Source organism: Ostrea edulis, chromosome 9 (assembly GCF_947568905.1).
Source record: "Ostrea edulis chromosome 9, xbOstEdul1.1, whole genome shotgun sequence".
Taxonomy (NCBI): Eukaryota; Metazoa; Mollusca; class Bivalvia; order Ostreida; family Ostreidae; genus Ostrea; species Ostrea edulis.
In genome coordinates this window covers 45,595,039-45,667,127 of record NC_079172.1, presented here as the reverse complement: position 1 = coordinate 45,667,127, position 72,089 = coordinate 45,595,039, and the positions used below count along the sequence as shown (strand labels likewise).

General features: G+C 36.0%; 5 protein-coding genes across 5 annotated transcripts; 4 read left to right on the top strand and 1 right to left on the bottom strand.

The window, feature by feature from the left end:
• Positions 1-127: 127 nt before the first annotated feature.
• On the bottom strand, positions 128-17,860 carry LOC125658199 (ubiquitin-like-conjugating enzyme ATG3). Its single transcript, XM_048889366.2, has 10 exons — positions 17,700-17,860; positions 12,493-12,534; positions 11,661-11,781; positions 11,068-11,178; positions 8,939-8,994; positions 8,022-8,147; positions 7,009-7,158; positions 6,749-6,876; positions 6,378-6,446; positions 128-582 (listed from the first exon to the last, which is right to left on the bottom strand). Exons 1-10 carry the CDS (start codon positions 17,769-17,771, stop codon positions 501-503), a joined length of 957 nt encoding a protein of 318 aa, XP_048745323.1. The 5' UTR covers positions 17,772-17,860; the 3' UTR covers positions 128-500.
• Positions 17,861-31,395: 13,535 nt separating this feature from the next.
• On the top strand, positions 31,396-32,226 carry LOC130050545 (uncharacterized protein K02A2.6-like). The gene has a single exon (XM_056150758.1). The coding sequence runs from the start codon at positions 31,396-31,398 to the stop codon at positions 32,224-32,226; it is 831 nt and encodes a 276-aa protein (XP_056006733.1).
• Positions 32,227-32,790: 564 nt separating this feature from the next.
• Positions 32,791-35,832, top strand: LOC125660117 (uncharacterized protein K02A2.6-like). The gene has a single exon (XM_048891957.2). The coding sequence runs from the start codon at positions 32,791-32,793 to the stop codon at positions 35,830-35,832; it is 3,042 nt and encodes a 1,013-aa protein (XP_048747914.2).
• A 435-nt stretch (positions 35,833-36,267) lies between these two features.
• LOC125658192 (tyrosinase-like protein 2) lies at positions 36,268-49,461 on the top strand. Its single transcript, XM_048889359.2, has 3 exons — positions 36,268-36,567; positions 45,601-45,713; positions 48,571-49,461. The coding sequence occupies exons 1-3, from the start codon at positions 36,268-36,270 to the stop codon at positions 49,412-49,414; spliced, it is 1,257 nt and encodes a 418-aa protein (XP_048745316.2). The 3' UTR covers positions 49,415-49,461.
• Positions 49,462-59,066: 9,605 nt separating this feature from the next.
• Positions 59,067-63,420, top strand: LOC125658196 (tyrosinase-like protein 2). Its single transcript, XM_048889364.2, has 3 exons — positions 59,067-59,379; positions 60,451-60,563; positions 62,526-63,420. Exons 1-3 carry the CDS (start codon positions 59,080-59,082, stop codon positions 63,304-63,306), a joined length of 1,194 nt encoding a protein of 397 aa, XP_048745321.2. The 5' UTR covers positions 59,067-59,079; the 3' UTR covers positions 63,307-63,420.
• The last annotated feature ends 8,669 nt before the right edge of the window (positions 63,421-72,089 follow it).

Genomic DNA, 72,089 nt, shown 5'->3' with positions numbered 1-72,089 from the left:
AAGTTGTGAATTTGTTTCATTGATTGGAGTTCTATGGGAAGTTTCCAGCCAATGGATGTAAAAAAACAACAACAAAAACCCATACCATATGGCCTTTTCTAAAAGGAATATTTAACACAACTCAAGATTCTTTATATTCAACAAGTTCATTATTTCTTAAATATATATAGCATTACATGTATGTCTTAAAGAAAACATGATAGCAGAACATGTGTATTTGCCGTACCCCTATAATGCAACTGTTATTTTAAAAGGAACACTTTACACAGATGTGATAATACATGTAGGACGTCCACTCTGTACAAGTAACCATGCAAGTACCCAAACATACCATGTAACAATAAATAATAAAGTCAATAACCATTTTATGACCAAAGTAAAAATAAAACTCCCTCTGGAAATTTCCAAGCTTCAGTCATAATCATATGATCACATGATAAAAGTATGACTGTCATGTGACCTGTGTTTGGTAAAATGATACACATAATGGTGATTAGTGGTCACATGCTGAAGTCACGTGTAAAGTCATACTCTATGGTAGGAATCACTGCTTGCACAAATTTTAAGAAAATCATTAGATATCTGTTTGAAGTCAAGGTTTAACAATCCCAGAAGGAAAATAATGGATGAATTTGTTCAAAGATTGCTATTCAATTAAAGAAGTATAAGCAAGACATAGTTACTAGTACCCACATCTGTCAGAGAACTGGTCTGTAGCTAAAGCTAGGTAGAGAAATGTGTTTCTACCTTACCTTGACAAAAAGTTAATAAACAAAGAACTTATCTATATATTTATGGGGAAAAAAAACCCAACTTAATATTAAACAGATCACTGATATATCCCTATAGATCTTGGGTAAGGCACTTGAAGTGCTGGGGTTTTTATTATCTATATTTATGTACTTGAAGTGCTCATGTTTTTATTATCTGTATTTATGTACTTGAAGTGCTGGGGTTTTTATTATCTGTATTTATGTACTTGAAGTGCTGGGGTTTTTATTATCTGTATTTATGTACTTGAAGTGCTCAGGTTTTTATTATCTGTATTTATGTACTTGAAGTGCTGGGGTTTTTATTATCTGTATTTATGTACTTGAAGTGCTCAGGTTTTTATTATCTGTATTTATGTACTTGAAGTGCTCAGGTTTTTATTATCTGTATTTATGTACTTGAAGTGCTCATGTTTTTATTATCTGTATTTATGTACTTGAAGTGCTCATGTTTTTATTATCTGTATTTATGTACTTGAAGTGCTGGGGTTTTTATTATCTGTATTTATGTACTTGAAGTGCTGGGGTTTTTATTATCTGTATTTATGTACTTGAAGTGCTGGGGTTTTCATTATCTGTATTTATGTACTTGAAGTGCTCATGTTTTTATTATCTGTATTTATGTACTTGAAGTGCTGGGGTTTTTATTATCTATATTTATGTACTTGAAGTGCTCAGGTTTTTATTATCTGTATTTATGTACTTGAAGTGCTCGGGTTTTTATTATCTATATTTATGTACTTGAAGTGCTGGGGTTTTTATTATCTGTATTTATGTACTTGAAGTGCTCATGTTTTTATTATCTGTATTTATGTACTTGAAGTGCTCAGGTTTTTATTATCTGTATTTATGCACTTGAAGTGCTGGGGTTTTTATTATCTGTATTTATGTACTTGAAGTGCTCATGTTTTTATTATCTGTAGTTATGTACTTGAAGTGCTGGGGTTTTTATTATCTGTATTTATGTACTTGAAGTGCTCATGTTTTTATTATCTGTATTTATGTACTTGAAGTGCTCATGTTTTTATTATCTGTATTTATGTACTTGAAGTGCTCAGGTTTTTATTATCTGTATTTATGCACTTGAAGTGCTGGGGTTTTTATTATCTGTATTTATGTACTTGAAGTGCTCATGTTTTTATTATCTGTAGTTATGTACTTGAAGTGCTGGGGTTTTCATTATCTGTATTTATGTACTTGAAGTGCTCATGTTTTTATTATCTGTATTTATGTACTTGAAGTGCTGGGGTTTTTATTATCTGTATTTATGTACTTGAAGTGCTGGGGTTTTTATTATCTGTATTTATGTACTTGAAGTGCTGGGGTTTTTATTATCTGTATTTATGCACTTGAAGTGCTGGGGTTTTTATTATCTGTATTTATGTACTTGAAGTGCTGGGGTTTTTATTATCTGTATTTATGTACTTGAAGTGCTGGGGTTTTTATTATCTGTATTTATGTACTTGAAGTGCTGGGGTTTTTATTATCTGTATTTATGTACTTGAAGTGCTGGGGTTTTTATTATCTGTATTTATGTACTTGAAGTGCTGGGGTTTTTATTATCTATATTTATGTACTTGAAGTGCTGGGGTTTTTATTATCTGTATTTATGTAGTTGAAGTGCTGGGGTTTTTATTATCTGTATTTATGCACTTGAAGTGCTGGGGTTTTTATTATCTGTATTTATGTACTTGAAGTGCTCAGGTTTTTATTATCTGTATTTATGTACTTGAAGTGCTGGGGTTTTTATTATCTGTATTTATGTACTTGAAGTGCTGGGGTTTTTATTATCTGTATTTATGCACTTGAAGTGCTGGGGTTTTTATTATCTGTATTTATGTACTTGAAGTGCTGGGGTTTTTATTATCTGTATTTATGTACTTGAAGTGCTGGGGTTTTTATTATCTGTATTTATGTACTTGAAGTGCTGGGGTTTTTATTATCTGTATTTATGTACTTGAAGTGCTGGGGTTTTTATTATCTATATTTATGTACTTGAAGTGCTGGGGTTTTTATTATCTGTATTTATGTACTTGAAGTGCTGGGGTTTTTATTATCTGTATTTATGCACTTGAAGTGCTGGGGTTTTTATTATCTGTATTTATGTACTTGAAGTGCTGGGGTTTTTATTATCTATATTTATGTACTTGAAGTGCTGGGGTTTTTATTATCTGTATTTATGTACTTGAAGTGCTGGGGTTTTTATTATCTATATTTATGTACTTGAAGTGCTGGGGTTTTTATTATCTGTATTTATGTACTTGAAGTGCTGGGGTTTTTATTATCTGTATTTATGTACTTGAAGTGCTGGGGTTTTTATTATCTGTATTTATGTACTTGAAGTGCTCAGGTTTTTATTATCTGTATTTATGTACTTGAAGTGCTGGGGTTTTTATTATCTGTATTTATGTACTTGAAGTGCTCAGGTTTTTATTATCTGTATTTATGTACTTGAAGTGCTCAGGTTTTTATTATCTGTATTTATGTACTTGAAGTGCTCAGGTTTTTATTATCTGTATTTATGTACTTGAAGTGCTGGGGTTTTTATTATCTGTATTTATGTACTTGAAGTGCTGGGGTTTTTATTATCTATATTTATGTACTTGAAGTGCTGGGGTTTTTATTATCTGTATTTATGTACTTGAAGTGCTGGGGTTTTTATTATCTATATTTATGTACTTGAAGTGCTGGGGTTTTTATTATCTGTATTTATGTACTTGAAGTGCTCGGGTTTTTATTATCTGTATTTATGTACTTGAAGTGCTCAGGTTTTTAATATCTGTATTTATGTACTTGAAGTGCTGGGGTTTTTATTATCTGTATTTATGTACTTGAAGTGCTGGGGTTTTTATTATCTATATTTATGTACTTGAAGTGCTCAGGTTTTTATTATCTGTATTTATGTACTTGAAGTGCTCAGGTTTTTATTATCTGTATTTATGTACTTGAAGTGCTCAGGTTTTTATTATCTGTATTTATGTAGTTGAAGTGCTGGGGTTTTTATTATCTGTATTTATGTACTTGAAGTGCTCATGTTTTTATTATCTGTATTTATGTACTTGAAGTGCTGGGGTTTTTATTATCTGTATTTATGTACTTGAAGTGCTCAGGTTTTTATTATCTGTATTTATGTACTTGAAGTGCTCAGGTTTTTATTATCTGTATTTATGTACTTGAAGTGCTGGGGTTTTTATTATCTGTATTTATGTACTTGAAGTGCTGGGGTTTTTATTATCTGTATTTATGTACTTGAAGTGCTGGGGTTTTTATTATCTGTATTTATGTACTTGAAGTGCTGGGGTTTTTATTATCTGTATTTATGTACTTGAAGTGCTGGGGTTTTTATTATCTATATTTATGTACTTGAAGTGCTGGGGTTTTTATTATCTGTATTTATGTACTTGAAGTGCTGGGGTTTTTATTATCTATATTTATGTACTTGAAGTGCTGGGGTTTTTATTATCTGTATTTATGTACTTGAAGTGCTCGGGTTTTTATTATCTGTATTTATGTACTTGAAGTGCTCAGGTTTTTAATATCTGTATTTATGTACTTGAAGTGCTGGGGTTTTTATTATCTGTATTTATGTACTTGAAGTGCTGGGGTTTTTATTATCTATATTTATGTACTTGAAGTGCTCAGGTTTTTATTATCTGTATTTATGTACTTGAAGTGCTCAGGTTTTTATTATCTGTATTTATGTACTTGAAGTGCTCAGGTTTTTATTATCTGTATTTATGTACTTGAAGTGCTGGGGTTTTTATTATCTGTATTTATGTACTTGAAGTGCTCATGTTTTTATTATCTGTATTTATGTACTTGAAGTGCTGGGGTTTTTATTATCTGTATTTATGTACTTGAAGTGCTCAGGTTTTTATTATCTGTATTTATGTACTTGAAGTGCTCAGGTTTTTATTATCTGTATTTATGTACTTGAAGTGCTGGGGTTTTTATTATCTCTATTTATGTACTTGAAGTGCTGGGGTTTTTATTATCTGTATTTATGTACTTGAAGTGCTGGGGTTTTTATTATCTGTATTTATGTACTTGAAGTGCTGGGGTTTTTATTATCTGTATTTATGTACTTGAAGTGCTGGGGTTTTTATTATCTGTATTTATGTACTTGAAGTGCTGGGGTTTTTATTATCTGTATTTATGTACTTGAAGTGCTGGGGTTTTTATTATCTGTATTTATGTACTTGAAGTGCTCAGGTTTTTATTATCTGTATTTATGTACTTGAAGTGCTGGGGTTTTTATTATCTGTATTTATGATTCCTCTACAGATAACAACAGGTTACACATTTATGGTTCTGATTAAAATGCATACATAGCGCATTAAATAGTCACATACATCTGACTCCAATTACACTGAAATATTTTATTTTGAAATGTCACATATCATGAAATGATGAAAGCAATTCCCCAACCATATTTTTTTCCTTCTCTTTACATTAGAAAGTTAGTTATTTTGAAATGAAGTATATTGAATTATCTCATAATTAAATTTGCAGCCCACTGAGTTGATAATGAGTTGCTTTCACAACAGTTACATTTCCTGCATATTGATTGTTATTGTGGTTGGTAAGTTTGTAATCATTCAGGTAGATAGGTGTCTCTAGTAGACTAGAATTTTCACTTTTCCCACACTCCTTCTCTAAAGACTCCACACAATCAAGACTCTGGTACAATTCCTATTTTATTTCTGTAACTATCTGAGTGTGCTAAACCAAAATAACAACTTCCATCAAGGAACATGCATGAATTTACTTCTTATAAAATTACGCCGTTTAGTATAGATTAATTTGAAAGTATTTCAGTTGAAAATTTAATTTTCATCTTTATAAACAGACTTGCGCAGCTTCTACGAATTTCTATTCTGCCATGTTTTGTAGGTGTGTCTCTCTCAGCGAATCAGAAATGATACATGTATCTGTTTCTCGCTAAGCTTCACCATAAAATCACAAATATGAAATAGGGATCCTACCAGACTCTGACTCGAGCAAAGTCTCAAGAGCGAGAGTCTGGGGAAAGCGAGACTAGACCACCAGTTCTTTATCCGAGATGTTTTCATTGCATTATAATAAGAATTTAATTCCAGAGGGGGGCTTGTTGTTCATTGACTGCAATTAAATTCAACATGGTAGTAGGAAAATATGTCACAGTTCTGAAAACACACACTGCAGCATTGAGAATTCTGATGCTGATTATCATTAACTAAGCTCAACATACATTTATAGTACAGACATGAAGTAGACAACTTGACTGATTTTCACTTTATTTCCTGTACAGCATGTTTACATATTGATAAATAATTTAGTTGAAGTTTGCATAGGTTTATTAGAATGGGATCAAAATCAAAACTTTACTTGATAGAGAGATATTGGCTGCCACCAGAATTACACATACCAGATTTTTTCAACAGTCACTTTAATCTTTAAAAACAAGAGAGAAAAAATAGAAGTCTAACATGGAATTTTTCAATGTATGGAGGTCAGATTAAATTAGAATTCACAATGCTGCAGTATTTTCAGAATTGTGACATATTTTGTGAAAATGTCTACCACCTTCCATAATATTTCACACACACACACACACGTAAAGGATACACATGGACCCCGAGGTCTCCACCTCCATCAGCTACCATCTGTATAATCTTCTTCATCACGTCAGCGTGTCTATCAAAATAATCACAGTACCAATAGTATTCACAGATGTCTAAATTCATTCACCTATCATAATATACATATACTATGTAGTAAATTAAGACATTCATACATGACAAAAGATTGATATTCTGAATGAATAAATACACAAACTTATCATGATATCAACCATTATGTATACTCTTTTGACAGTTCCTAGACATTTTAAAATAACTATTTTTCACTGGATGAATTTCCATTGCCCATAAAAGTAATTTTGATGATCTATGCAATATGTACAATATTTCATGACAATAAACAAAACTCTTTCTGACTTGCAAGGGTGAACTGATGCCATAGGAGGCCCTGGTAAATTAGGGTGGCTTTCCATGGTAACTGTTTTCTTTGCATGGTCTTGGCTGAAGTCTTCATACATTTGTTCCACAGTGAGGGGTTTGCGATTCTGAAAATAAATGCCACAGTAGCACCTTACAAAATTTCCATGATAATAAACAAACTTGTTTGTAAATGTTTCTGTAAATTTTCAATAATATGTCTCCTGATGAAGGAATGGGATTGCAGATTTGTGACCCACCTCATCATATCCAAACAGCCACAACCTTGGGGTCTGGTAGTACTTGTCGTATGTGATATTGAGATCATAAGTTCTGGTCTGTAGTATCCCACTTTCTACACCTGCATTCTCCGAGTCCTGTCCACTAATACTAGAGGGATCAAGGACAGCCTGTAAATAGCAGTGCATAGATAACAATACAGCCTGTAAATAGTGGTATGTGGATTACAGCATGTAAATAGTGGCATATGGATTACATACAGTTTGTAAATAGTGGCATGTGGATTACATATAGCCTGTAAACAGTGGCATGTGGATTACACACAGCCTATAAACAGTGGCATGTGGATTACACACAGCCTGTAAATAGTGGTGTGTGGATTACAGCCTGTAAACAGTGGCATGTGGATTACAGCCTGTAACAAGTGGCATGTGGATTACATACTGTAAATAGTGGTGTTTGGATTACAGCCTGTAAACAGTGGTGTGTGGATTACAGTATGTAAATGGTGGCATGTGGATTACAGCCTGTAAATAGTGGTGCGTGGATTACAGCCTGTAAACTGTGGTGTGTGTGGATTACAGCCTGTAAATAGTGGTATGTGTGTGGATTACAGTCTGTAAACAGTCATGTGTGGATTACAGTATGTAAACAGTTGTGTGTGGATTACAGCCTGTAAATAGTGGTGTATGGATTACAGCTTGTAAATAGTGGTGTATGGATTACAGTATGTAAACAGTGGTATGTGGATTACAGCCTGTAAAAAGTGGCATGTGGATTACAGCCTGTAAACAGTGGGATGTGGATTACAGCCTGTAAATAGTGGGATGTGGATTACAGCATGACATCTATATGTATTGTCATTATGATATCTAGATGTACATTACATTGAATAATGACAAAGCTTGTTGGTCAGTGTGCACATTTTTTTTTACATTTGATAACTTGAACTTTTAATCCCCAAAAAGATTTCCAAAGGTTTGATATGCCTGAGTTATCAAGAGCCATTTATAATTTTAAAAGTACAGATTACATTGTCTTCCTCTTCCAACATTCCACTCTGTTCAAATGCCTCCATATCCATTGCCTCTTCATCATCATCTTCATCGTCATCATCATCAGTCTTTTTTAATTCCTCTGATGATATTGACCCCTTCTCCTGGAAGTGTACAGTAAAATCACTGAAGTTCTATTCTGCGATGTACATATGTACTATGACTTTGAAGACTATTACACAACTGTAAACTGTGTAACTAGTACCAAAGAATACAGTAAAACACAGTTACAGCAATCACACTTATAATGAATTCATGCTAACAGTGAAAGTGATTTCATTCCCTGAAGTTTTAAAACATAATATGAACTTATTGAATACAATGAATTATGTTAAAAGTGAATCAAAATTTTTTGTCCCAAGCACTTCCTTACAAGCCTATTTTACTGTACATGTATACGGGGACCAATTTTCATAGAGTGACAGGATTTTACTGTTTTGTTGTCATGTAATGTTATGGATATCTGCATATTGAAATACCATATAAATGTGTATTTTGTTAAAATTTAAAAAATCTGGGATAAGGCTACCCACAAAAACAGCCACCTATAAAATATAAGGATTCCGCAGCACACACATCACAGACGCAAGGAATGAAACATTTACTGCTCCGTCACAAAATAATAACACACCAGTAACCTATTTATTGAAATATTACCAGTTTCCTACAAACAGGCCTAAGAATTAGGTGAAAACTGAATTTCTGAGCCTTGACCAACGTAGCTAAACATGTAATACCATACATAACAACACTAAAAATGCATTCAGTAAAACTGATTATGTTAGTGGACATTGATATTTTTTGTACTGAATCATTTACTTCTAACAGGTTTTGGGGCTAAAATAAACCTTTATGATACCAAGTCCTTAATGAATCAAATTTAACACAGACTGACCTTGCTGTCAAGGGTCATTTCCTGCACTGCATCCTGAATGGAGGTTGTGTTTGAATCTACAAAGCAATCAATGAGCTATGAAAATTGAACAAAAAAAACCTTTGATAATCTGCTCTTTCACTTCAAATGTATAAGGGCTGTTCGATATGTAATGTGTGTTGTACGATTTCTCAAAAGCGTTCGACTCAAATAGTGAAATGAACATTACATCCCTTCAAAGTATTCTCCGCAGTTTGAAATACATAATTTCAATATCTGAATCCATTTCTGATGTGTGTCATGGTACGCTGATTTAGGTAGACCTTTGAGGTACTGACTGATGGCTGAGTCAAGGGCTTGTCGGGACTTGTAATGACAACTTAAGAACTTTTTAAATAAGTTTTGGAAAAAGAAAAAAGTTGCATGGGGCTAGATCTGGAGAGTATGGTAGGTGTGGCAAGATGGTAACCTTCTCCGACTTCAAAAATTGCTTCACAAGCTCAGATGTATGTGATGGAGCATTATCATGAAGCAGACGAACATGCCTAAATCCTGACACAGGGCATCGTTTATGATAATATTTCTTGAGCTTTTTTAGTATAACATCTCGGTAATACTGACCTGTAACACTTTTGCCCTTCAGCAGCGGAATTTGTCCGGCTATACCATCACATGAGAAGAATATGCAATAAAGAACCTTCTTTGTGCTTATGGTTCTTTTGGCAACTACAGGCCTTCTACCGTGTTTAGTTAGCAATATTTTGGTTCCAATTTTTTCTTACTGGTTTGAAATAGTGAACCCATATTTCGTCACCAGTAACAATGTTTGCAAATTGTCTTTGATTGAATTTGGGAAACATTTTGAGCAATTGCTTAGCAGTTTGTACTTGTACCCGTTTTTGGTCATCTGTCAATATATGCGGTATCCATCTGGCATAAATCTTTCATACTTTCAAAATATGCATCAAAATAAAATGCACCCGCGATAGCGATATGCCAACAGTTTTGGCAATATCAGTATCTGACTTCACTTTCAATTATTTTCCTGACTTATGAGACATTTGCCTTGCCTGTTACAGTCACAGGTCAGCCAGAATTTGCTGCATCTTTGACAGACTCTGTGCCAGTCAGAAATTTCTTTCTCCATCTACGAACTGTCTCATAAGATACCTTATCAGACCCATAAACTTCTCCCAATTCAGTAAAAATCTGCATTACCGAATGACCGAGTTTTGTGCGAACTTTTATATAAGCTCTTATTTCTTAATATTCGCAACCTGTTTCCCAACCATTTTTACAACAGTGGTCAACGACTGGCTCTATTGAAATGACTATAAGTTTAAAACTATGTGGAGCTGAAGGCTCGTGTTTATACCATTGGAAAGGTATCGAATAGAGCTATTCAAGAGTATCATCATCCATGAAATCGTGCACAGCGTTATCGCGCTGTGGTACAATACACATTACATATCGAATAACCCTCGTACATTTGTATATGCAATTTGTTCTTATTAATAATCTGTTCTCAAATGCAGGAATTGCAAAGAATTTCAAATGTACCTAATGGCAGTTCATGTTAGTAAATATTATGATTCACTATCTGAGTAAACTTTGATTTTAAAAATGCCTTTATGTAAGAATATATTCCCTGTTTATTGTCAGTACTGGTTCGACATAATTCTTTTGCCAAAAAGTGAAGAATTGAACTTTTAAGTAGCTATGCCATGCACACCTCAAAATGACTATGCAGTCGATCTTATGATAAACCAACTCCCATTTCTTCATATTCTATTTACCTGGGAAATGATGCGTATCAATTTACCTGGAATGATGTGTATTCTATCACTAATTACCTGAGAAATGAATTCTATTGCTCTCTGTTTACCTGGGATATGATGTGTATTTACCTGGGATATGATGTGTATCCTATCTCTTTCTATCTACCTGGATATGATGTGTATTTACCTGGGAAATGATGCATATCCACTCACTCTCTATTTACCTGGGATATGATGCATATCCACTCACTCTCAATTTACCTGTGATATGATGCATATACACTCACTCTCTATTTACCTGGGAAATGATGAGTATCTACTCACTCTCTATTTACCTGGGAAATGATGCGTATCCACTCACTCTGTATTTACCTGGGAAATGATGTGTATCCACCCATCCTCCGTCTTCATCATCTGCCTCTATAATCTTCTCCTGTTCTTCTTTATGACTGTCCACTTGTTTCACCCTTTTATAACACGGCACTGTAACACAGCAATACGATATTACATGTATGATATAAACATATGATACAATAACATAAACATATCATGCTGTAACATACGAATATGATACGGTAACAATATATAAATATTGCATGTAAAATTACTGGATTCAATTAAAAAATTAATGCACTTTTTAAAAATTTTCATAAACATTTCAACCATGTAAATATTCTGTTATGTAGCAAATAAGTAAACAGACACTATATGCATATCATATGAATTGAAAAAATTGATAAAGACTTTTTTGTTTTCCACTATTTTCTGTTTAAGTAATGATGGATAACTTAATTGTGCATTTGTATGTTGATCTGTCCTGAACTTTTAGGTATATACTTAAATATATCTGGGTTAGAGTCTCCAACAGACTCCCTTACGTGTATATGTATTTCATCTGAGATAATCTACAGCAATTTATACTTTGTATCAGGGCTGTTGTTGAATTGATAGAGGAGATGTACTACCGTTTCTGGTTATAAGGAATTGTTTGTCCTTGGGGAGGTAGGGTTTCACTTTGGACTCGTCACCTGTTGACCATTGCCAGGTGGGGCAGTGGTGCACTAAGTGGTCTCCTGCTGCCACAAACTGAAAAATAAAGCCTCGCCTATTGTCATGGATACTAAATCTACATTTTTACATCAAATAAAATTGCATTTTTGTTCAAACTTAACCTATGAAGTTCATTTACTGAAATTTCCAATGTTTTTGTCTCTGATGTTTTTACAAATTGTAATGATATCTACTTCCCCAAGAATGTGCTCCAGTTGCCATATGAATTTTGATAAATATATAGAGCCAAATATATATAGGGACAACCATACCTGTTAACGAGTATCATTAGGACCATCAGGAGAGAGGCACTGAATAATGACCTAAATTGTCTCGCATATTTAAACATAAAGAGCTAGGGGCTCTAAAGGTGAAAATCTGCCCCATATTTACATATTTTTTCATATTCAATCAATACACTTGACACTATTTTATCATTACTCTTGACCATTTGGTTATTCCATATATAGACATATTTTCGGGAAATCTTGTATCAATGGTGTCACATACATCCGCTATTGTGACATTGTTTTCACAAATATCATTTTTAAAAATGTAATATATCGATCATATTAATTAACTCCCATGCATAAGCAAAGACAATCAATATTTCATCTTTGTCATCATAGCCATTTGTTCAGAGTGTGTGGTTCTAATGTTAGCTTTGGAAAAAGGTTTTTAAAGTTTTTGCATTAAGCTCAAATAGAACTTTTGTTCAAAAAGCTGGACTATTGAAATGGAATTTACCTCTTCAGGGGTGATCACTCCTGTCTCTTTAAACTTGGATTCCTGAAATACAGAAATGTGGAAATAAACAAGGAAATTAAGTTCTTTAGTTAAAGATAAAGCATTACATCCTGGTGGTGCCTTCACTGGTCTACAAGGAAACACATTAAAATAGGCTTAGAATGATGCCCAATGGTTTGAAATTCAAATATATATGCATTTTTTAAAGAATAAACAGTTTTTTAATTTCATTTTCATTAAAGGGTATACACAATTGTAACAGGTAGGGAGAAAATGCAGCAGACCAGACCAAGATTCAAACCTAACGCTTGGTCTGTTGTATTTTCACCCTTCCTGTTACATTTGGTGCCGTAGACCAGCCCCTGGAACTGACAGGTGAAAATACCTGCCAGGGGATAAAGATCCTGGGTTGATGTCTTCAAGGTGTGAAGACATTTAAAGAGGGAGGAATATGGCCATCAGATGGGGACCAGGGGTTGATCACTGGCGGCCAGAAGGCTCAGTTGGTAGAGCACCTGACTGGAGATTCAGGGGCCAGGATATGAAACTTGGTCTGGTCCATTGCATTTTCTCACTTCCTGTTACACAATGTTGTTTACATTTGACAAAAACTGAACTCTATTCAATGATTACTGTAAACCAACTTTTATTTGTGACTACTTTATTTTGCAATTTTTAAATGATCCCACCCTACTTTTGCATTTTTAAAAATTATTTCCCTTTTTGACTAAACTCAAATCCCCTTTACCTAAGGATGATTTGTATCAAGTTTGACTCAAATTGGTCCAGTGGTTCTGGAGAACAAGCTAATCCTATATAACGGTCAGCCGGGTTCGATCACCAGTGGCCAGATAGCTCAGTTGGTAGAGCACCTGACTAGAGAATTCAGGGAGCCCGGGTTCAAATCCTGGTCTGGTCCACTGCATTTTCTCCCTTCCTTTTACACCTATATATCAGCATGTAAAACTTTGATCCGCAAATGTGGCCCCACCCTACCCTCGGGGACCATGATCTGAATTTTTTTAAAAAAAATCTAGTCTATACCAGGTCCAGTCCAAAGACTATTTCTAGTCTACCTACGTAGCTATTATTAGCTACGTAGGTATTTAAACCTACTTAAAGTAGCTACTTCTAACTACTTTCACCTGTTTTTGAAAATTTAAATAAATAATAATTAAGGCGCATCTTTTAAACAGTTCAGTCGTTTTATGTATCATGTTGTGCATGTGCACAGCAAAACTTCGGAGTGTAAATTTGAATACTTTACGAGGGTGGGGAATGCAAAGGAAATGCATGAAAATTCGCCCCAAAAACCTTTCATGTAAAAATGCATGAAGGTAAACTTTAAAATTAATACAGATTTGTAAGACATTCTACACTTTTTATCAAGTAGTTTTGATCCTAAGCTCCTAGAAAATGAAACTGGGTGCTGTTATTTATGCAAATATGAAAGGTTAGAAAATAAACATTTTTGCATTTTTGTCCAATATTTTTGTGGTATTCATCGTCAGTGTAAGTGAATCAAGAAATTTGGTACACACCATCTTGCGCCGTTCCTGCATTTGGCCACGAAATGCAAGTAAAGGAAAAAGTAGGTAAAAATAGCTACCTGGAGTAGGTTTAAATACCTACGTAGCTATAAGTACCTACGTAGGTAGAAATAGTATTTAGACTGGACCTGTATACCAGGAAGCTTTCACTCAAATCTCCAGTCTCATAGCCAGGAGGTTCTTAAGTTGAGAAGATTTTTAAAGATTTTCCCTATATATTCACATGTAAAACTTTGATCCCCTATTGTGGCCCCAACATATCCCCTGGGGTCATGATTTTAACAACTTGAATCTCCACTACTGTATATCAGGTTTTTTCCGCGTCATGTTTTTTCCGCGAATCAGAACCTAAATTAGTGTATTAAATTTACGCGAATCAAATTTTCACTATTTCAAAGTCATCATGAAAATATAATTCACGATTATTTAAACTTATAAAAGAAGCCAGCTTGTGAAAGTATAACTCTTAATTTCTAATGAAAAAATTCACACAGTGAACCGATTTACACGATTTCTGAGTTACTGATCACACAACGATTTTGCACTTTTCTATACACTATAGTAAATAAGCAACTTACTGCTGTATGTGACTGTAATAATCTACCCCAAGGCGTTACCCTATTGTACTTGTATTAAACGACCACCTATCTAACGCGATCAACGACCGTGATTTTTACATTTCCGTGTGATTTCACGTTACCTTTATTCAACGACTGTACATTTTTCGATTATAACGCAATTCCTACTTTCGATTTCAGTCGAGTATGACTATTCTGGGAATCATCGCCCCTAACACTTTCGTTTTAAAACGCACGAGTAATAGTTAGTTTTTTTTTAGTTTAGTTTAAACAATATTTATTCGTAAATAATTCGATAATGTTTACAAACAATGTCTTATACATGAAATAGATTGTGAAACAAGCCAAAAGGCTTATAGTATTGCTAATACTACACTGTACGAGTAATAGTTCGGCTGTGATCTTGTTTAGTCGACACACTAACTCAGTTATTATACTCAAGCCATCAACTGGTTGACGTATAACCAACATATGGTCGGATGAGGTTGATTAACAAAACCCGAGTTGTTGTTTATTTAAATCAAGAATCGGGGAATCAAGGCCGTTGTTTTTATAGTTGTGAATTTCGACAGACTTTGAGATGTGCGTGGTAGATCGGTCGTATATCTTCATCATAAAAGCAAACTTTGTATCAAATTTACGCGGATTTATTTTCCGTGTTTCGGAAATCGTCGCGAACAAAGCGGAAATTGGATACACGCGGAAAAAACCTGATATACAGTATATCAGAAAGCTTTCATGTAAATTTCAACTTTTCTGGCCCAGTGGTTCTATATTTACAACTCCTATTCATTACATGCAAAGTGATGTCACAACCTCCTCTAAGGCTCTCAATGGATGTAAAAGCTCAGGTATGATAAAATAAATGGCAGAATACAACAAATAAAATAGATGGCATGGGATTTAGATGAAAGTATTGAAAGACATAAGTAGAATTACCCTGATGAGATATTCGCAGAAATTCCTTCAGTAAAGTTGGTTTATACCCCGTGAATCGGTAATGAAGCAGGCAGCCCCCTGTTTGTTTACATGATTTGTTGCGAAACTTTACATATTGTGCCGTTACCTATTTTCGATAGTATCCTAATTTCGATAGATTATTATTTTTAACGATCATTCGATATTGTAATGTCATTTTTCGGAACGTTTTTTCCCAAAATCAGCGTCAGTAACAAGAAGTGTCAGATAGCCAAAAAGATCGAGAATTACGCTTTTCAAAGAGGTAAGACTACAATTCTGTATGCATCTTTTCTGAAAACGCCATTTTTCCCAATGCCAAAAAAACCACAATAAAAATCTGATTATTTCCCGTCGAAAACAGCGTCCTATTCACCTATGCTGTCGTCTGATAATAAAACTCAATGCTGTGTTCTAAAAATAGATAAGCCTCTCTTTGGGTGAACTATCGGTTCAAGAGAACAGTATGGAAACGCATTATAGTTATAATACCATACGCTTTTAAAATAAATCTCTGTTTTAAAATTTGTTTTTATTGATTTCTTGTTTATTTCTTTGCAGATATTTTCCAGAGAGGAAATTATAAGAATGATGATCCAGAGGCCTTGGCCAATGCTTTCCAGTCGGTAAAATGTGGAATGAGTGTCCATGCTGAATTGTTACTGCCAAATGTTTCCAAGTCCCCTAGACAACTTTAAAATATGATAAATGGGCGTAATAACATTGGGGCGTGTGTCTTCAGGACCTTCACCACTTTTTAAAAATTGTTTGAAGTTGCTTTATTTGTTCATTATTAAATGTAATCAATTTGGTCGAAAAAATAAAAATAAAAGAATCATTCTATTTAATGTTGTTTTAACACTAACAGCGTGCCATACTTACTATCGAAAATAGGTGACGTCAGTCAAAACAAATTTGATTATGGCGGATCTAACGAAAGTTGAAATGCTACCTGGATTTTGATAGTTTTAAACAAAAAACAGCATATATTATTTAGATAGAGTTAATTGATTAGAAAAGATAAAATTCAGGTGAGAAATAATTCCTGAATATATTAAATATGTAAAAATAGTACTGCACTATCGAAAACCGGTGACACCAGGATATATTATTCTCACATTATCACCAGTGTGAGATAGACTTTACCCATGTGAGACAGCCATGTGAGATTTTTCTGTCTCACACTGCTGCGACGTCATTTGATTGTGACGTCATATATTTTCTATGATTTACGTTACACGGTGAAGATTTACAGTACACGATGAAGCAAAAATATGTTGCATTGTTATCTTTAAATTTTAATGTATATAGCTTTCTGTTGGACAACCTTGGGTTTTTTAGTTTACACTTACAGTGTAAACCATTTTCGGGTATGCTCTTTCTGCCTATCTAATTAGTTTTTGCATCGAATTTCAAATAAGGATTTTGATAATTTAGAATTTTCTCAAAGCTCCTAAATTTATGCACTAAACTGTAGGTAAAATGTGAGAAAAATAATCCTTCATTATTAACTCGTGTGGGATAGGGGAATTCCACCTCTGGAACAAGATTCGCTGTCTAGGACTCGGCAAAGCCTCGTCCTAGACTGCGAATCTTGTCCCCTCGGTGGAATTTCCCTATCCCACACTCGTACTAATGAAGGATTCTATTAGTATCTCACAAGTGGTCATCTCTAAAGCTTACAGAAGGTACAAACTGACTAATCAGAATGACTTATGAGGGTGATCAGTGGGAAATTACACATTTTGGATAAATTATTGGTTCTGTAAAAATATAATTTCATTCTAGAAGGGGGAGGGGGGGGTATGTACATAAGACCTCATATACCAGCTGTATCCACACTCAGGTCAGGTGCTTGTGATAACATAAATCCTTTATGCGACGAGCGCGCCTATGCATTCTTAATTTTTATATATAGGCGTATATGTTTCTGATAATAACATCAGGCCAAATGTACTACAATGTACTTATTTTTCAAATCTTCTTGGCCTCGCTATAGAGTCCGTTTTCGTCAATGACTGATTGTCACGCGCATGGTCGAGGTCTGCTGTCAAAGTACGTAGTCTCACGTGCTCATCGATTCTTACACACTTCTAAGCCATATGAAAACATCGAAACTTACCTTCAATACAGGTGTGAACTTCTCAGCAACACTAAGAGCTGATCCTTTCACTGCGTTAATCACATTCTGCATTTTTTTGACAATAAATATTATTGTATGAGGAACCTCCTTCTCAACCGGAAACACTGTACAATATACAACTTCTTCACAGAAGAGTTCGAAAGGCGCGTGGATCATTAGGAGTGGAAATATGGTCTGTCGAACAGTTGCTCTGCATAAATGCGACAGATTCACATTACAGATATATATATATATATATATATGAAATTTGGTCATTTCACCTTAATATCTTTTTAAAATATGTGTGCATTTTTTCTAATTGACGATTTTCTTGAAGATTAACAAATATAATGTTTTATTTTCATAAGCACATTTTTATTTTAGAAATTTGAGCGTTTACACGAATCTTCTCATTTATTAGATATTTATTTCATGCATGAAATCACAACAAAATTTGGATTCATAAGATTTCTTATTTGCAACAATTTAAAACACATTTGTTATTATTTCAGAAAAACGCCAACAATTCATATAAAATAAATGAGAACTTTTAAGACACAAACTATTTCACAGGAATGTTGATAGTCAGTTTGACAATAATCGTATCATAAATGCTATGTTCAAACAATAGTCAAGGTTGTGTAAAGTCTGGTAATTCTTGCACTCATTTATTTAGAATTGAATTTTATGTTTGTGCCAAGGGTATAATTTATGTCCCTCTTTATTTGATTTTTTAGATAAATAATTTATCATAGAATTCAAGTTAATTACAAAATAGTTTGTGCTTCATTCTACAAATACTTGATTTGATTTGAACGTACTTTTATTGTATATACATGTACATGTAATACATACAAAGGGACCAGAAGTAACATGTAATATATACAAAAGGATCAGAAGCAACATGTAATATATACAAAATGATTAGAAGCAACATGTCATATATACAAAAGGACCAGAAGTAACATTTAATATACACAAAAAGGATTAGAAGCAACATGTAATATATACAAAATGATTAGAAGCAACATGTAATATATACAAAAGGATTAGAAGCAACATGTGATATATACAAAATGATTAGAGGCAACATGTAATATATACAAAATGATTAGAAGCAAGTTCGTAGGAGCCACAGGAACATAATGGAGAATCAACAATATTGCGTCTATAAAGATCATAATTCAAAACACAGGTGTGTCTCAGTTTGGTATGAATTATGTTTAGCAAACGAGAACCATATGAAAAGTATGGGGGGTTTAGGAATGTTGATTATTATTAGAGCTAACACATTTACGAAATTGTTTAATTGCAGAAGCCTGTCTTGATTCAATACTAAGAGAATTCCACTTAGAAACAGCGTCTGGTACCATTGATTTTTTGTAAACTTCAAGTCTGCATTTGGTATTGCACAGTTTTCTCCATAGTGGAGATTATATGTGGACATATTGTTTATTTTAATGGTTTTGTTTCTTTTGGATACCACAGAACCTTGTTATTATGAATCTTGTACATGGTAATTAATTTAGCATTTGCTCATCTAGAAAATAGAGATTCTAAACCAGTTTCTGAATATAGAGAATCTTTAGAGGCTAGTATAGGAAGGTCAGTAATAATTCGTGCTGCACATAATTGGACTTTTTCTAACAGATCACTGTTTGATGAGCTGCATCCATCCCAAACAACAGAGGCATATTCTAAAACTGGTCTTATAAAACTAGTGTACATTTTTAAAAGTGTTTCTTTCTAAAGTAAATTTTAAGTTTTTAAGAAGTCCTAGTGTCTTGTAAACCGCATTTGTTATTTTATCTATATACTGGGACCAGCTCAAATCGGATGAAACAAACAATCCTGTCAAAGTAAATTCAATCTCATTTAAATTCTTTAGATGCATGTTGAATTGAGTTATCATCAGCAAACAATCTACAGAAAGACATCATATTTTCAGCAACATTATTAATATAGATTTAATCTAGTTAAAATTAAATATTATCTAACATCTAATTTTAATTAAATTGACATAGATTAATAATGATAGAGGTCAGAAAACAGAGCCTTGAGGTACCCCTGCATTTAAACTATTGGTCTTTTTACATAACTTTTTGGGTCCGACAACAAAAGATAACTAGTAAACCTTTGAAAAATGTTGCCTCTGATCCCATAAGTATGTAGTTCATATAAACTACCTCTGTGCCAAACTCTATCAAATGCTTTAGATATATCACAGAAGACCATACAACAAGATTTCCCATCATCACTATTTTTATATACCTTTTCAATACTTATTACAATACTATTAGTCTCTAATAATTGGAAAACTGTAGAATGACCAGGGGAAAATGCTGCTTGATATTTGTAAAATAAATTATTCTTGTGAAAATAATTGTATACATGTTTAAAAATTATTCTTTCCATAACGTTGCTAACACAACTTAAAAGGGACATGGACTTAAATTGCATGCCAAAGACGGGTCATCCTTTTTAAAAAGAGGTAAAACATGAGCCACTTTCTAGTGGTATAGAAATAGTGTATATTGTTGATTTCAGCATTCTATGGCTTATACCATCGGGCCCAATAGCATTGTTTACAGGAAGGGTGGAAATTATATCTATGACTTCTTGCTCATCAATAAGAATATCATTAAGGCTGTCATTGCATAAAGAGTATAAGTTTGGTAGATTTTGTTTGGCCTGTGTGTCATCGATATTTGATATTGAAGAAAATTATCTATTCAATACTTACGGGGTTTTTTCTTTATCTGAAAACACTTCCATATTAATACCATTTTCGGAAATAAATTGTATAAGCGGAATATCATTATTTGCTTTAATTTGGAAAACCTCTTTCATTAATTTCGAATATAATTTATTTTTGTATGAGTAGTCGATTAAATACTTTGTTATGTATATGTGTTTCAGCAAGTTTTCATATTGCAAAATCCAAATGTACAATAAAAGGATTGAAAACACACTTTCGATTAAAACATGGTTTTATCAATATTAATCTTGAAATCAAAACTAATTTACAAGTATCATATACTATTCATCGATTCTTCTACTTTTCTAAACTCATAGTTTTGCTGTGAACATGTAATAATGATTGATGATAACTCCATCCACCTATACCGTGGAAATCCGGGCGAGGCCCCGTGTCACAATTGGTGTGGCATCTAGGCGTAAATTTTGCAGTCCTCGATCGGCAATGGTGACGTTCCATAATTATGAGTGAAAAATTCTATTGTTCAACAATATACAACCAACATGTCTACCTAAAGAGAATGCAGAAATTGTGATAATGAAACAGTGATGCAGTTTTCCGTTTTTATTTACAATGTAGATGATAACTCGACCATTCGAAAAATAATTTCATTTCTTAACTACGTTAAAATAAACGCTTTAATGACAATTCGTAGTTTGTGCAACCAAGTAATATATACACGATTAATATAAATTGCAGTTACGAGGTATTTATCTAATTATGACATTAATTATACCAAAGTTATGTGTAGAGGTACATCTGTATGAAATCGTAATTCGAACACTCCCAATGAAAGGCGAAGATAACGAACAGTGATCAATCTCATAACTCCTATAAGCAATACAAAATATAGAATTGGGCAAACACGGAGCCCTGGATACACCTAAGGTGGGATCAAGTGCCTAGGAGGAGTAAGCATTCTCTGTCGACCAATCACACCGACCGTGAGCCTTATATCTTGATCAGGTAAACGGAGTTATCCGTAGTCAAAATCAATGTGCCAATATACACATGTAGTAATTGTACGACACTAGTAAAAATAAGGTCCACCAAGTGAGCACTCATGTGTAGTAGGGGGAAGACCTACTAAAGGTGAAGTCTGACTCTACAACAGGTGGTAGAGTAGGTCTTCCCCCGGAAGCCTGGCTCACTCTGGAGCAGGGCTTCCGATGGTAGGCTCACTAAAAAAGCGAGACTTCCGGAGGAGGAAGTCTCATTATGGGGAAGACACCGAAACGAAGCGTAGTAGTTTTTACCCTCATGTATTCTTAAAAATGAAATTTATTTTTTTAATGGCAATGAACAGCAAAACGACGCCTCATATCAAGCAATGACATGACAGTGCTGGATTTTAAAGATATGCACCGCTCCTTGTTCCCCGCTGATTAAAATGATATAGTTTCATGACATAACATACAGATAATTTTACATGTACATAGAGGCCAATATATTTCACACTCATACAACTTGTAGAGGGTTGGCGAGTTATTGAACATAATCGCATCCAGTAAACAGGTACATATTTAATTCAATTCTGAAGTTTGTACAGTCTAATTTGATATGATGGATTGTATCTTGTTTAACGAGAATTTCTCACTCATATGGAGACGTCACCAAGACCGATGAAGGGTTTCTAATTTAGGCCTTTGCATGCTGGGCGCTTATGGCCATTGGACAGTGAGGGTTTTTCCGCGTGCCACACCTACTGTGACACGGGACATCCGTTTTTAAGGTCATCTCCGAGGACCTGTGATATTCACACCTGATGCCGAGCGTTTGGCGATGGAACTGTCCCTACCTGTTTAAACGACTAAGGTCTGTCGCGACCGGGATTCGAACCCCGACCTTCCGCATGCGGGTCGAACGCTCTACCTCTAGACCACCGCGGCGGTTCTATAATTTTAATATGCTCAACTGTGAGATCTATTTCCCTCATTATTATTTAGAACTTACTTGGATTTATGTGAGGTTTTTGCTGAACACGTGGAAGAGCCATATTGTATATTCATTGAGTGTCATCTCTTGTTCTTTGTGAATGTGTGGATATTCGATATCATTTTTGCTCTATACATTGTACCACTGTTTAAATAGAGAAGACAAACCGAGTAGCAATCACCTACTCTATACACAAATAAGGGTTACAACAACAAAGCGAAGACCTAGGTCAATACTGTAAACACAGACACAATCCCTGGAGGAGACGTCTTCCCATACCTAGGTAGTGTCGTTGACAAACAAGAAAGCACTGTTATTAACGTCAAAGATATGATCGACAAAAGTCAGAGAATTCTTCCTGTTGTTAAAGATTGTCTGGCGTTAAAACAACTGACAGTGCAGACGAAGGTCGACATCTCTAACAGGATTGTTTAGTTGTATGGAGACAGAGAGGTCACCAGTCACCAATACCAAGAGATATTCAGTCCTTCATCAATCCATGTCCTAAAAGAATCCTACAGATATACGTTGAGCAAACGCCATGACCAAAGAGGTTTTGTAACAGACGAGAAACCAGATGTCTCTTATTACCGAAATTTTACGGAGAAGCTGGAGATAGATTGGTCGTAATCTTCGTAAACCTACAAACAACAACGCAATGCAAGCTTAAATAAGCTGGAACTCGTAAGGCAAAAGAAAAAGGAGACTGCCAAAAAAACCCCAAAAAAACCCAACCCCCACTTGTCGTCGAGATCTGGAAGTACATGAAGAGTTCAGAATTTACCTGGAGCCAGCATCTCAGGATAGAGATGCATAAAGGAGTTTTGTCTCGGTGGTATGTGCTCTAGGAGGAATATCAAGTCAAAAGACAGTAAGTATTGCTTCATCTGTAATTCCATGGAATGTGCGTGGTTCTACCTTTCCCTGTACCGATTGATTGATTGATTTTATGTTGTTTAACGTCCCTCTCGAGAATTTTTCACTCATATGGAGACGTCACTATTGCCGGTGAAGGGCTGCAAAAGTTTAAGGCCTATGCTCGGCGTTTACGGTCGTTGAACTGGGTGGGATCTTCATCGTGCCATGCCTGTTATAACACGGGTCTTCGGTTTTTGCGGTCTCATCCGAAGAACCGCCCCATTTGGTCGCCTCTTACGACAAGCGAGGGGTATTGAGGACCTATTCTAACCCGGGTCCCAACAGGATTAATCTCTTAATGGGCAGGAAAAATTATCTAATGAGAATATATAGATTTTTTGCCCCACAATTATAGAAATTAGGGAAAATTAAAGAGAAAATTACAAAACAACGTGATTGTGAAATAAAAATGATGGGAAGATGATAATTTGGAGTACATGTATAAAAAAGAAAAAAAAGAATGCGCTACACGGGCACAACCCATAATCTTGCACTGAAGTGGAGAAAATGAAAGAAACGTATCCGTAATAGTATTTATCCGGAATGCCTAGAGCGTAAAGGTGGCAAAAACGAATGAAGCACAGTAGTTGAATGAAAAAAAACTTTTTTTCTTTCATAATCTCATATTGAAAAGATATACAGAACCTCTCATTTGTATCAATACCCCATTATACTGAAATCATCGTTATGTTTGAGTTTGACCCATGACGTCATCGGGTTATTTTCAATGCCACAAAATCTGAGCTGCAATCTTATTTTTCAACGTCCTTATAAGTATCCCAATAAGCTTTCTATAATCTATAAACCAGAGAAGTATATGTGTTACCCTTTCTTGCCCAACGCCAAACTATTTAGCATCATATATTTATTCAGTTGACATGTACAATGTAGTAAGATATACGTTGGGGAAGGGGGCAAGGTAGTGTGATGTTGGAAGTGGGAGGGATGTGCTGTTTCACTGGATGTTTAACTTATACGGTACCAATTTTGATGCACCAGATGCGCATTTCGATAAATAATGTCTCTTCAGTGATGTTCAACCGAAATGTTTGAAATCCGAAATAACGATAAATTTGCTAGAGCTATTTTAGGGAAAAACTGAGTGCCAAAAAGTGGAGTTAAATTCGTCTAAGGTATGCATGAGGGAGATAATCTTTAATTTTGAAATGAATTTCTAAATTTTATCACGGCAATTAAATATACAGCTAGTAACGAAGTACTTAGATACTGGGCTGTAGAGACCTTCGGGGACTAACAGTCCACCAGCAGAGGCCTCGACCCAGGGGTCATAATGTAAAACTTATACGGTACCAATTTTGATGCACCAGATGCATGCGCATTTCGACAAATAATGTCTCTTCAGTGATGCTCAACCGAAATGTTTGAAATCCGAAATGGATATGTTGAAAAGGAAAATAAGCATTTACTGTGGAATGAAATCTAACCCAATTTGTGGGTAATAATCAATGTATTATCTTAAACTCTCATATACAATATATGTATATGCTCTCTCTCTCTATATATATATCCTATTTTACTCTATAGTATATATTCTGTTATATTCTATAGTGTATATATACATATATCTTATCATACTCTGTAGTATTCTATTAGACAGAGTACAAAGAAATATAAACATAATAACTTACATGTACCAATAAATAATTGTGTATATCAGTGCTAATAATAACGATTTTTGATAATATTAAATGCACTTGTATGGGTTTAAGCAATGAAAACTGTATGATTTTATTCATTTTTCAGGTGTACATACTGAGGTCGGCCATTCCAAGTTACAGTATGTATTCAGGGATAGATTATGAATACTATAATTTTTCAGTAAGTGAATTTATATACACTACTTGGAAGGGATTTCAGTCATTGTTAAGATTTTATCTATAATTGCTATTGACAGACACTATTCGAATTCAACTTAACCAGCATCTTTCTTAAATACTCATTTCAGTGCATAAATTGATCATGTATTCCTATTCACAGGAAAATCGGCTTCAAATTTCAGTTCCTGATATTGAAGAGGTGTTTTATTTAAATGACAACTTGGTGACGAAAACAGAATCTAATGTCACACAACAAATGAATGTAATCAGCGTTTACATTATGGGTTATCCAAACATATTAACATTTCTTAATGTACTATTATTGATGTTTTGATATATATATATATATATATATGATATTTCTGGATAAAATCAATAACCTATATTAAGAAATTAGGATACCCTAATAATAATTAATACCTATTAAATATAAACTTAAAGAATACATTTTTAGGATGTTTCTTTTGTTGACAAAGATTATGTGAAGCTCTAAATTAATATTTGTAAAATTACAGCTTGATGATATTGTGTTGGAAGAAGTTCCCTTAAATATGAAGGAGGTGTGTTATTTTAAACACATTATCATATATCAATCATATCATTAGCTCACATGAGCTGAAAGCTTAAGTGAGCTTTTCTGAGCACTCTTTGTCCAGGGTCCGTTTGTCAGTCCATTCGTAAACTTTTAACAATTTTGACTTCTTTTCCAGAACCACAGGGATAATTTCAGCTAAACGTCTGTAAAGAGAATTCAAGTTTGTTTAAATGAAGTGCCACACCTTTTGAAATAGAGAAATGTAGAATTAGAAACCATTTTGTGGCTTCTTTTGAAACTCGTTTTATCCAGAACCACAGGACCTATTTCAACTTAACTTGGCACAAATCATCCTCAAGTGAAGGGAATATGACATGGTGCACATTCAAGTTTGTACAAATCATGGCCCCCAGGGTTAGTATATGTAGCCACATTTGGGGGTCAAAGTTTTACATGGGGATATAAAAGAAAACAATCTTCTCCAGAACACAATAGAATCAGGAGACATTTGATTCTGATCTACTTTTAAGAATATATGTACACATGTATATAAATTCCTTATGGCAAGAAATTTCATTCCATGTCAAGATGTTTGACCTTGTGACCTTGGAGTTTGACTTAAATTTCAAAACTGTAATGGAAACTTGAAATCTTGCTCATAACTGTTGATTAATAAAGCTCTCATATTTCATATGTGCATTCCTTGTGATAACACCTTCCTTTTGGTATTTTTTTTTAACCTTGTAACTTTGACAGTAGATTTTGACTTACTTTTAGCAATATTTTCTGCACTGTTAAACGTACAATATAGGAATTTCATTTTTTTTTTTTTTTTTTTTTTTTTTTTTACAATTGTATGTAAATTACAGAGTCCATGTACATATCCACGTAGATAGATATAAACACTGTACATGTATGTGAAAGCCGCTTCCCATAGAATGGTAAATATATGATTTAAGTTTCAATGATAATGTATTTTTTTTTTTTTTTTTTTACTATTTATGGGAAAAAAATCTGTTCTTACCAGTATATATGTATTTAACTTTAAGAGTTGTCTCCCTTGATTGTGATTTTGCGATAAATAATACCTTTATCTTGATTGAAATTGAATTCATAAATCATATCAGTGGTTGATTTAGACCTTACTGTGGTGGTGGTGGTGGTGGTGGTGGAGGGGGGGGGGGGTGAGGCCCGAAGGGGGTGGGCATAGAGGGGGTGCATTCTCGACTGAAATTCTTGTTCCTTCCCTGGGAAAAGTTTTAAAAGATTGATTTGAAATGGTGCATTTTAATGTATTTTCGACTAAAATTCTTGTTCCTTCTTCCTTTCATTTATAGTCACCACATCCTTTATAGATTCGGGTGTGGTAAAAAAAAAAAAGAAGAGCGGGAGGGGGGGGGGGTCCGAACCCCCACAACCCCCCTAAATCCGCCACTGCATAGAAGTAATATTGTCAATTATTAATTTATGCACTCTGTGATATCATATTATTATTTTACATGTATTGCAGGACTATAAATATATGTATGTGAAATATCCGTCACTGTTATATTAAATTCACTGAATTGTTCATCATCACTTACTGTACAAACATGATATACACTATCATCAATTTCGTAGAAATTTATAGATGCGGTTAAACTACACTATTTCATAAAACGCCATCATACCACACGGTACGAAAATACACTTTAAGTGAAGTTCAGGAAATATTCGATACCCTCGGTGATACGGGAGACGACTTGGAGGGCGCTAAAACGAAATTGGATGAGTATTTTCAACCAAAACGGAACATAGCGTTCGAGCGCCATTTGTTCAGAAATGCGGCACAAGGTGAAACAGAGAAAATCGACAGTTTTGTGACTAGGCTGCGCAAGTTGGCCGTGACCTGCGAGTTTGAAAAGCCAGATGACAATATTCGCGACCAAATCGTTGAAAAGTGCAAATCGTCAAAATTAAGGAAAAGGCTCCTAAAGGAAAAGGAACTAACTTTGAAAAACGCGATGGATATAGCCCGAGCTGACGAAATTGTAGACGAGCAAGCAGACAGATTTAAGGGCAGTGAAACGTTTTCAAACTCTGATGTTAATACTGTCAGACCGTCGGTGAATCACCCAAAAAGGTACGGGAGTGAGAAAAGTTCACAGAGGGATGTCACGTGTTTCCGTTGCGGGCGCAAGGGCCACATTACAAGGAATTGTACAATCACTAAGGACAAAATTGTAATAAGTGCGGAAAAAAGGGACATTTCGCAAAAGTGTGTAAAACGAAATCGGATACCCCGCGCACAAAACCAGGTAGGGACTGTTTATAATATATTAATAGCATAATACATTTAAAGATTATTTCCCAGTTTGAATTTCCCGCGATATTTCATGTGTGTATTGAACTATTCCCAGAATGCACTGTATTTTGTTTGACTGCCATCTTTATTAAACTTGTTAGACTGTTCACACGTGTTTCTCGATCTCCCGCACTAAACATGGTGTCAGAAGACTTAACACAGTAAGGAAACGCCTAGAGACTGTAAGTGTTTTTCAGGTGACATTTCCGATATTCTGAACCATTATGCCTAAATTCAACCCGCCAGAATCGTTCGACTTTAGCCGACCAAGCGAGTGGCCGGAGTGGAAACAGCGATTTTGCAGGTACCGAACCGCCACGAAACTTGACAAGGAGGATGAAGCCATCCAAATTAGTTCATTGATATATGCCATGGGACTGCAGGCGGAACACATAGTTAAGTCTTTCGTATTTGGTGACGGGGAAGATGAGACAAAGTTCGAGGTAATTCTGAAGAAGTACGATGACTATTTTGTACCCAAACGTAACGTGATTCACGAAAGGGCCAAATTCCACCTGAGATCGCAAGCTCAAGGAGAATCAGTCGAAACTTTTATTCGTTCACTGCATGAACTCTCAGAACATTGTGATTTTGCTAACAGATCCGAGGCAATCCGAGATAGACTTGTTATTGGCATCAACGACAAAGGACTATCAGAGAAACTGCAGCTAACCAAGGATTTGACTCTTGAGAAAGCGTCAGAAATGGCCAGGAATTCTGAATTAGTGAAATCTCAAATTAGAGATCTACAATCCAAAAATTTGGATGCGGTACGGGTGAAACGTCATACTCAAGATCCGCCACACCAAGTAAATCGTGGAAGAGGTGCGCAACGGACTCGCGGTGGACAGTCTAGTCGCGGCAGAGGATCTAATAATCAGAACCGACAGAATGCGAATTTACCGTTGTGTGGAGCGTGCAATCGTAAACATTACGAGGGTCAGTGCCCAGCTCATGGACGGCGATGCAGAAAGTGCAACCGTAGGAATCATTTCGCAGTGTGCCTGTCGTTCCAACACTGTTGCCGGTGTTCGTGAAATTGTCGACGACGACAATGATCATCATGACTACTTTCTAGGTTCAGTGACCGCGTGCAACGAGGGAGAACCGTGGTTTGTTAAACTTAAAGTTTGTGGTTCAGAGATTCCGTTCAAGATTGATACTGGTGCTGACATTTCCATCATGTCAGAATACACGTACAAATCGCTACCATTTCAACCAAAATTACATGTGAACAACAGCAAACTACAAACGCCAAACGGTGATCTTCACTCACTTGGAAAATTCAAGGTTACTACTCGACATAAGAATCATCCTTATTCATTTCACGTAGTTGTGATTCCAAGCACCGACTCTCAGAATAATCTTCTATCAAGATCAGTTGCGTCTACCATGGGTCTCATTCAGAAGATAGGAAGTGTCATAGAACATCACGGTACTATGAAAGGTGACCCAGTGAAAATTGTTCTCCGATCTGATGCGCAACCGTATTGTGTTACGACTGCTCGACGAATACCGTTCGCTCTTATGCCGAAAGTGAAAGCAGAACTCGACAAACTAGAAAATGATGGTATCATTCGTAAAATTAATGAACCTACTGACTGGTGTGCACCAATTGTTCCAGCAACAAAGAAAAACGGTGATGTGCGTATTTGCATCGATCTGAAGCGTCTTAACGAAGCCGTTAAACGTGAGTATTACATGCTACCGAATCTGGACGATATCTCTCCGAAATTAAGCGAAGCGACCATATTCTCTAAATTGTATGCAGCATCAGGATTTCATCAACTTAAACTGCACGAGGACAGTCAAAAATTGACTACATTTATTACTCCTTTTGGAAGGTACTGTTACACGCGCATACCGTTCGGAATCTCGTCAGCACCCGAGATATTCCAAAGGCGCATGGGAGAAGTACTATCTGGGTTGGAAGGCGTAGAGTCGATAATAGATGACGTCATCATCTATGGATCTTCACGCAATGAACACGACCGCAGATTAAAAGCAGCATTGGATCGTATTAGAGATGCAGGGATCAAGCTAAATCCCAACAAGTGCGAATATCGAAAGGAGAAAATTGAATATTTTGGACACATCATCTCGAAAGATGGTGTTCAACCTAGTCCAGAACGTGTGCGCTCTATTCTGGATTTGCCACCACCGACTAACATCAGTGAGTTGCGTCGTATTATCGGGATGATCAATTATCTTGGTCGATTTGTTCCTGATCTATCCAGTATCATGAACCCTATCAATAATCTGTTAAAATCAGACACAGCGTGGACTTGGGATGAATCTCAGCAAAGTGCGTTTGACCGTGTGAAGAAACTCATTACAGAAGCGCCAGTACTTGCATTTTACGATATGACTCGACCCACTATCGTTAGTGCGGATGCAAGTAGTTTCGGTATCGGTGCAGCGCTATTTCAAGTTGTGGATGGAGAGACTAAACCAATCGCATTTGCGTCTCGCACACTTACCGAGGCAGAGCGTAAATATGCGCAAATTGAGAAGGAATGTTTGGCCGGAGTGTGGGCATGCGAGAAATTCGACCGATACCTCATGGGAATTGGATCATTCGAACTGATTACGGACCATAAGCCGTTAGTACCGCTGATTAATACTCAAGATCTCAATAAAGCGCCATTGAGATGCCAGAGATTACTGATGATATTACGTAGGTACAATGTCGTAGCGAAACATGTTCCAGGAAAACAGCTCGTGGTTCCGGATACGCTTTCGAGGAGTCCTCTCAATATCAGTGATCAAAGCAATACTGTTGAAGATGTTACCGCATACGTAGCGTCCGTGGTCAATACGAAACCATTATCAGATAAGAAATTGGAAGAAATTCGTAACGAAACATCTTCAGATCCGATTCTACCTGACGTTGAGATACACTATGCAAAGTTGGCCGCAAAAAGAAAATTCATTGTATGCGGAGTTGAAACCATATTTCGCGCCAAGATTCGAATTCTCAGTGTCTGATGGTATACTGTTCTATAGAGACAGACTAGTGATTCCAGAATCCCTGAGAGCTGATGTACTCGCAGCGATACATACAGGCCATTTGAGACTGAACAAGTCAAGAGAGCGTGCAAAGTCATCAGTATGGTGGCCTGGATTATCAAGTGATTTGGAACATTTGATCAGGTGTTGCGAGTTTTGTAATACCAACCGTCCGTCACAGCGTAGTGAGTCACTTAAAACTACTCAGCTTCCTAGTCGTCCCTGGGTAAGGGTTGGAGCTGATCTTTGCGAATTACAGGGCAAAAATTACCTTGTAGTGATGGATTACTTTTCTCGGTATTTGGAGATTGCCTACCTGGACAATATCACAAGTAATCACGTAGTTGGCAAATTAAAGAATGTTTGCCAGATGGGGCATACCCGAGGAACTTGTTAGTGATAACGGTGGACAGTTCAGTTCGAAATCATTCAGACAGTTTTCGATTGATTATGGATTTCATCATACATTCTCCAGTCCTCATTATCCTCAAGCAAATGGAGAGGCAGAGAGTGCGGTTAAAGTAGCCAAACGAATACTCAAACAGCCGGATGTATTTCTAGCCCTAATGGCTTACCGCATTACCCCCGTACATGCGACAGGTACTAGTCCATCTGAACTCATCATGGGACGTAAAATCAGAACTACCGTTCCGATTTGTTCTGACCAACTAGAGCCTGGATGGCCGGACCTAGGAAAAGTTAGGGAAAAGGACAGACAATCCAAACACAGGATGCGTGTAAACTTCAATCGTATGCATGGAGCTCGCACTTTAAAACCACTTTACGTAGGTGACCGTGTTAGGGTGAAGACTGATAAAGAAAAGTCTTGGGATGAGGCAGGAATCGTCACATCTGCTGATTACGCGAACCGCTCATACTTTGTGAAAACTCTCAGTGGAGACCTCAGGAGAAATCGTAAGCACTTGCTTCATGTCAATGATGAAATGCAAGATTCATCTGTGCCAAGTGATTTTCAGTGTTCTTCCGCTATGGAACCGGAACCGGAAATTCCGATGGGGAACCAGAATTCAGAGGAATCGCTGTGTACCGAAACAACCACACCACTTACCAATGAAACTCCGAGTGTACCTGTTACGAACATTCCACAGAGTAGCACTCCACCAGCTACCGTAAGGCGTAGTGGTCGCGAAATAAAACGCCCCAAATACCTAAGTGACTATTTGCTGTGAATTTATTCATAAGTCATGTCAGACATTTTGAACAGTTTTGCTATTTTGCTATTCATTTACTTTAATGTACATGTACATGGTATTCATTTTTGCACATTTCACTGGAAGTGAATAGAGACATTACACAGTTGTATGTAATTATGTTATAAAGACAGTCAACTCTAATCATTATATAAAGATATTTTGATACATTGAAAAATTCAATTCCTATGCACTGTACATCTATTTTTGCTTCAACTATTCCTAATTTTGGTAAAGATAAATTTTTGAGATTTATAATCTTAAGGAAGGAGATGTTTATAATATATTAATAGCATAATACATTTAAAGATTATTTCCCAGTTTGAATTTCCCGCGATATTTCATGTGTGTATTGAACTATTCCCAGAATGCACTGTATTTTGTTTGACTGCCATCTTTATTAAACTTGTTAGACTGTTCACACGTGTTTCTCGATCTCCCGCACTAAACAGGGACCGCAGTACAAAACATGTTCATTTAGTACAGAGCGAATCTTCGGAGGACGAGTTCGCGTTTGCCGTGCACGACAAGTATACAAATGGCATGATAGACATTAATGTGGGCGGAGCTACAGTGCAAATGCTAATCGACTCTGGCGCTACCTGCAACATCGTAAACTCCGATATATGGAGCGTCATCCGCGCTAACAACGAGAATATGTCCCTATCGAGAAATACCAAAAGATTGTTTTCTTACGGATCAAAGGAACCACTACAAATACTAGGAACTTTTCAGACAGTTGCAAAGTATGGGTTACGTGAAACATCTGCAGAATTTGTTGTCGTTAAAGGTGATTATATTTCCTTACTAGGGAAGGATACAGCAGTCGAGCTAGGAGTTCTACGTATTGGAGTCGAGGGGTCAGACTTTTGTTCTGTTATAAGCGAAATAGATAAGATCGTTGCCTCAAGGAATACTGTTTTCGATGGAGTAGGGAAGCTTAAAAATTTTCAGCTTAGAATTCATGTTGACAAAACCGTGACTCCAGTAGCACAACCGCTACGACGCTTACCATTTAATGTAAGAAAAAGCGTGAACAAGAAGCTTGAGGAGCTGGAGAAGATGGACATAATTGAGAAGGTAAACAACCCCACGGCTTGGGTATCACCACTTGTCGTTGTGCCAAAGAAAAACGGGGAAATTCGAATTTGTGTCGATATGAGACGGGCCAATACTGCAGTTCAACGTGAACGATACCCGATCCCGACGGTGGACGAAATGCTGGAAGACATGAATGGCAGCAAGGTGTTCTCCAAGCTTGATTTACGTTGGGGATACCACCAGATAGAGCTGGACGAGGAATCAAGGGAGATAACTACGTTTGTGACACACGAGGGCCTCTATCGCTATAAGCGCCTCATGTTTGGAATTTCCTCAGCATCCGAAATCTACCAAAGGGTGATAGGGCAAGTCATTCAAGGAGTCCGAAATTTGTCTGATGACATAATTGTTTACGGAACAGACGAGGTGGACCATAACAGGAAGCTTACAAAAGTGCTTGACAGATTGGCAGAGAAGGGACTGACTCTAAATAGAGAAAAGTGCAAATTCGGTCTGTCGAAAATTGTATTCCTCGGACACGTGATTTCGTCAGAAGGAATCCGGCCTGACCAAGAAAAGGTCCAAGCAGTATCAGAGACCAGGACGCCGACGAATAGTTCTGAAATAAGGAGTTTTCTTGGACTAGCTAATTACTGCGGCCGTTTCATACCGAATTTTTCGACGATTGCAGCCCCACTACGCGAGCTAACAAGGAAGAGCACGCACTGGAGGTGGACGCAAAAACACCAGGATGCGTTTGACATGCTTAAAAAAGCCCTTGTAAGTGCTGAAGCACTAGCATACTACAACCCAAAAGCCGAGACGAGGATAATAGTGGATGCAAGTCCCGTAGGACTGGGAGCCATACTAGCACAGAAACAACCAGACGGATTCTTTAAACCAATTGCATATTCAAGTCGATCTCTAACCGATGTAGAGCAGAGATACTCACAGACTGAGCGCGAAGCGCTGGGTGTAGTGTTCGGTTGTGAAAAGTTCCACATGTACATATACGGACTAGAGTTCGAAATCTGGACTGATCATAAGCCACTGACCTACATTTACTCTCCAAAGTCAAAACCACCAGCCAGGATCGAGCGATGGATTTTGCGACTACAGCCTTATAAGTATAAGATCGTCTACATACCTGGACCAAAGAATGCTGCTGATGCTCTATCGAGATTGAGCCGAAATCGGGTTGGCCGAATACGCCACATTGCAGAGGAGTACGCGTATTTCATCGCAGAAAATGCTGTACCAAAAGCACTGACCATCCAAGAAGTTCGTCAGAAAACATCGGAGGACCCAGAACTCGCGGAGATTATGAGGAAGATCAAGACGGGGGACGGTCGTCTGAGTCCAAAATTTCGTACCGTGGAGGCGGAGCTTTCAGTCGTTGACGGAATAGTATTACGTGGATCGCGCATCATATTACCCAAGTGCCTCAGGAGGCAAACAATTTCCCTGGCCCACGAAGGACACCAGGGTATTGTCCGGACGAAACAGAGACTAAGAGAGAAGGTATGGTGGCCAGGTATCGATATAGAAGCCGAGCGATTTGTCAGAGCGTGTCATCAATGCCAACTTTTAACAAACAGCAATAGACCCGAACCAGTTCGAACAACTGTTTTACCTGACGGGCCATGGCAGGATCTGGCTATAGACCTTATGGGACCGTTTCCCTCTGGGGAATACCTATTAGTCGTTATAGACTATTTCTCCCGATTCCAGGAAGTAGCCATAATGAAGAAGATAACTAGTGAGAGGATCATTTTCCAACTTGAAAGTATGTTCGCAAGGCACGGCTTACCTTACAGCATGCGGAGTGATAATGGACCACAGTTTGTGTCGGAGGAGTTTAAGGGATACCTGGATTTAAATGGTATCAAACACATTCGGACCACTCCATACTGGCCGCAAGGGAATGGGGAAGTAGAAAGGCAAAACCGAACATTACTAAAAGCTATAAAGGCGGCAAACGCGGAACGTAAAGATTGGAGACGAGAATTACCAAAGTTCTTACTTGCGTATCGCACGACCCCGCATTCTACAACTGGAAAAAGCCCTGCAGAGTTGTTGTATAACCGGAAAATCCATACCAAGTTACCAGAGATGAGTAAAAGGATCGATCACCAAGAGTTACGAGAAACAGATGCGAGACAGAAATTAAAATTCAAAAGAAGGACGGACGAGAGGCGTGGCGCCGTAGAGTCCAAAGTTGAAATTGGCGACACAGTTGTACAACGTCAGCCTAAGCGCGATAAGCTGTCAACCGAGTTCGCGCCTGAAAAGTTTGTCGTGAGGGAGAAATGCAGGAATGCAGTGACACTCGAAGATGAAAATGGATCATCAGTAAAGCGAAACTGCACAGCTGTAAAGAAATTCATATCGAACCGCGAAAATGAAACAGAATCGCGTGACCCGGAAATTAGCGCAGAAGAATCCGGAGATGAATCTGATAAAGACCGTTCTGTCACAGATACCGGAAGACCATCCCGGGAACACAAGCCACCTGCGTATCTAAGAGACTATGTGACCACTTGAGGAAAAAAGGGACCTGACTTATTATAATTTTCTGACTTCTTAGATTAGTTATTAGATTATAATTTTGTTTTGATGTTATAAAAATGAGTTTGTTAGCATTTTAAAATTTAAATCAACAGGCTGTCATTTCTAAAATTTTAAAAATTTGCTTTTGTCTAAGGTGAAGAGGGATGTAATGTCTATATCTTAAATAGTTCATTCAGATTAAATGTTTTCCCACACTTAGGAGTGTGCTCTATCAGCGAAAGCTATATATTTAGTATTAAGTCAGTAATTGATGTTGACAGCCTCAGCCACGCGGTTTGTGAAATTGCTTAGTTATGTAGTTTAGAATTAAAGAATGGAATTGGACAGACGCGTTCCTCTTATGAGTGTCTAGAGCACGACAATTACGGACAGTACAAGTACCATACAGGAAGAAGAAGAAGAAGAAGAATGAGGGGTCTATTTAATATTGTGATTTTTCTATTACTGTTTATACGGTCTGTACAGGTGATGGACACGGATTTGGTTGATCCCTTCGGCTGCAATGAAACGCTGTTTAATACAAGCGCCTGTCATCAAGTATCCTACGATTATTACTGCACGCTTTCCAGATCTACCCAGGACTGGTTCCGTGAACTTTATAACGAGGCTCTAGCCGACGGTCCGCGTACCCGTAAGGAGATAAGAACACTGGATGATGCTGAGAGACAGGCGTATATTGATGCCGTAGTTGCTTTAAAGAACGACAAAGTAGGATATGATTTTACTTTGTATACAGAATTTATGATAAGAACACATGGAGTTTATTTTGTAAAATGGTTAAGCTGCAGTAAAGAGTTCTTGTATAAACTTTCTATCTTTGATATACATGTAGCGATAGATCCGAGCCGACTTTAAGGTGGCTCACTACACCCAGAAATAGTTTCTCAAATCAGTACGAATTAATTTAATTATAAAAGATATGATGATATACAAAAAGTATATATGCCAAAAAGACAAAAAATATATAAATTTGGATAAAAACATGATTTTCAAGAAAATTATTTCAATACATGCAAGGTGAAGATAACGAACAGTGATCAATCTCATAACTCCTAAAAGCAATACAAAATAGATAGTTGGGCAAACACGGACCCCTGGACACACCAGAGGTGGGACCAGGTGCCTAGGAGGAGTAAGCATCCCCTGTTGACCGGTCACACCCGCCGTGAGCCCAATATCCCTATCAGGCAAACGGATTTATCCGCAGTCAAATCAGTGTGCCAAGAACGGCTCAACAATCAGCATGAAACACGTCAGACAGCATATTACCCAATGCGAGGTTGTACTGACAAACTAGATCGTTATAACGACCATTGAATTTGCGAAATGCTGACTTCAATCGAGACTGTTGAAATCCCTGTACCATCAACTTGTTTGTCAGTAGCTTTCCTCGATTTAAAAACTGACTAAACCCAGAACAAGCTCTTGCATATCGAATCAGTTGAGATATATAAACACCATATGCAGGTGATAATGGAATATTGCTACATAAATGTGGGAAGTTGACGATGGAGAAGCTGAAATCATCCCGTTTGTCATACAGTTGAGTTGTCAGTTTGCCGTTAATGTCTACTTTCAATAAAATATCTAAGTATGAAGCAGAAGTGGACGACTTTGTGGTGTCCTTTATTTCGAGCTCACAGGGATATATCAAATCGACATATGAATGAAAGCTATTATATAAATAAAAGACTCTGGGGGATTTGAACTCGAGATCTGCGGTTCACCATCCCAATGCTTTTCTCTCTCTTTCCATCCCCATGCTTTAACCACTGAGCTACGATGATAGACAAACGAATCGATCGATGCAAATAATTTCACAAAACATATAAATCGCCATCTTGTGACGTGGTGTCATACAGAGTGTAAGCTTTAATATAGTGTACCGAGCTACCTTAAAAGGCATGGGAACGATTTAATCTGAAAATTATCAATTTTTTTTTCATTTTTACTGATTAGAATGCTTAAGAAAGGCATTTCAAATGGGCAACAAAATATTCAATGTCAGTTGTCAAGGTACATATGTAAATGGGAGATACAGAGCTCACAATTCTTTGTTTTTCATAGGTTAAATATACATATACTAGTAAAAGCTCCATTGGTTATTGCCACCTTGTACGATCCGGATGTTGACCACACAGCCGCCAAATTGAATATACGTGTCAAAATATAGTACATACTCCCAATCGCTGTTGAAACAACACAGAAAATAACATATTGATCAATCTAACAAAATTTAAAAGCTTAACAAATTAAAGAAAATGATAAGATACATTTTCTTTCAAAACATTTAACAAATATGAACTACTCCGCCAAATTATAATTGGGTTGTGAGAGGAACAATGACTCTTGGCGGTGTACAAAGGTGAACTGTCGTTTGGTCGCTCTAAAAATAGATTCAATAGCGATGGCCTTGTGTTTCGTCATTATATTCAGGGAAAGTGGTAACTGATTGATATAGTTGTGTTTGATTATCAAATAAAAACAACAACACTGATTTCTAAACTGTATTGGACATAATACAAATATTATATTACCGAATATTTCTGTATTCGGCCATCGATCGGCACATATCAATGGGGTCGTCGGTAACATAAGAAGCAGCATATCATATTGGAGGGAAGCGGGGCAGTTTCAATAAGATACAAAAAGAACTAAATATCTCTTACTGGAAAAATAAATAACCAAAAACAAAAAAATCTAGGAACTACATTTCAGATGCAAGAGACATCGAGATCGATTTTCATTTACAGTCTCGTGATTAGACCGTGTTTCATATGCCGAATTGTTGATAAGTTAATTGATAAGATAATAATCATAACCATACATATAGAAAAATCCAGTCTGACTCGAAACAATATTTTTGTTTCTTGGTAACCAAGGCTACAATTTGGGGTGAGAGGCCCAATTTTTTGAAGAACGGTTGCCTTAAAAGTAGACATGGTCTATTCAGCATAGGTGTAGTTTTGTACCCGGAATGCTTAGGATCTGGAGTGACGTTAATCTTTATTATGCACAATTAATGAATGTGTATATAAGGTCAATTACTGAAATACACGGAAAGTTATCGGTGTACAAGTTTGTCGTTGTCAAATGAAGCTTTGATTGACAGGCGGCTGAACCTTGTTCTGATTGTTTCTGATTCGTTATTTCCGTGAACCACAGGTTTATTGGATATACATAAATACAATTATTGATAAATACCCATAAAAGATTTAGTGGAGAGTGAGTAGACAACACTGTTAACGATACACAAATCAAATTAAATAATATCACACTAAATTAAAATTTCTTAGTTTTGTTGCATGTTGAAGAAATTTTCCAAAATTAATCAGTTCTCCAGTATTTTTTAAACTAAGTAACTTATCCTGGGGTTTGTATAATAAAATTTCTGAACATATTTTGTCTCAATTCATCATATAGATGACATTTTAGAATACATTGAAACTCCTCCTCTACATCATGAAAGGTTATCTAGATCTGCATGTTAGACTTTGAAATGACACGATTTATTCATAGTTCTGTGCTTGAAAACAAACTTATGATTATTAGAAAATCAAACCCAATTTGTGATACATCTATATATTTAAATTCAAAATTCATATTTTGAGGAGGTGATGGTGGCACACGTCAACATTAGAGAAGTATCACCCATCCACTTCCCTCACTGGTACAGTAACAGACGTGACTAAACCAAAGGACGGACTAAATTTCTTAGCCAACTTAAACAAATGAAACTGAATGTATTCTTGATTAGAAGTAGTAAATTTAGGTAAAGTTTAAAGGTTGAAGAGATAAAAAAGGGGGTGTAAGTTATCTTATAGCATCAGAGATAAAAATTTCTGTTGCGCTTCAAAATGGCGTGTTTAGTTTTCTATGCGCCTTGCTAGTATACTGTAAGTAGAAAACTAAAACAGGTGAAATTGAATGTATTATTGTTTAGAAATAATTCATCTAGGCTGAGTTTAAATGATGATGAGAAGTATTTAAAAACAATTATTTTGAGTAAATGATGCGCAGTTCAGTTCAATGTTACGGTAGAAAAATAGTAGCAATATAGTTTATGCACATGGATAAATAGTACCAAAATGTAAACATCAGATTTGTTGTATTGACAATGTCAATAGAATTCATAAATTTTGATTATGGTTGTCAAATTGATAGAAAATTAGTAACCGGTTACTCGGTTGTTTTTCCGATCGAGTACTCGGTCGTCATTCAAAATCTTAAACATAGTTGATACTACTTACATGTAATAGCGAGCGAAGCTCGCGTCGCGTAGCGACGCGACGAGCTCGCTCCAATGATTACGCAATTGAGTCACGTGGTTTGCTCTTCATCAACTGAAAAATGATGGGGACTACCCATAATGCCTCCGGAAAAATGTCGCTGTCACTGCGGTATACTTCATTGACAATCCCGTAATTAAAATAATTAGATTGTTTAGAAAGTACGATTAACGTTTTTAAATTCCAGACAAGCTTTCTCATAGCTTCAAACGTTTTGTTTTTGCTTGGTTTGAGAGAAGAAACAAGAGGCCCAAGGGCCTAGAATCGCTCTTCTGATAAATTGTACAACCCCACCATTTCTATTCTTAGCCTCTTAGTATTCTAAATCTTTAGTTAAATCCTAAGAATTAAAAAAAGTAGGTCAATGTGACCTACTTTTTGGTTTACACATTTTGAGAACCCAAGAAATATCAACTGACAAAGTTTGATGATTTTAAGCCAATTAGTATCTGAATATTGAAATATAGCTGACAAATTCCAATCGTAGGTCATGGTGACCTACTTTTTGGTCAGCGAACTCCGAACATGCAAGACCCATCAACTGACAAAGTTTGATGACTGTAGGTCAAATAGTATCTGAAATATATAAATATAGCCGTCAAATTCCAAAAGTACGTCAAGGTGACCTACTTTTTCGTCAACACCCTTCAAACATGCAAGACCCAACAACTGACAAAGTTTGATGACTGTAGGTCAAATAGTATCTGAATTATATAAATATAGCCGTCCAATTCCAAAAGTAGGTCAAGGTGACCTACTTTTTGGTCGACACCCTTTGAACATGCAAGACGCATCAATTGACAAAGTTTGATGACTGTAGGTCAAATAGTATCTGAAATATATAAATATAGCCGTCCAATTTCAAAAGTAGGTCAATGTGACCTACTTTTTGGTCGAAAACCTTCGAACATGCAAGACCCAACAACTGACAAAGTTTGATGACTGTAGGTCAAATAGTATCTGAAATATATAAATATAGCCGTCCAATTCCAAAAGTAGGTCAATGTGACCTACTTTTTGGTCGACACACTCCGTAGACTCAAGATGCATCAACTGTCAAAGTTTGATGATTGTAGGTCAATTAGTGACTGAAATATATAAATATAACTGTCAAATGCCAAAAGTAGGTCACAGTGACCTACTTTTTGGTCGATACACTCCGAAGACTTAAGATGCATCAACTGACAAAGTTTGATGATTGTAGGTCAAATAGTGTCTGAAATATAGTAATTTAGCTGTCAAATACCAAAAGTAGGTCACGGTGACCTACTTTTTGGTCGACACAAACCGAAAACTAAAGACGCATCAACTGACAAAGTTTGATGATCCTAGGTTTTACGGTGCCCAAAATATGCATCTAAAATTGAAAATGTGAAATTTGAATATCTGCAAAATTCAAAAAGTAGGTCACTGTGACCTACTTTTTTTATAAATATGTTTCAAGGCCTCAAGATGCATCAACTTACAAGATTTGATGATTCTAAACCTCTCGGTATTTGAAATAACAACTTCAAATATATCCATAAATGATAAGCCATAAAATTCAGAAAGTAGGTCACGGTGACCTATTTTTCAGTTGACGCATTTCAAGGTCCCATGATCCACCAACTGACAAGTTTTGATGATCATAGGCTTCAAAGTGTCCAAGATATGCATCAAAATTAATTTTAAAATAAATACCTACAAAATTCAAAAAGTAGGTCACCGTGACCTACTTTTGAAACAACTTGACACAAGGTCCTAAGATGCAGCAACTGTCAAAATTTGATGATCCTAGTCCTTATAATGACTAAAATATCAAAGATTTAAGGAAATATAAATTTGACCTTGAGACCACGCCCTTTGCCCCAGGGTAATGCCTTGAACAATTTTTAATCTACAACATATCCTCATCCTTATGTGTAAGTTTGGTGATAATCTGCCCAGTGGTTCTTGAGAAGAAGATTTTTTAGCAACCACTACTTTTGTTTGTATTTTCCTGATTATCTCCCCTTGTTAAAGGATCACATCCCTCTATTTAGTATGTATGAAAGCCCTTGGGCCAATGATACCCTGTAACAAATTTGAAAAAAATTGGCCAAGGGGTTCTTGAGTTATACCGAGCGAAGCTCGGACGGGCCGAAGGCCCGTCCGCGAAGCAAGGCTCTAAAGGTAACACGTATGTAAAAGAAAAAAGTCAAAATCAGCAAAAGAAAAAGAGACAATCTCTATATACGTTCACTGAAATTTTCGTGATCCATATGGGCGCCGCCATTTATTTTTTCATTACCTGCTTCAACAGTTATTCGTGTTTTATTTTTAATGCCAACAATAGAAGACTCTGACGTGCAATTCGTAATTTAAACACTCAGTTTGTTCAAAGTGAATAGTATAATTATCATTGTAACAGGTTTTAGCAAATAATTACATATAAAACCATAATACGACTAAATAGATGAACGAGTTCATGAGTTTCGTTAAATAAGAATATTTAAATTACAATTACATTTTTACCATTTTGAATTTATTGGTTAATTTTGTTTAGTTTTATAACGGCCTTTTTCATTGCATACGGAATGTATTATTGTTGTTTATAATTGTTTGCTTTGAAAAAGAGAAAAAGGTTTAGGCTAAATGTGACGTCACAATACACAGTTTACGTCACCTTGTGTTTTATTTCCCGCGTTCAATGAATAGGCGGATCCTGTAAAACTGTGTCCCCATATAAACCCCTTTAATATTGAGATGTTACTGGGTTTTTAGCGCAAGGAAAATTTCATTAAAAATATATTTTTTTAAATGAATCATAACCTACCATACTCAACTTTATGATTACCACTTGGGACACTCCAAATGACCATTACATGCTTCGCTCGGTCCAACGGTCACACCGTATACATATTAGCCCTTTTTCTAAAAAGTTTACGCACACCGCACAAATGGCCATAGTATTAGCTCTTTGAGCCTTCGGCTCAGAAGAGCTAAAAACATTGCAGCTAATATGACGTCACAATTTGTAACTGTTTACACCAAGCGCGTTATATTTCCCGCGTTAAATGAAGAGGCGGATAAAAGTCGTGTTGCAAGATGTTAATGGGCTTCGCTCGTCTCAACGATCACACCTTACAACATATTAGCGAGCGAAGCTCGCGTCGCGACGCGACGAGCTCGCTCCAATGATTACGCAATTGAGTCACGTGATTTGCTCTTCATCAGCTGAAAAATGATGGGGACTACCCATAATGCTTCCGGAAAAATGTCGCCGTCACTGCGGTATACCTCATTGACATCCCTGTAGATAAATCAAATAAATAGTTTAGAAATTACCACTAATGATTTAAAATTCCAAACAAGCTTTCCCATACCTTCGTACGTTTTGTTGTGGATAATTGCTTGATTTGAAAGAAAATCAATCGCAGTTAATGATGACGTCACAATGCATTGTTTATATCAACGTTATATTTCCCGCGTTAAAGGAATCGCCTAAAGTCGTATTGTAAGATAAATCAGATTGATTGTAAGAAGTAATGAATCTTCGCTCGTTTCAACGGTAACACCGTACACATATTAACACAGACTATATCCATCATCCTGCTGTTTATGTATTCGTAATTTCGGGATCTCGATCCCGACGTTAGATAAGAGTACAAAGGAAAAAAAATCATTTTTTTTAATGAATAGAAATGTACATGATTATAAAAATAAACATTCAGTTTTTATTTAGTCCAGCTTTGGTAACATAAGTATTACACGTATATACATTTCTGAATTTGTATGTTCGTCATCTTAGAGCTCTTTTTAACTAGAGTTTTTATTCAAGAAAATTATTTGATCTATACATGAGGAAGATAGCCAGCTTCGAAGTTTTGTAACAATTAGACCGGCAGATGAAAAAATGCGCTCGGATGGTACAGATGTTGCTGGGATCGCTAAGTGTCGGCGAGCTAATACAACAAGTCGCGGATACTTTGCCGAGTTGTCCTGCCACCAGTTTAATGGATCTTCCATTTCTTCGTTGTCAAAACAGGACAGGCCTTTAATTCAGGCTACATGTATACATTGTAGGTAATTGAGAGAACGGTACTTGAGATAACGTACGATGATCTGCGAAAATAGAATGAGTGAAACAAAACAAAAAATACAAGAAATAAACAATTTTCTTTTCAAGTACTCGGTTACTGATTTTAGTAATCGATACTCGGACCTTCCGACGAGTACTCGAGTAACCGATTACTCGTTGACAACCCTAAATTATATAGCCTTTGATATACTTTCCTGGTTTCTTTTTATGTATACCAAAATGTACAATGATAATTAAAAGAGCGAATGTGTCGTACATGTAAGTTTAGCTTAACTGGCCTATGGTGAATAACGAGAATCGGTAAATGTAAAGAAAGTAAACAAGGAAATGATAAATATGGTAAGCATTAGGATTTTTCAATTTATTAATCAGGTTGAAACAATCAACAAGAATGGTTCGGGGTTAAAATAGTACGCTCGAATGCGGGCAAACTTTAACTGAAGTAATTGTCATAAAGGATCCCCCCCCCCCCACACACACACTTTAGCTATAGGTTGTGGTTCCTAATCATCATCCCTCTCTTGAGAGAAAAATGATTTATCTATTATCCTTTTTGGTAAATATTGACACCGATATATCTCTAGTAAGTGTACAGTCGTTTTCCCTCGGATATTGGAAGATAAGTGAAGAAATCTAAGTTTAAATGGTCACCCTTAGCCTGAAAACTACAAAATTACTACCCAAGATGCGGTAGAAATTTGCATGGTTTTTTTTTTAATGAATTTCATCTACAGAACAAGAGTGTCCAGTCTTGCCTTTTGGATAGAATTTTCTTTACTACAAATACGACTTATAATAGAAAAGAGAAATATGCACAACCTTGTGCTCATTATAAACAACGACTTAAAACCGGTCATTTCATGAATATCGATTCAGATTTAACAAAAAACAGACAAATCCAATGTCAAAAGACGGCACAGCTCTTCATGTTCACGGACAACATGGCACGAGTGTTGTTTACTTAACAATAAAACTGTGAGTGCTATATCTCACTTGTAATTTAACAACTGATATTCAAATTTTGGTTAATTATTAGAAATATTTTAGTTTAGCACTGTAAACAATAAAAATGTAAAAATAAAATTAGAAAATTTTCTGCTCAAATCGTGTCCCTGTCCCTTTCATATTTGTAAATGCTAAGTAGTTTCGTTTTCTCCATAGACATTAAATTAGTGTAAATTTCAATCACAGAGCTAGATGGGATTGTTTCAAATTTAATATTACGAAAAATATTTACGAAAATGGTTTAGTATGTAAAATTTGGGTTAAACGAGATTGATGAAAATTTAAATATCTACAGGCAGGTCTGAGGGATTTAATTTTGTTCAGAAAAAATGGTTTAAAAGGTTATAAATTCATTATTATATGTTTCTTTTTTTTCTTCTTCTTCAGAGCGTGTGGCCAAACAAATATGACGCAATCGCAATGATCCACACCAACCGAACACTTTGTTCTGCTCATAAGGGAACCAACTTCTTGGGGTGGCACAGGGTCTACCTCTTAATGTAAGTTTCTGTTGGTTCATTATATCAATTTAAATTCTATTAAATACCTAATTTTGTGAGGATTTCGTTCAATGTCATCTACCATGTTTTACTGTTGAATTTTATACATGTATAGCAAATATATCAGTTTATATGTTCTGACATTTAACTTTCATAGATGTATAATTCTACAGATGAAGCATAGGCTTGATACTGTAATTGTTCATAAATTAAAATATATCCATAATTTTAACATCTCGCTACGTTATTTTTCTACTTAAATTCACTTGTGAACAATGAACCCCACTCGGATTACCTCGGTCGATTCCATCTAACTCTAGACGTAGGGTGCCGGAATCTGCCGAAGTTTGCCGAATGCAATGAACCCAAGAGAACACCAGAGATCAACACAATAACATGTATGTTATATACATACAGTGAACACTGCCTAATCGGACACCTGTGCAATTGTTTCACTACGCATTCCCATCCTTATTTTCATTGTAGTTACACTGTTTCTTTCGATACCCTATGTACTCTGACAAAAAATTGTCTCCCAGTGCATGTCAGATTACGCAGGTTTTACTGTATGTACACACACACACGTATGGTGAATACTATGAAGGGATATCAGTGCCACAATTCTATTTTAATATATTTCTATTTCTTATTTTCAATTCTAACTTTTTGTTGTTTTTCATTCTTATTTTAATATATTTATTCTAATTTCGTTTTTATATTCTTATTTTCGCAATTTTGTTTCAATGTTTTTATTTCTATTTCTTGACTTTAATTCTAACTTCCTGTTTTCTCAATTTTATTTTATTTTTACAAGATATAAAATTAGAAAGTTATAATTAGAATTTTAGAATATCCAACTTAGAATTCGAAAGTTGGAATACGAAAGTGCATGGGGACAAAAGTGTAAGAATTTTTAAAAACACTATAGAGATGAGAAGTTAAAATAAGAAGTTAGAATAAGTAACCCGGATGGAATCGTGTTGATATATTAAGACGCCAGAGGGCTCTACTAGCGCAATTACAGATGAACACTTGTTGTAAGCGGTATTCTCTCGAGATTTTAAAGGCATAGGGTCTGAGATATTTGTAAAATTTTGCATGTTCCAAAAAGGTGATAAAATTAAAGATCATAACTAGAAAATCACAAAAAGTTCTATAGAATGTTTACAAACACATTGGATATGATAGTAATAACAAAATAATTCTCAGTTCTCATTTGCCTACACTGGTACCCTGTTGACTTCACATCTCTTATGTTTGTGTGTAACCACCAATTAGCGGGGTACCAGTTTAATATATTGTCCTCCAGACAATATTTTATAAAGGGCTAAAACGTCAAAATGACTTCAATTTCAAAGTGCTGTAGCTATATATAACTCATAATTAATTCTACAAATTTGTTTTTTGGAGTTCTTGCAAAATATTGTGATGTCGAGGTACCAGTTTAATATATTGTCCTCCAGACAACATTTTATAAAGGGCTAAAACGTCAAAATGACTTCAATTTCAAAGTGCTGCAGCTATATATAACTCATAATTAATTCTACAAATTTTGTTTTTTGGAGTTCTTCTTGCAAAATATTGTGATGTCATTTTTGAGATAAAAGATATACCCTAATATGCCTTTAAGTACTTGGGTGACACGTCATCAATAAACAATATATTTCCGGAATCATTATTAACGTCTTAAAATAGGGGGGAAATAATATCATAATAGTCATTTCCATTAGCTCTAAAATACCTCTCATATCCAATTACATTACGAACTTTATGAAGTACAACTGGAGTGAAATTACACGTTATTTGGTTTTATCTTTTTACATTACAATGTTGTATAAGAAAGACTGAACTTCATTTGTATTTCACGTAATAATCAGAAAGAGTATCAGAAACATAGCGCGGTATTTGTAAAGAGGGAGAAGTTGTCTAAAATTCTTGATAATGAAGGGAGTGTTGGGCTTTGTCCTTCAATTCATCCGTTCATACGATTGCGGAATTGCGAGGTCAAAGGCAGTATTAATTTCACTCCTTCGTCATCGCGTTTTCGCTCATTCGGCCTCGCTACTTTGCTGGGTCGTAATTGTACCTTCATCCTATAGCTCTCACAGCTTCAACTAATCCTTCGCATCTTATCTCGATAGGCGAAGGAACGAGTGGGGTTATCATAGCACCACAGGATATGATTAACTTTTATAGAAGCATAGAGTTATTTAATGAGGTAATGAAGTAAACAGAAAGTGTTCCCTATCGTTTTTAAGACCTTTCAAAGTGTAATAATTGACCAGTAGTATACAACAACATGTACTGACTTGGCCCGAGTACAACGTTATTTTGTTCGGCCACACAGCTAAAGCAATATTTATTGCGTTTGATCTTAGCACCGAGAGGAACAGTACTAGAACTTAAACAACATTTTGTTTCAGTCACCCAGAAAACTGAAGCACAAGTTGCATCTTTCTATCCTTAAGCTGAATGAGCAATTCCTTTGGATTCTACTGCAGAGGAACCATACTATTGTTTGTTTTGTTCGATCCTAGAGCTGAATAAGTTGTTTCGTGTGATCATAAGTCATTCCGTTCAATCTCAGAGCTGAACAAGATGTTGTTTCTTTCGATCTAAGAGCTGAATTAAAAAGTGTTTGTTCGAATCAAGAGCTTTGGCAACAGTTGAGTTCTTTACTAAAACCCAACTATTTTTCTCAGAGTTAACTGTGTAACCGCCTGGATATCAAATGTTGATGTGGAGTTCAGTTCTAAATACAAGCGATTACATACAAACTTTAATATCACAAGATGTAACAAGAAAAAATAAATCATTCATTAATAATGATGCATAACATTATGATTTATTCCGGCAGATTTGAAGCAGCTCTTCGTCAGAAAAACAGAAATGTGACCTTACCTTACTGGGTCTCTGTCATAGACAATTACATGGACAATCACCCGATACCAAATAATTCTGTCATTTTCACAGACGCATTTCTTGGAAATAGCGACGGAATTGTACGAACAGGACCCTTTAAACACTGGAAAGATCTTGAGAACTGTACCCTTCAAAGAGAACTGAATTCCAATAATTCCATGCCATTAATATCGCCAAAAATAATTGATATGATCCAAAATAACTTATCAGTACATCACATGAAACAGATAGTTTACGACGAAAATGACGATTGGACTACTCTTGAAGGACAGCACAACCACGCCCACGACTGGGTGGGTGGTATGATGCATATTTTGGACTTTGCGCCCCAGGACCCTGTCTTCGTTCTACATCACGCGTTCGTTGATTATATATGGACAAAATTTATCAGAAAACAACACAATTTGAATGTGCATGAAGAATATGAAAGTGTCGGCCAAGATGTAAAACGACATTATCCTAACCGAACAATGGACTGTTTCTATTGGCTGAAAAACGTCGACGGTCTTGATCCGAAACTGGCGGCGAACGTCATTTACGAAGATTCTCCAGCATGTCCGGACTGCGGTCATTCCAAATACCTGAAATGTGATGCCACTTTCAATATATGCATCCCTGATGACAAAACAGAATCAGCGGTCTCAAATCAAGTCTCCTGGTCGTTGAGGATACTATTTATATTGTTCAGAGTTATGATGGTTTGTTTTGAACTTAGAGAGTGTCATTTGTTTTGCGGGGATTGCACTGGATGTCGTGATATGTCATATGATGCAATATAAAATATCTTTCTTAGAATAAAATATTACTTATACTTACACTCATATTCCTTGCTATGTCAATTAAATTTTATTGATTAATTGACTGATTGATTTAAAAAAAAATCTATTCTGTAATATGAAAAGGTGACGGAAACAAATAGTGATCAATCTCATAACCTACAGAAGATACAAAATTATGAATAACACAAACGGATCTCTGAATATACCAGAGCTTGGGTAAGGTGCCTTGGAGGAGTAAGCATACTCTGTCGACCGGTCACCCCCACCGTGGGCCATATGTCTTGAGGTATACAGAGTAATCGGTAGTCAAAATCAATGTGTAAAGAACAACCTTACAATTCGTATGAAACATATCAGACCCACCCAATTGCATTGGTAAATTAGATCGTTATAACCATAGAATTTGCAAAATGCTGACTTTGAAAGAGACTTTTGAAACCCTTGTAACGTTAACTCATTTGACAATTGCCTGCTTTGATTCAAGAACTGATCATACGCAAAACAAGCTTTTGCGTATCGAATCAATTGAGAGGCAAACATAATATGCAGGTAAGAAGGAATATTACTACATAAATATCAGGAGTTGACGATAGAGAAGCTGCGCAGTACAGTTAAGGTGGCCAATGGAAAGAAATACGCACGCCAACTCGGGATGCCCGCTTACATTTTCAACTCGTATATTTCATAAAGCTTTCCAATTTTGCTAATGATATTTTTCTAAATGCAAAGTAGAATCCATTAGTAATTGATTATCAACTTTAATACCAGTGTTAATTGATTAATTGTTCTTAATTCCGACTCCTTTTTATTAGGGGGTAAAAGATATGTTCCTTGAAACCAGGCTTTAAAACGTCATACATTTCAAAATGCTTATTGATATAAAAAAAATAACAATTTAATTTGTCAAATTACTTTATATTGTTGAGTAAAATTGTTAATCTTCATTTCTCACACTTTAACCTCATTTGTAATTAATCACAGAATGAACATTTTCTCTGTAAACATATGCCCTCCCCCGTGAAACAACAAAAGTTTTGGTTTAAATCATCTTCGCTAGCCAAGGGTTTACGATCCGCTCCACTACTCTGGGTTTAAATTTGCTAAATGACAATTTATAACACCTGCAAAAAAGGAATATGTTTCACGCGGGGGGGGGGGGGGGGGGGGGGGGGTAGATTCCTATAGCGAAATGCGTTTTTTATATTTCTAACTTTGAAATTTCATATGAATATCTATATCGACATAAAAAGCATTTGAAAATGATAACTTTGAAACGGCGAAACAATGCTATCGTTCGCAGTTCTTTTTCCGATTGATTGATACGATTAATATACAAAAATAGCGAAACAGACGCGACCATTTCATATTCAGTTTCAATGAATTTAAAAGAGCAATGAGTCGGTTTTCATTAATCAATATTCCGTGACGATACGATTTTTGCATATTTTTCTTTTACTTGCAAATATAGAGGGAGAACCACTGGGCCAAGAAAGTACAAATTTACACGAAAGCTTCCTGACACAGTGCAGATTCAAGTTTGTTAAATTCATGACCCCAGGGGAGTAGGATGGCGCCACAATAGGGGATCAAAGTTTTACATATAAATATATAGGGAAAATCTTGTATATAATATAATTGTTGCATATCGAGAATTTTCCACTCATATGGAGACGTCACCATTGCCGATGAATGGCTGAAAATTTTGGCCTATCCTCGGCGCTTACGTCCTTTGAACAGGGAGGGATCTTTATCGTACCACACCTGCTGTGACACGGGTCCTCATCCGAAGGACCGCCCCAATCAGTCGCCTCTAACGACAAGCATTAAGGGATAATGAGGACCTATTATAACCCGGATCCCCATGGGATTCTTTTTTCGAAAATATGCAATTGTTAAACATCATTTAGTAACACGGATGGAGCATGGAGCTTACGGCCTTTGAGCAGGGAGGGATCTTTATCGTGCCACACCTGCTGTAACTCGGGACCTCGGTTTTTGCGGTCTCATTCGAAGAACCGCCCCATTAAGTCGCCTCTTACGACAAGCATGGGGTACTTAGGGCATATTCTTACCCGGATCCCCACGGGAGACTAAAATACATATTCAGGATGATTAGATTTAGACTGATCACATGATTCGGTGGCACGTGGTTTAGCAAAGATACATGTACCTGCGATATTGACCAAAAAGACATACGTACGTCTTAAATGCTTCCATAATCCGACTTATCTCGCTATGAGTTAAGTCTTGGTATTGAAATGAACAGATCAAGTATTTGTTGTTCAGACAAAGAAACATAACTCTTGCAATCAATTGAATTGCACGGTTTTAATACCTATTATAACACTCTCCCTTTCTAATCCCTGTGTATATATATAGTGCGCAAGCGCTAATTGCTAGTCCTTCAAATTGAACCGATCTGGAATTCGAATTCAACACCATCACCCCGTCCTCGACTGACTTCCCATATATTTTGGTATAGTAAAAACATATCTAAACTGCGAAAATGTTGCTACGTACCAAGCGCCCATCTAAACCGCCTAACGCCAGACCGGCACAACATCTACAAGTAGCTCTTCGGTCACTGCCCACACAGAATCTGACCCCTGCGATTCCAATCCAGATTCAGCCCCGTCCGACATCAAGTCAATCCCAAGAGGAAAACCAGATAGAGGACACGCCTATCATTCAATCACAATGCAGCCTAATCGCGGAAACCACTGCATCCACACAGCCACGACCAGCAGCTGCGACACCCTTCATAACAGGTGTACATTCCCTTATAAGCATTACTGATGAGCTTGGGGTTCACGTCCCTCAAGCCATCAAAGAAAAAATTTCGATTCAATATGTCGATTTGTCAAAACTCATGTATTCTCAATCACACAACAACCATGATATGCACAAGTTTTCAATCATAGAGGGTCAATTTGTTGTCGAACCCAAGATCAAACATAACAAAATGACATCCAGGGCATCTTAAAATATATGCATACCATACGCATCGCACATGGTCGTAACACTAATTGTAACTGGCTCGAGTACGATAGGTAGTTCAGGCTAAAAATCTCAAAAAATCCCTCTGTCTCAATCGGTTCCATTGATGCTGAGTTATGGCTCATGTATATGCAGTCCTAGGTTTCCTACCCTTTAAATCAGTCAAAAACCGCCGACATATTGGTGCATTGAAATATTGATTGATTGATTCAAAATATTGAGTGAATTATTGATTCATTCACCTCAAGTGTTGCGATTATGATTTTAAAGGCTCATGCCTTAAACCACTCAGCAAAAACTTATCAAAAAGGCATAAACTCTTTTCAGAACTTTCGTACCAAATATAAAAATTGAAGTTATCTTGGCCCCCACCAGTTGACCAGTTTATTAACTATATTGCTTTCTTGAGTGCCAACAAAGTATCGTTTTCAACCGCTAGGTGTTACCTAAGTGGCATTAGTTACAAAATTCAGTTAGAGGGTGGTATTGACAATACTAGGGCATTCATAGTAAGGAAAATGCTTGAGGGATTTCATAAGCTGAACCCAGTAAAGGATACCCGTTCCCCTATCACTCTTCGTATACTGAACCAGAATAGCTATCCTGCCATTAGTTTGTTCAGCTCATACGAACCTGTCATATTTTCCACCGCTTTTTGCATTGTTGCGGGTTGGCGAAATTACCTTCACTAGTCATGCCACTCCTACACTATTGTATCAATAGGCGATGTACATATTTCGTTGTTTATAACAGCCTCAAAAACAGATCAACACAATAAGGGTTCTAGGTTGCACATTCCACTGAACTCCCAAACAGATTCATTGTTCAAGCACTTGCACAACTATTTGTACATCAGACCGCAATCACATGGCCCATTTTTCTGCCACCTTCATGCCAAACCGCTCACTAGATATCAATTTACATCATTATTGCACAGGTCTATTGAATTCATCGGTCTAGATACTTCTACATTTAAATCTCATTCATTCAGATTAGGCGGGGCTACCCATTTGTGTTTACAAGGAATCCGCGAAGACGAAATTAAGGCTAGAGGCAGATAGAAATGTGACGCATTTAATTCCTATATCAGAGCCTAAAGTTTACATTTTTAAGTATACCGGCAACATTTCCTGTTCTAATTGAGAACCCAAGTTCGTAGGTTCCCGTACTATTGTCTGGATCTTTGGCTCTGGAACCATTATCCATTATCCTGCCCGCCACGCAGAAAAGCATTTCGGAAACCCGGATATGAATCTACTACAGCACAATATTTAAGTTTATTTTGGTCCGGTAAGAGTGGCATGATGTGGGAGGAGGTGGAGCCAACGGTTAAAAGTATTGTCGACAAAAGGGGCAAGCCTGATGTTATATTAATTCATTGTGGGGGTAACAGTATTCGTACAACGCCATTGGCTAGATTGCAAAAATTTCTGAAATTAACTATTGCCTATTCACAAACTTTTCTTCCATAAAAACCGGTTCATATCGTCCGAGATTCTCCTCAGGCGTTACTATACATATACGTTCTCAAATATTGCAGCAGACAACGCACGTAAGCGAATCAACAAATCTTTAGCTCCATTTGTAACAGCACGCAATGGCGAATACATAAAATACCCAGGTCTTCAACAATGCTCTTCCAAGTTTTACAGAGACGTTACGCATTTTTCGTGATATTGCTCAGGCTAGGTTTTTAAACACCATCCGGTATGGATTGCTCAGCATCGTCCAAAGAAACGCTAGAATATTTCCTTAACCACACTGTTATTTGATAAGCAGTCTCCCTGTCATGGCTCGAGCAAAATTTTGCCCGCTTGTGGCGGATGTCTTCATCTACGTTAACATTTCTTATACATTCATGAAGACATATGGACGAATTTTGCCAAGCCTGCCACATATTTTGTTTGATTCCAGACCCGTGGCCAATAATTTGGCTTATTGACATTGAATGATTGATTGATTGACATATTGAAAATACATACTGATATATCTTCACCTGTCATTGATTGATTGACACATTGGTGATTATTGAGTGAATTATTGATTGACTGACTGACTTGAAACATGGATGGACTATTAATGCTACAACATAATTATCCAAAAGTCGTTGTAGATCATGTATTTCATTATTTGATATACATACTGATGTTTTGTATTGATGTGAACATTGTCGTTGAATTGGAAATATGTTTTTATTAAATAAAGCCATGACAAAGACTGCCAATACGTGTTATCGTTCTGTTCTATTGAAATAACAGGTGTACAAGGTCTGAAGGATGTCAGATAAATGCTGTAAGAGGACTTGATTATCGAAATATGTATCGTCTACTGAGTATTCAAGACATGCACAAAAAAAAAAATGAAAAAAAAAATGACAAAGACCAACTACATGTAAATTTTTCGAAAAATGTCTGATCACTTTTAAAAAGGCACATGCACATCTTCAATGTTTCCATAATATAAGTGTACAAAGTTTGAGGAACGTCAAGTCGGAAGTGTGAGAGAAGTGTGACACAAAGTAGGTACCCTATTACAGAGACACCTCCCACCCCCACCCGCCGTCATTCACCATTTTATAAGTTATGTGCACATTGTGCAACCCGGCCAAAAAAGCATCACCTTATCATGAAACATATCCACACAAGGCAGTTGAGGCGTTCCACAATTTCATACCGGTCGCAGTAGCTCAGTGATAGAATGTTCGCTTCGTGGCCGGTAGGTCATGAGTTCGAGCCCGCTCGTGCCATAGCAGTGTCAAACGTATGACGTAAACATAGGTAGTGACTGCTCCTTCGCCAAACTCTTGACTTTTATTAAACCAGAAGTGATAAAAGTATTAGATAGGTTACATGAGGAATATGTTTTGGTTTTAGCTGACAAAGCTTTTAACAACATTGTCTTTGTAAGGCTCATTATTACAACTGTATTTTAAACAAACTTGGCATCAATTTCACTTTTGGTAATCGTACTTATACTCCAACTGCCCTTTCAAAAGATGAAATTCTTCAAAACCATGCTTCAGTTTTAGACACATTTAATATCCCAGTCAATGGGTCGAATGAATATGAGTTACCGTACCTATACTGGATTCCTAAACTACATAAAACCCTAACAAACAAAGATACATTGCTGGATCCAGTAAGTGCTCTACCAGGCCCCTATCTTTGCTACTCAGGAAAATATTTACAGCTGTTAAGGAGAAACTTCAAACTCTCTGTGTGACTACATATGCAAGAAGTGGTGTTAATCAAATGTGGATTCTAAAAAAATTCTGAAGAACTTTTAGTACACTTGAAATCGCAAAACTTTCCCCAAATCAATAGCATCAACACCTATGACTTTTCAACACTTTACACGACACTTCCTCACGATAAATTAAAGACTAGACTTTTTGACATCATACACAATTGCTTCTTCAACAAAAATGGAAAACGGAAATATTCATATCTATAGTGATCAGTCATCGAAAAATTACTTTGTTAAACACCACTCTGATTCCACGCACAAGTACTCTGAAGTTGAAATAAAACAATATGCTAGAGTTCCTCATTGACAATATCTTCGTGGTCTTTGGTGATCAGGTCTTCCAACAGTCTGTTGGAATTCCCATGGGCACGAATTGTGCTTCTTTGTTAGCTGATCTGTTTTTATATTCATATGAGGCAGAATTTATTTAAAAACTTCTACGTGAGAAGAAAAAATCTTTCGCTGTGGCCTTCATTTCGACATTTAGAAATATCGACAACGTTTTGTCTATTGACAAGAATATTTTCATCCATATTTCGATTCGATATATCCCTGTGAGCTCGACATGAAAGACACCACAGAGTCGTCCACTTCTGCTTCATACTTAGATATTTTATTGAAATTAGACATTAACGGCAAATTGACAACTCAACTGTATGACAAACTGGATGATTTCAGCTTCTCCATCGTCAACTTCCCATATCTATGTAGCAACATTCCATTATCAGCAGCATATGGTGTTTATATCTCTCAACTGATTCGATACACAAGAGCTTGTTCTGTGTATGGTCAGTTTTTAAGTCGAGATAAGCTACTGACAAACAAGTTGATGGTACAGGGGTTTCAGCAGTCTCAATTGAAGTCAGCATTTCGCAAATTCTATGGTCGTTATAGCGATCTAGTTCGTCAATACAACCTATCATTGGGTCAAATGCTGTCTGACGTGTTTCATACTGATTGTTAGGTCATTCTTGGCACACTGATTTTGACCGCGGATAACTACGTTTACCATATTAGGATATAGGGGTTTCAGAGGGTGTGACCGGTCGACAGGGAATGCTTACTCATTCTAGGCACCTGATCCTAACTCTTGTCTGTCCAGGGGTCCGTGGTTGCCCAACTATCTATTTTGTATTGCTTGTGGTAGTTATGAGATCGATCACTGTTCGTTATCTTCACCTTTCATTTAGATGCGAGAATCACGGGTCTTTCGGATAAAAACAACAACAACAACAACAACAACAACAAATGAAGGTCCCGTGTCGGGACAGGCGTTGGCATGTTAAAGAGCCCTCGCTGCTACAACTCCGAGTGCTAAACATGGGTCTAAATTTGTGGTACTTCACCTACAGTCGGTGACGTATCAATACGAGTGAAAAATTCTCGACGGGACGTAAAACAAATAAACAACACCAGTTGATAATCCCAATTCTTCAATCTTGAATCGGCTGTGGCAATGATCAAATATACTAGTACATAGCAAGGATACCATTCATTTCTGATATATGTATAAGACAAATCACAAGTATGAAATTATTGTATAAATACGTGTAATCCAATCGTTACGTTTATGTTGGAATGAGAGCGAAAAGCCATACAAAAACATTGTTTAAAATTCTAATGAATAATAATAATAATGATAAACATTAATCTAATCAGTTTGTTTCCATAGAAAGTTCATGTAAAATAGACTTAACGTCACAAGGAATGGATGATATGAATAGTTTGTAAATGAAATACAAATCTCAATCTTGCTGTAGTTGGATACTCTTAAGGAGTGGCAAAGTCTGAAAGCGGATCAAACAATCTGATCTAAATCATATTGATTCCACACACGGAAAAAAGGTGTGTGTCCCCAAAGACATCTTATTTATCATTTCTTTTTGGGGGGGGGGGGGTGTCTTTTTCAACACAGTAGCTGAGATATGGACCAGTAGGCTACAAAAATTATTCATTACTTCAAATGCATGCATGTTATGTGTATAATATTTATTTAGTGTAAACTTACCTAGAATTCCACCCACTCCTAATTCCATGAAATACTCGTCTCGGATGACTTCTATTGTGTTTGGACAATCATATATCTTTAGAAGCGACACCAGACATTTAAATTTTAAACAGAAAATGTTTGTATATTTATTACTGTGTCATCTACAACCACACATTCTTTTAAAGATTTCCTACCGATTACTCAAATTGTCACTTGAGGAAAATAAGCCAGATTACATGAATCTACATGTATATGCCTCCAGAGTTTTGTTTCCAAATAAGATTGTTTGAATTCCTTAGAAGTTGAAATGGTGTTTAAATTGTGTTGTTATTCGTCTTCATTATTCATTGACATAAATAACATTTGTTCTTCAGTAATCAGCATCACAGTGTAATTGTCCCACGTGATACGACAGACTGTTGATGGTATTCGGTATTCTCCGTGATTAATCACCAGTCACCTTATGATGATACGTTGATATAGGATATGTATGTCCTAAGTCGTCATCATTTATAATTACACGGAATAATTTTCTATCAAAACGTGTATATTTCAAGAGTTGATTTCGGGAACCTCTGTCACATGTGGTTACTTGATTTGTCTGCGGTGTTAAATGGTGACCAAATAATGCACATTTTATCTGGTAATATTTACGTTTCCAATCTTTATACTAATTGTAATGATAGCTATTTCCTCATGAATGCAGTTGTGCACAATGTGCGTATGAATCTTGATAAATATAGTACGTCTATTTTAACAGCTGAGAATGTAAGTAGAATGTAAGTATGAAAAATAAGTTAGCGGTGGCGCTTGATGAAGTATGCTGGCCTGAAGCGGCGCAGTTCATACCTTCATGTACCTTCAAAACTGAAAATTATTTCTTAATTTCAGAACTAGTTTCTCTGAAGCGATGCGAATAGGTGTACCAATTAATACCAAAGCTATTCACAATAGTAATATTAAAATTTTATTCATACAGGATATCAGATTCACTTTACGCTAGATATATTTTGATCTTGTGTTTAATATATTTACAGATAGTACATTACTTGTATTTAGATAAAAAACGAAGACAACAATATAAACAGGTACATGTACATGGAAAATTGATTTTTTAAAAAACGAAAAACTGTTACATGCATACTTACATGTAACAGCATAATATACATATACAACCTAATATAGAATTATGATTTAAATTTAAAATTCTTTATGTAGATTTTATCAGGATTCTCTGAATCGGTACGAATATGTATTCAGTATTGGGTATTACTTCAAGCTTCACCGACATTAAATTCTCTGAATAGGGATTTCACGGAAAATTATCACATAACTGGTATCCATCCCAAAAGAATTATTCATATGACTCATAACCATGGATATACAGGGTATATAAACAAAATCGTCAGAAATACACGCACTCACTTAAGTCATGAAGGTTCTGTTGATTATTGTGCTATTTCTAACGCTGGTAACAGATTCTGTGCTGTCATTGGATGAAGAGCTCCTTGATCCCTTTGGCTGCAATGAAACGTTGTTTGATACGAAAACCTGTCACCGAGTATCCTACGATTATTACTGCACGATTTCCAGATCTACCCAGGACTGGTTCCGTGAACTTTATAACGAGGCTCTAGCCGACGGTCCGCGCACCCGTAAGGAGATCAGAACACTGGATGATGCTGAGAGACAGGCGTATATTGATGCCGTAGTTGCTCTAAAGAACGACAAAGTAGGATATGATTTTACTCTGTGTACGGAATTTATGATAAGAACACATGTACATGGTTTAAGGTTCCAACAGATTATTTGTCAAATGGTTAAGGTGCAGCCAAGAGTTCTTGTAAAACTTACTAAATCTGATAAGCAAAGGAGCTTACTCTAATGTGATTTTAAAGTATATCAAAAGTGTAAAGTTAAAACCTTTGCAAATATTTTCAAATAAATTTTTCGTAAAACTGGATAAAAAGAATGTCATGTCCAGATAATTAGCTTAAAGGAGTTATCTTCACCTTTCATCAATGTTCAAAAATATTTTCTTCATATATTTGAAATAAGGAATAGATTTTCGATAATGATCTAATTTAAAAACAGTGGACATTAATACAGATTTAGTTTTAACGATACTCGATTTAAAAAAAACAACAACTGCAAATGCATTGAAATGTTTAGGGCTTGTTTGTACCGGTGTTTAAGAGAAATCCGGTGAATCTGGAAAATTTGTATAAACATATTTTTATAACATGTATTTTTACGGAACATATTTTTTCTAAAGTTGCTGAAAACATTATGCCAAGACAATCGGAGAAAGAAAACAAGCCAAAAGCATTTGTCTGAATCGATGTATTCCTTGTCATTTACATTGGTTTCATGATGATTAATAATGACCAGCTCATGTCAATTATTCTTGTCCCCCCCCCCCCCCCCCCCCACACTGCAATGGCGTCCTGGACAAAATGCGTCATGTGATTGGCGTCTGGATTTCTTTAGACGTCGAGTGACAAAATCTAGACGGCAGCATATCGTCTTAAAGATCGTTTTGATTATATTTATTTCTTATATATAGATATTTACATACATGCATTAAACATACTGATCCTTGACCAAACACAACACTTACGAAGTTTGTCACTGACTGTCTACAGCATTTGTCGGGTTGTCCAAGTCTATTGAAGGTTTGCCTCACCTTCTATTGGCTTTAACGTATAAATTGTGTACAGAGTCAATACCAGACCTAATGAGTAAATATTGTCCAGTCTCTAAGCATGTATTACAATACTCTGTGTTTCTTTTTCTTCTTCAGAGCGTGTGGCCAAACAAATATGACGCAATCGCAATGATCCACACCAATCGAACAATTTGTTCTGTTCATAAGGGAACCAACTTCTTGGGATGGCACAGGGTCTACCTCTTAATGTAAGTTTCTGTTGGATTTAATTATTACACACCAGAAAATGAATTTCAATCATATCTTAGGCAAGATAATTCGCTATTTCATATTTGCATGCTGTTAGATATGTAGTTTGATAATCTATTTGTTCAATAGACTGCACATAAGCGCCGAAATCTGTAATCCTTCACGACCAATGGTCAAGTCTCCATTTGAGTAAAACAATCTCAAGCTCAATCTCATTCTTAAACAACATACAACCAACCAAAAAGCCATTTTTTGACAGTTGGAATAATTACATATCATTTCATATATTCTAACATTTATGTTTGTATATAAATCGCGCGATGGTTTGGTTGTTTGTTTGATTTGCATCCTTTCCACATTCCCCCCCCCCTCCCCCACTCAGCTGTAGGTGAATTACCACAAATTTAGACCTATGCTTAATACGCAGGGCCATAGCTTTAACGTGCTAACGCATGTCGCGACACAGGACTTCCGAAAATTTTTAAGGTCATGTCCGAAAGACCCTTGAATCTAATTTCTAAATGCCGAGCGTTTGGCGAAGAAGCAATCACTACCTAAAGGTATGTTTACGTCTCACGTTTGACGCGGCCATTGCACGAACGGGGCTTCAACTCACGACCTCCCGGTTACGAAAATGTGAAATGTGAAGATAACGAACAGTAATCAATCTCATATCTCCTATAAAGAATACAAAATCAAGAGTAGGGTAAACACGGACCCCTGGACACACCAGAGGTGGTACTATGCGCCAAGGAGGAGTAAGCATCCCCTGTCGACCGGTCTCACCCACTGTGAGCCCTATATCTCGATCGGGTAAACGAAGCGAACACTCTACCTCTGAGCTACCGCGAACAGTCCAATCGGGTCAGTAGTATACCGTTACATATACGGACGAGATACTCGGATAGCAGTTACTTTGTTGGATCCTAGAACCAAAGTAACAATTGTTGCCCGGATCCTATAGAGCCGAAACATCGGTTGTTTTGTTCAGTATTTGAACTGAAACTGTAGTTTTGTTAGATAATAGAGCAGATAACAGGCATTATGTTCAATCTTAGAGCTGAAACAATATTTGTTTCCTTTGATCCTAGCTAGATTTAAGACAGATGTCTCGTTCGGTTCTATAAAAGGGAGGCAACATCTGATATGGTCGGTCCCTAGATTGTTTCGTTCGACCTTAAAGCTAAAACAACAACTATTTTGTTCGAATTTAGAACTGGTTAAACCATTGTTTCGTTCGACTCAAGAGCTGAAGTAAAAGGTTCCCCATTACAATTCTAGAGCCAAAAGCAACATAATATTATTAATCTAAGGTCAAAGGAAACAGCTGTTTTCCTCAAACCAAATCTAAAAATGTTTCATACACCGTACTATATCATCAAAACAATACAAGTCTATATAGCTTAAAGGCATAGGGTCTAAGATATTGGTAAAATTTTGCATGTTCTAAAAAGATGGCAAAATTGAAGATCATAACTAGAAAATCACAGGAAGTTCTTCAGAATGTTTACAAACACATTGGATAAGTTAGTAATTACGAAATAATCCCCTGTTCTCATTTGCCTAAACTGGTACCCTGTTGACTTCGCATCTCTTCACCAATCAGCAGGGTACCAGTTTAATATATTGTCCTCCAGACAAATACATGTATTTTATAAAGGGCTGAAACGTCAAAATGACTTCAATTTCAAAGCGCTGCAGCTATAGATAACTCATAATTAATACTACAAATTTGTTTTTGGAGTTCTTCTTGCAAAATATTGTGATGTCATTTTTGAGATAAAAGATAGACCCTATGCCTTTAAGGAATGCTGGATATTATTCGAGCGAAAAATTTTGAATAAAGCGAAGTCATAATTACACGAAATTACATTCAAACTTCAGTATCACAAACATGACACATACATGTATAACAAAAATTATTGATCGATAATGGTATACAAAATAATTTATTTTGGCAGATTTGAAGCAGCTCTTCGTCAGAAAAACAAAAACGTGGCTCTACCTTACTGGGCCTCTGTCATAGACAATTACATGGACAATCACCCGATACCAAATAATTCTGTCATTTTCACAGACGTATTTCTTGGAAATAGCGACGGAATTGTACGAACAGGCCCCTTTAAATACTGGAAAGATCTTGAAAACTGTACACTTCAAAGAAGCCCGAATTTCAATAACTCTATGCGATTAATGTCGCCAAATATAATTGACACAATCCAAAATAACTTATCAGTACATCACATGAAACAGATAGTTTACGACGAAAATGACGATTGGACCACTCTTGAAGGACAGCACAACCACGCCCACGACTGGGTGGGTGGTATGATGTCTATTCTGGACGATTCGCCGCGGGACCCTGTCTTCTTTTTACATCACGCTTTCATCGATTACACATGGACAAAATTTATTAGAAAACAACAAAAATTGTTCGTGGAAGAAGAATATGAAAGTGTCGGCCAGGATGTAAAACGACATTATCCTAACCGAACAATGGACTGCTTCTATTGGCTGAGAAATGTCGACGGTCTTGATCCAAAATTGGCGGCGAACGTCATTTATGAAGATTCTCCGGAATGCCCGGATTGCGGACATTCCAAATACCTGAAATGTGATGCCACTTTCAATATATGCATCCCTGATGACAAAACAGAAACAGCGGGCACAAATCGTGTCTACCCGCTGTGGCAGCTACATGTGTGTCTTCTCTGTTCTCTGTTTTATCATTTATTTTTGTGATTTTGAGCACTAAACCTCTTTGCGTCGTGGCAGAAGTATACTCATACTCTTAGCTATGTCAATTTATAGTGATTGATTGTTATTGATTGATTGTTTCATTAAATATAAATATTCTTTTAGCAATACTAATATGACATTTCCAAACATGTGAGTAAATTTCACGTTTCATTAATTTTGCCCGAAAATTCTGAATATACTTTTCATCAATTTGATAATCCCAGGTTTACGTAAGCGTATTACATATCATTTATTTTTCTCTCAAAAGATCAACTTTGACTTTGACTTTTTCTACTCTAATCTTGGCTTTTCTAACTCTACTCTTAGCTTTTCCAACTTTTTTGTTGGCATTTCCAACATAAATCTTGTTTTATTCAACTTTAAAGTTGATCATGTCAAGTTAAATTTTGTCAATATATTTACGCTGTATGACCTATTCAGGTTATCGGTATGTTTACACCACGGTTTTCAAATGTTTAGTCACTTGGAGCTATTACAGACTGCATTTTATGAATTGGGGTACATGTAAGAAATTCATTTTAGAAATGATATCTTATGTTGCACATGTAATAGCTTGTTGCAATGCTCAAACAATCTGTTTAGTCGTACAGTGCCAGGTCCCAGCTAAACGTCGACCAAAAATAATAGGCATTTTTCCGAATTCATTTCTGCATATCTTGGGAAGTATACGGACTTTTGGGATGAACTTTGATAGTAATGTAGATTATGTATGAATATATTAGAATACAAAGTAGAATTTTATGTTACTTGGTTTTTTGTTTTTACATCGGATAACTTGGGTACCCTATATTCAGAGTTCTATATACCTTTACTCTTTAATAGTAAATTCGACCCCAACGATGCAATTGCCTGTGGTTTACACCACATGATAAATTTCTTTGGTATAAATGAGATCGTTAGCCATTGAAAAATTAGGCAGAATATTCTTTATTTTAAGTTTTCTTGTATCCATTTGAGTGCCTTTATCGGATACAGTTTCTGACGGGAGTTCCTTAGTACCACGGCCGTACCGATCATCGTCCCACACCCCAAGATGACTCATCATATTCCAAAACTCCTTAGAAAGTTTTATTCTGTTTGAATTAGTGTTTCTGGACGGCACACCTGAATTCTCTGGCTACCAAAGTTGTCTGTGTGACTTGTCCATAACGCATGGCCTCCAAAAACAGTCAGGACATTCGGATTTTCCGATAGTTCCTTCAATATCTGGTCCAGATGAAGAATTCGTTCTTCCTCTGGATCCCAATTCCAACCATTATACGCAAGAAAGAGCCCTTATAGCGGCCAATTTCTTTTTTTTTTTTTCTTTTTTTTTTATGATTTCATAGTTTATTACTCATATTAATACCATCAGTAGTACAATAGCACAGGTACAATGCAATACATTGCAGAAAAAATATAGATACAAATTACAACAGTTTTATGAAATGTTCAATAGCATTTGTTTTCAATGCATAATTACTATACTTTATAACTTTACACCACAAAACTGTACACTTCTTGACATGATTTGATATGCTATATTCAGTTTCTTCAAGATTACTTAGTCTACAAAACATTTTATATTTGTATATCTTCAAAGCAATGAAGGAAATAAAGTTATTAAGCAGGCGTGTGCTTTGATTACATTCAAAATAAAAACCAATAACAATACTTTTCCATTGAATATTGACTTTGCACGCCAAAGACACCATATTCCAAACCAATGAAACATTTTTACACTCATATATAAGATGTCTCATATCTTCTGTTTCTAGACACAGAGAACATTTGTCAGAAGATTCTTTTTTCCATTTAAACATGTATTTTTTACAGGAAAGCAAATTATGCATCAGTTTATAATTAAATTCAGCAATATTTCTATCTAAAGCTAACTTGATTTTTTGTTGATAAATGTGTTTCCACATTTCTTTACTGACATTATATTCTTTGTGATATAAATTATGGTGCTTAGGTGATATAAACAATTTACTCAAAAGTATTTCATAGAAAAATTTACATTTTTGTTTTTCAACCGTACAATATTTATTAGTAAAATTGAAATATCTTTTATCTTTTATGTTTATAAATTTTGATTCGTATCCATGAATTTTCTCTCTTATGTATTTAAAAGCTGATTTGACTATTTTATATTCACAAAGTACATTTGCTTTTTTGCAAATTTCTTTGCTTATTTCATCAATGGTCTTAAAACCGCTATCATTGAACAAATCTTTTACATATTTAATATTTTTTATCCAATTTTTAAAATATATAGTCTTGCCATTAAACAAAAAATGCTTATTGTTCCAAATTGGTTCTTGTAATATTTCGTTATTGTTCATATTTTGCACATTAGGAATTTTTTTACATTGATTAAAGTAAATAAACACCTCTTTATAAAATTGTGGAAGTTTGGTAAATATATCAAAGTTCTTTAAATCAGTACAATTCATTTTCAATATATATTCTAGATTTACATTATAAGCTCTTAATAGTTTATCAAGGTGTGAACGTATAAAGTTATGACCGTCATTTTTTATAAGTCGCGGTATCCAGGCAGCTTTCAATGCGTGGAATTTAGTAAGTATATCTATTACTCCAATACCACCATCTTCTATTTTACCAATCAGTGTTTTTCTTTTTATTCTATCTTTTGACCCCCATAGAAAATTAAAAATAATTCTACATAGCTGTTTAATAAAAATTTCACTAGGGAGAGGTAGTATAGATGCAACATAAATGAATTTGCTTATGCCTAAAGTATTAATTATTTCAGTTTTACCAAAAATTGTAAGTTTTCTCTTCTTCCATGACTCAAACAGTTTTTGCATTTTTTCACTTTTATCAATCCAGTTTCTTTTGTAACATTCTTCTTTATCTACGCCAATATATATTCCAAGGCATTTTACAGATGATGTATTTACTTTTATTCCCTCAAGTTTTTCTATGTTACGATGCAACCTATGTGGACCTGTCAATATACATTCGGTTTTATCCACGTTTAGCTTTGATCCTGCATGTTTGGAAAATTCATTGATTGTTTTTAAAGCCTCCTTTAAAGATTCTACACTTTTAAGAAATAGTGTCAGATCATCTGCATGATGAACATGTTTATACTCTTTACTAAATTCAGAGGGTTTAATTCCTAAAATTTTATCATTTTTCTTTATCTTTAAGGCTAGAATATCTGCGACAAATAGATATAGAATTGCCGAAATAGGACACCCTTGTCTTATGCCTCTCGACATGGGACATGTTTTTGAGATCCATCCATTGTTTTTTAATCGAAATAGCGGATTTTTATAAAGAATTTTCATCCATTTTATAAAATTATGTTTAAAATGATATTTCTCTAAAGTTTTAAATAAGAAGTTCCATTCTATTGAATCGAACGCCTTTTCGAAATCTAAAAATAGCAATATTCCGTCTGTTTCTGTTTCCTCACAATATTCGAATATATCTAAAATTACTCTAGCATTTTCGCCAATATATCTTCCTTTAATGTATGCCGATTGATGTTCATTAATGATATTTCCTACAACCTTTTGAAGTCTTCTCGCAAAAATAAAAGCAATTATTTTATAATCCGTGTTAGTCAAACTAATTGGCCTATAATTTTTAAGGTTCGTTTCATCTCCTTTTTTATACAGGAGGGAGATAACAGCAGTTCTCTGTGAAAAAGTCATTTGACCATTATCAAATATTACTTTTAGCGCTTCGTAAAATAGGTCTTTTATGTCATTCCAAAAATATTGGTAAAATTCGTTTGTAAGACCATCAAGTCCTGGAGATTTGTTCGTTTTTTAGATTTGTTACAGCATCAGTGCATTCCTCAAGAGATGGAAACTGCTCACAATAGTTTGCATCATTCTCACTCAGTACATTTTCTAAATTAATAGACGATATATAATTATCTATGCATTCATCTGATATATTATCAGACGAGTATAGACTTTTGTAGAAATCACACAGCACCCAAAATATCGTTGGTGTTTTCTATGCGAGTATCTTCATTAACTTTCAATTCTTTTATGACACTTTGTTTCTGCCTACTTTTCTCTAAATTTAGAAAGAATTTTGAACATTTTTCGCCTTCCAGCATCCATTTTGATCGTGACCTTACGAAGGCACCTTTACATTTTTTGTCATATAACTTATCTAGTTCTGATTCTAGATTACGTTTTTTATTCATATCTATACTATAAGAATCAAGCTCCTCTATATCATTTATTTCTTTTTCTATTGATTTAATGCGATTTTTAATATTTAGATTTGATTCTTTCGAAAACTGAATAGAAAAATCCCGAGATTTTATTTTGAATGTTTCCCACTTATCTACTGGGTCTAATTCTTCATTATGTATCTCATCGATAATTCTATGAATTTCTTTTTTATAGTTTAAATCATTTAAATGGGAGTTATTAAGTTTCCAATATCCATTTCCCCTTTTATTTGCATCTATTTTAAACGTTATTTTTAATGACCTATGGTCAGACATTCTTTTCCCAAAGTTTGTACCTGGAATTTTTCGTATGATTATATTGTTTAAATCGAATGTAAAGTTTCTATTCAGAAATATATAATCGATTCTACTACTAGGGATATCCTCTGAATTACACCATGTATGACCTTTAAAAGTTGGATGTGTTGATTGCCAAGTATCATACAAATCAAAAGAACAAACAATCTTTTTAAGCTTCGACGTACTTTGGTCATGAAAGTTATCTGTTTTACAGTTAAAATCCCCGCATATTATGATATTGTCATCTTCTGTTATACCTTGTTTTTGCAGAAAATTGTTCAATTTTTTAAAGAATGTGCATCTTTCTTTTATAGTGTTTGGTGCGTAAATATTTACAAGTGAAACTATTTTTCCATGTATTTTTGCTTTTAAAAACAATCTTCTTCCGTCCAATGATGCGTGTTTTTCAATTATTTCTAGTTTTAATTCTTTTTTAAAAAGAATGCTAACACCTCTACTAAAAGGTGAATCACTAAAACAATGAACCGATTTACCGAACCACCTTGAGTCATATTTAAATATATTTTTCTCAATATAGTGTGTTTCTTGTAAAAAGATAATATCTACATTCATATCATTTAACCATGTATATAACTTAACTCTTTTTTCGTCCGAGTTTAATCCTCGAACATTTACCGACAGTATTTCAAACTTATCCATTTAGGCTATAATTTGAGGAAAAATACAGTAATATGTAAATACATGTATATGTATATAAGTTGAAGAAAGTTTGCATATCTATAAAATTGCAAAAAAAAATATAAAAAGATAGTTTTGTATAAGTTGTAGATATCTAATTCCATTGTCCAGTTTCAGTCCGTGAATCGCAATATATGATTGTTACCTATCCGTTGTCACTGGTTGTGGCGTATTGACAGATTGATCACATTCTTTTTTTGAATTAACACTATTTTTTGTGTTCCTGTTTCGGGAGTTTCGTCCAGTTCTCGGCTTTTTAGCATCGTTCTTTTGAATGCTGCTGAGCATGTCTGAGATGTTCCTCTGGTCCGACAACTGAGTGTTCCTGGGGACGGATATTGATCGACTCGGGGGTCTGTTTTCACAAGCGATTTTGTGAGTAAGCTTACCCATGGTATTTTTGCCGGGCCATTTATTGTGATCTGTGTGATCCGTTCCTATCCGATTTAGGCCAGTGCCCCAGAAATCGTCGTAGACGGCTTCAGCATATATAGTGGAGGGCGTACTTTTCTTCAGTACAGCGTGATATTCTTCCACTTGATTATATTTAGCCTTTAGAATTTCCTCCATTACTTCTTCTCGCTTAGACAGGAATTCATCACTGCTGTGAATCTCTTTCCCCAATTTTTTGGCTTCTAAGGCTGAGTTTACATCTTGAATAGCCTGCGCTTTTTGGATGTCTCCATTTCGAATGGCCTTGACATACTGAAATGCGTGTTCGGAGGATTGATGGTGAACGCCAAATACATGTAGGGAGCACGGGAAAAAGTTGGAAAGAGGATTTTCAGAACCAGCAAAAGACATGACTTCCTTCTGGTTTTCTACAAAGGCATCACATAATTCAGATCCTGGATCATGTCCTTCTTGTAGACAGATTCTGCAGCGTTTGGTTTTCGTACACTGGGATCTCCAATGCTCGCCCCAGCAGTTAGTACACATAGACGTCTGTTTATTTGAAGGTTGACCTTTGTGATAGATGAGACATTTTAAGCCCGCACAAATAGCTGATCTTGGCAAAGATTTTCCCTGGGGAAGAGGTTTGGCATAGACAAACCTGTTTCCATTTAGAATACTTGTCATTTTCCGGGTTATTGGATGCCGTATATTTTCATATTTTATTGGGCTTGTAAGAGATACATCAAAGTTATCAAGCATCTTTATAATTTCTCCATCATCAACGGATAGAGGAACTCCTTTGATTGTGATTCTCAAAACTTCCTCCTTGGGAGAGTTTGTACCAGCTGAGAAAGGGTTTGTTTCAAAAGCATAAACATTTGTGTTTCGAAAGTCGAAACCTTCAGACAGTAGTTTGGTTCTACTTTGGAGAGTATTTACGTAGATCCTCCAGAGTCCACGATCTCGTTGTATACATTTGATATCACTGGTGCATTTGATAACAGATTCTAGAATCTCATAATCGGTAACAGTATTGTTGCCAATTACAATGTCAGAGTTTCTAATATAGACAGGTTTGATCATCCCAGTCTCCATGGTAGATTGTTTGTATGAGATTTTTATAATATATAATACAAAATAGGAGAAAAAAACTAAGTCAGTTGAGCCGTGTTCACTACTATATATCGTGAGGTAAACCGTGCGTGACGGAATTAACAGGTAAACTTCGATGTAAATATAGTAACACGATAAGTAACACGTTTTTGACAGAATGTTCACTATATGGACTTACAGTTTGTAGTTAGAAATGAAAATCCTGAATGAAGAAAGTAAATTTCCCTCACAGAACTTCAAAAATAGCCAAAACACCGGAGCCTACTGCGGCACGACCGTCATGGCCCAGGGTCACGTGATTTTTCCCATAGCGGCCAATTTCTCTTCCGATATGTTGACAGTTTCATGTACGTTTGTCGCCATGTTTCAAGGGAAAACTACACTTATAAAGTTTCAACTGAGTGTAGACAAGATTTCATTAACGTACAATGTATTTACTCATAATTAGTCTGTTTAGCATAAAATCGATGTCCGTGTAAATTATATTCTGACAATCCATAATAATTATTATCAATTGCATCCATTCCTAAGCATAACCTACTATAATCTATTATAGAAATATATTCACTACTGTTATTGTGTGACTATCTCTACAAGAAAAAGCCAAAACCGTTTCCCTCTCGAGCTGGATTACGCGGTAAGCATCAAAAGATTGCACGGACGCCTCGATCGCCAGATAGGATAGATAAGGTATACACAAAGACTAGTAACTAAATGTTCATCAATGTCTTGCATCCAATGTGAAGCTTAATTTCTCCTGATTGACAATGGTTCACAGACCAGGTACATTTGAAAGTGGTGCTTATATTTTCTCGGTCTTTATAACCACACCCGTGTGTTTATCATCATCAATATATTCAAGTTATTTGGTCCAAAACCATACTGAAAATCTATAATCAAGCAACTTGCAGACAAATAACGGTACTCATAAGATTAAAACTCTGTCGCTCTAAAAGTTTCCTGACACGGAGTGAAATGGCTCCACGTCTGATGTTCTCAAGGTATCCATGCAATCTGATTTAAATCAGATCCCAGAATACGCTCACAATCGCTACAATAGGATCTGACATAACTCCAGGGGATCATGTCCGCATGACCTTTCGCTTGGAATATTCATGAGAACTATCAGCCAGTCAGCTTGCGCCATACAGACAATGATGGCTATTTAGGCGGTTCCTGGCAATTCGTAAACAAATTCCTGTAATCTCTCTCCCACGAAGTTTATTCCACACTGTATAATTGTATATTCTCGCATAACGAATTTTAAACTTTCGCAATAATGCCTAATCTATTTCGTTCATACAAACAACAAAACGTACGATATGAAATACACCCAAATTAAATTAATTGTGAATTCCGATTTATGTATGAATAGGGATGAGTACGATTTGAATAGTTTTCAAGATGGTTTACTTAAATAACGCGAGGAATATAACGCCAGTCAACGTAAACGGTGCATTGTGACGTCGCATCTAGCTGCGATATGTTTTCTTTCAAACCAAACAATCGCAGCCATTTTCCTTGAATTGTGAACTCCATTGGGATTGTTAGCGTTTGAATGAAAGAAAACCCGCAGAGAATGCAGACGTTGTTTAAATCGCATGTTTTTACAGATGTGCAGTCGTCTGTCAAATGCGCAGCCATTTTTATTGCATCTCTAACGTAAATAATGACGCAAAGGTTCATGGGAGAAAACTTATCGTTGGTATAAATCGACAGGGTCAATTTGATTGGTTTAACGAAAGGTCATGCGGACGTGACCCTATATGGGGTTACGTCAGATCCTAGTGTAGCGATCTCAGGATCTGGTTTTAATCAGATTGGGTATCCATGTTGGACCTAATCTAAATATGCATTATTTATAGAATTTATTGAGATTGATCACCGTCCGTTATCTTCACATTTTTTCCATACAAGGGCGATGGTCGTTCACTAAATACTCATCCCCCGTGGGAATTCGGGTTAGAATATATCCTCAGTACCCTTTGCATGTCGTAAGAGGCGACTAGATGGGGCGGTCCAGGTCACAGCAGGTATGGCATGATAAAGATCC

Coding starts and splice junctions, on each gene's coding strand:
- LOC130050545 (XM_056150758.1), top strand. CDS start 31,396: ATGTTTGCCAGATGGGGCATACCCGAGGAACTTGTTAGTGATAACGGT.
- LOC125660117 (XM_048891957.2), top strand. CDS start 32,791: ATGATAGACATTAATGTGGGCGGAGCTACAGTGCAAATGCTAATCGAC.
- LOC125658192 (XM_048889359.2), top strand. CDS start 36,268: ATGAGGGGTCTATTTAATATTGTGATTTTTCTATTACTGTTTATACGG. Junction 36,568..45,600: donor TTGCTTTAAAGAACGACAAA/GTAGGATATGAT, acceptor CTTCTTCTTCAG/AGCGTGTGGCCAAACAAATA. Junction 45,714..48,570: donor CACAGGGTCTACCTCTTAAT/GTAAGTTTCTGT, acceptor TTATTCCGGCAG/ATTTGAAGCAGCTCTTCGTC.
- LOC125658196 (XM_048889364.2), top strand. CDS start 59,080: ATGAAGGTTCTGTTGATTATTGTGCTATTTCTAACGCTGGTAACAGAT. Junction 59,380..60,450: donor TTGCTCTAAAGAACGACAAA/GTAGGATATGAT, acceptor TTTCTTCTTCAG/AGCGTGTGGCCAAACAAATA. Junction 60,564..62,525: donor CACAGGGTCTACCTCTTAAT/GTAAGTTTCTGT, acceptor TTATTTTGGCAG/ATTTGAAGCAGCTCTTCGTC.
- LOC125658199 (XM_048889366.2), bottom strand. CDS start 17,771: ATGCAGAATGTGATTAACGCAGTGAAAGGATCAGCTCTTAGTGTTGCT. Junction 11,179..11,660: donor ATTCCTTATAACCAGAAACG/GTAGTACATCTC, acceptor GCTGTGTTACAG/TGCCGTGTTATAAAAGGGTG. Junction 6,447..6,748: donor GCATCAGTTCACCCTTGCAA/GTCAGAAAGAGT, acceptor TTATTTTGATAG/ACACGCTGACGTGATGAAGA.